Source organism: Styela clava, chromosome 12 (assembly GCF_964204865.1).
Source record: "Styela clava chromosome 12, kaStyClav1.hap1.2, whole genome shotgun sequence".
NCBI lineage: Eukaryota > Metazoa > Chordata > Ascidiacea > Stolidobranchia > Styelidae > Styela > Styela clava.
The window spans coordinates 17,577,130-17,638,003 of record NC_135261.1 but is presented as its reverse complement, the minus strand read 5'-3'; the positions used below and the strand labels follow the sequence as shown (position 1 = coordinate 17,638,003).

General features: G+C 34.9%; 4 protein-coding genes and 2 long non-coding RNA genes across 10 annotated transcripts in view; 3 read left to right on the top strand and 3 right to left on the bottom strand.

Moving 5' to 3' along the window:
• The first annotated feature begins 12,767 nt into the window (after positions 1-12,767).
• Positions 12,768-14,905, top strand: LOC120329898 (uncharacterized). The gene is made up of 4 exons (XR_013479749.1): positions 12,768-12,928; positions 13,904-14,063; positions 14,348-14,546; positions 14,767-14,905. It is a non-coding gene; the product is annotated as an uncharacterized LOC120329898 (long non-coding RNA).
• Positions 14,906-16,354: 1,449 nt separating this feature from the next.
• LOC120330477 (uncharacterized) lies at positions 16,355-24,188 on the top strand. Its single transcript, XM_039397437.2, has 14 exons — positions 16,355-16,608; positions 17,119-17,189; positions 17,573-17,714; positions 17,791-17,897; positions 18,493-18,636; positions 18,954-19,025; positions 19,386-19,503; positions 19,759-19,919; positions 20,563-20,697; positions 20,816-20,988; positions 21,340-21,414; positions 21,697-21,849; positions 22,958-23,086; positions 23,931-24,188. The coding sequence occupies exons 1-14, from the start codon at positions 16,487-16,489 to the stop codon at positions 24,084-24,086; spliced, it is 1,758 nt and encodes a 585-aa protein (XP_039253371.2). The 5' UTR covers positions 16,355-16,486; the 3' UTR covers positions 24,087-24,188.
• A 23-nt stretch (positions 24,189-24,211) lies between these two features.
• Positions 24,212-53,113, bottom strand: LOC120330441 (serine/threonine-protein kinase ULK4-like). Of its 2 annotated transcripts, none has more exons than XM_078118908.1 (29): positions 52,964-53,113; positions 51,886-51,985; positions 51,109-51,248; positions 50,367-50,508; positions 49,329-49,430; positions 47,711-47,906; positions 46,855-46,970; positions 46,304-46,342; positions 45,483-45,603; positions 41,931-42,151; positions 41,085-41,191; positions 40,301-40,437; positions 39,673-39,819; positions 38,663-38,782; positions 38,365-38,533; positions 37,756-37,944; positions 37,197-37,391; positions 34,201-34,328; positions 33,344-33,537; positions 31,945-32,066; positions 31,002-31,142; positions 30,657-30,780; positions 30,391-30,547; positions 29,253-29,396; positions 27,802-27,968; positions 27,146-27,321; positions 26,404-26,529; positions 25,978-26,124; positions 24,212-24,490 (listed from the first exon to the last, which is right to left on the bottom strand). In XM_078118908.1, the coding sequence occupies exons 1-29, from the start codon at positions 53,099-53,101 to the stop codon at positions 24,464-24,466; spliced, it is 4,032 nt and encodes a 1,343-aa protein (XP_077975034.1). In that variant the 5' UTR covers positions 53,102-53,113; the 3' UTR covers positions 24,212-24,463. The 2 variants fall into 2 exon arrangements, with proteins under 2 accessions (XP_077975034.1, XP_077975033.1); XM_078118907.1 differs by lacking the exon at positions 24,212-24,490 and adding an exon at positions 25,110-25,399.
• A 19-nt stretch (positions 53,114-53,132) lies between these two features.
• Positions 53,133-54,808, bottom strand: LOC120330479 (protein-lysine N-methyltransferase EEF2KMT-like). Its single transcript, XM_039397440.2, has one exon. The coding sequence runs from the start codon at positions 54,771-54,773 to the stop codon at positions 53,706-53,708; it is 1,068 nt and encodes a 355-aa protein (XP_039253374.1). The 5' UTR covers positions 54,774-54,808; the 3' UTR covers positions 53,133-53,705.
• A 2,822-nt stretch (positions 54,809-57,630) lies between these two features.
• On the bottom strand, positions 57,631-60,029 carry LOC120330478 (decapping and exoribonuclease protein-like). The gene has a single exon (XM_039397438.2). The coding sequence runs from the start codon at positions 59,367-59,369 to the stop codon at positions 58,188-58,190; it is 1,182 nt and encodes a 393-aa protein (XP_039253372.2). The 5' UTR covers positions 59,370-60,029; the 3' UTR covers positions 57,631-58,187.
• Positions 60,030-60,523: 494 nt separating this feature from the next.
• LOC144430790 (uncharacterized) overlaps positions 60,524-60,874 on the top strand; it is a 1,880-nt gene continuing 1,529 nt past the window's right edge. The window contains exon 1 of one of the 4 annotated variants that reach the window (XR_013479723.1): positions 60,524-60,874. This exon is cut by the window's right edge and continues 15 nt beyond it. This is a non-coding gene — a long non-coding RNA (uncharacterized LOC144430790). The other 3 variants (XR_013479726.1, XR_013479724.1, XR_013479725.1) reach the window with 3 other exon arrangements.

Below are 60,874 nucleotides of genomic sequence, written 5' to 3'. Positions count from 1 at the left end.
AAAATAAATAGAAAAAGAAAATCATTGATCAATAATTAATTATATCACAGAAAAAATATTTTATTGGTGATTATATAGATTATATATTATATATATATATTTCGAACCACCGGATTTAGATCAGATTACACATAAGCTACTTTACGTTGAATTTCTGATTGTGAAAAACCATAGCAATCCATTCTGAATAATTGAACCTGGGAAAGGGAAAACTTCAATTGGAATGAAATTACTTGAAAAGTGGCTTTTAATATCACGATGGTATAAAACTAAATCATATTAACTTTAACATAGCAGTTATTACTTGTGAGATGTCTTTTCAATTCCCCATTTTGACCAGATAAACAATGTTTTTTTTAATAGCAAGTAGAACAGAATATTTTAAGATTTAAATTTAATTCCGGGGTTAATCAGTTCTATAGTTGTGAATGCAATGAATTTTTAAACGAATAAAATATTAATAAAAATTTTCTCACATTAATAAAATAATTAATCACAAAATTTCCCACTGATTACGAGGATAATATAGCCACTGGGGAGTTACGTTGTGGCGACTAAAGATATGCTTTGTGAATCGAGCGGCTGATTTTGATTGATCTGATTCTGTCTTGAAATTGAATCTTCTTTCGAAACATAGATCGAAATAATATAGAATAAATTGTACGTGCTGTCAACAATGTCATTTTAATTCGGATTCTGATGATATTTCAATCTTATATCGACTTTAGAATTAAAATAAGTTATCTCCTGAGCTCGGTATCGTATTTGAGGGTTCGGGACGGATTATATTTCAAAATGTTCCACGTCCTAAAACTCCAGCCTGTGTTTAGTTTAATTTGTATAATAGAAATCACAACACAGCAACATAGTTATATCAAGTCTTGCATGATCATCATCAACTCATTACGCGTATTGGTACTCCTCAAGTATGCATCCCAAATACGCGGGTGCACAGTACTCCTGAAGTATGCGTACCAAGATGGCGGACACCGGAACGTAGAATGTGTACCAGGTTAGGGATAGGCCATAATTTTAGGTACAAATACTACGGGAGTCACTTGGCTAGTCCCCGAACTCGTAATAGAACTAAAATGAGACAAATTGGAATATAGTTATGCCCTAACCCTAACCTGGTACACATACTAGGTTCTGATGCCCGCCATCTTGGTACGCATACTACAGAAGTACTGTGCACCCGCGTATCTGGGATGCATAATATCTTCGCGCATATAGTCGTAAGTTGTGATAAAATTGAGATTGTTATGATTGTAAAGTCGGAACATTATTCCGACCCTACTCGGACTCCAGTTTGAATAGAGGAAAAGAACAATTTGGCAAGCTTTGTTCAATTTTAAACTTGGATTTTTCACGATTTTTCACTTTTTTTGCAGTGTTTTTGGTGTTTTTTCACGATTGTTCACTGTTTTGGGTGGTTACGACATTATCTCTTGCTTACAATCGGTTTGGACTATCAGTACTTACAGAGGGTGACTTATTCACCGCTATTCTTCGACGAAGAATGATTTTTCATTTGTCTGGAGCATGTGTCGCAAAATGGTTGGTTGCCAATGTAGATCTATGTTCGATGACATGCTGGAGTTATACAAATTGATGTTGCTTGCGTTCGAACCGTATGCGGTCATCTCGGAATGCGAAGGCTTCGCCTATCAAAACGGTCCCAAATCTTCTCGAAACGTGATAGCTTCATCTGTATCATTGCATGTGTAAAATTTTTGTCGTAGTTAGTGTGATCAACAAACTTCTATGTATTTGTTTTATTCCATCTAACAACAAATATTTGCCTGATTAGAAATGTAGTGGCAAGCTTTAGTTAGAAGATAAGAAGGATACGCTAATTTTAGACATTGAAACACGCAATGAATAGGTACTCATTATTTATTAATCATTGTATATATTGATTATACCCAAACTTTTGTCAATATACATTTGTTTCGTCGCAATAATAGGAACAAGATCAATATCAGCCTATATCATGTCCTAATGTAAATGACATGTTTTTCATGCGTAAGCAAAATTGCGGATTCACCATATTTCCGTTAGTCACCCGTATAATAATTCTTGTAGTAACATGATTTTGAAATCCCATTGCGTGCTACAGTCCATTAAATCCTATTTTATTCATGAACATGCATGTTATTGTTTAAATGTACAACATTAAGATGAGTATTTCCTGTTAATTTCTTGTGCTTGATATTTAATAAACATGAAAAACGTCTACATTTCTGTTTTGAGAAAATCAATAGACCAAGCCAATAATCTATATGCTTGTATTTGATAATGGAATCGCAAATTATACTAACATATGAATATATATGTGCAGTGTGAGTATTCATACGCAATAACGACTATTGAAAAATGGCCATTCCTAAAATGAAATTACATGAAATGTATTAACATTTCACACAACTGAAAAAAATCAGTAATTCGAATGCAATCTTTTTGGAGCATTCACAATTGCATATCAGGGGTTCCTGGAACCAATATGTGCATTTCATAAAACTGAACACCCTTATCATCAAACAAGGTGATACAAGACGTTTATCGTAAAATTGTTCACGATCTTGTTTAATTAAAAACAGGTCGACTTCGATGGGAATTCGCTGAATCAGTTGAGATTCATACAAATTTCGGCGCTCCAGAAGTATGTTTACCGTACCTAATTTTGTTCGCCTACTTCACATCAAGTTGTGCAAGGGGAATGAAACCTATTGGCAGGGGGTATATTCGCTTGACTATAACACAAACAGTCTCCGAACTCGTAATAGAACTAAAATAAGGAAAATCGGAATAAAATTATGGCCTGACCCTAACCTGGTACACATACCATCACTGGAGTTCCCAAATTTCAGTATGATTTATTATTACTGTATGTAAGAATTTCGAGAGTCAGCTTCCAAATATCGGTCGATCTAATTTGAGCCGCAAATTTATAAACTTTGAGTATCTCAGAGAGTGAGTAAATGAATAAATTAAAATACCTCAAATAGTTCGTTAGCAATGTAAAACTTTCTTGAAATTTTGTTTTGAACGCTTAGATAAGTATTTGACAAATGGCTTCATTGAGATATCATCATACTTTATCGGTATAGGAAAACAAAATATCGAAAATCGGAATAAAAGTAAATGTTAATTTTATCTCTATCGGAACTGGATCGTTCATGGTACAAAAATGGGTTCTCCCATAGTGTGTGTACCAGGTTAGGGTCAGGCCATAATTTTGTTCCGAGTTTCCTTATTTTAGTTCTATCACTGTCTGTGTTAGCCAAGTGAATATACCATACCCCATGCTCATAGGTTTCAGTCTCTTTACACAACTTGATATAAAGTAAGCGAACAAAATTAGTTACCTCCATGTTGGTACACACTCCTGGAGCGCCAAAAATGTATATATTTATTGAGGAATATTGAGTGTTTCAGTCAGTCAGAGTATAAAATCCTCATATCATACGCACGATATCCAAAACGTAAAACTACCTAATATAGAACCAAATTTCTTAATTGTTTAGTCTTTGAAGTCCCGTAACTATTACGTTTAGCGGAAATAGTATACGTAAAAAGTAAACTGACGAAAGTCTCGGCCGTGTAAAAACCTAATTTTGGAATATTAAATCCCTGACATGCGTAAGAGAGAAATCTTATTTAATCGCTAGCGTCGTTTGTAAGTTAAATTTGGCAGTGTATTTGTGTTACGCATATGGGATAATCACCGTAAAATACTTTAATCGAGTTGCCAGATTCTGCGATGTAGCCTACAGCTCTCTGTTGACAAGAGAATATTGAGAAAGATCGAAAGCTTACTTACGGCATAGCTGCTTGATGGGCAATCCGCGACCCGCCAGTCTGATGGAATTTTTAAAAACTTGTTAGACGCGACGATAATATATCAAACGTATGTATACCATGAACTGCAAACTTGAACATAACTAAAATTCTCCTTCTACAGATATACATTTAGACGAAGAACAATTAAATGATAGCATGGTGTATTTCTATGAAATGTCAGTTAATTTTTACATTTATAGTATGTTGATAATCCTTGAAGATTCGCCACAGAGCAACTCTTTCGTAAAGCCCAATAAATCAATGTTAATGGAAATCTATTTCAACATGAAATCAAGTGAATTCACCGGACAGTTAATTATGCATGATGATGTTAACGCCAACGGAAAATGTGATGCGAGGTTGTTCGCTTTTAATTGAAATGTTGTTGCAAATGTTATTTAAGATTAATTTTAATGAACATTTCTTTTTCACCATATTATCACCGTTACCACAGTTCAACATTATTAACGAGATTTAAATTTTATCATGGAAATCACAAATTCCGATGTGACACGCGTAATTAAAAAAAACTCTATTGCCCCAAAGTCTGTTGGTTAAGTCGTTACTTGCATCTGCTCAAAAATTGAACAAAATTATTCATGTTTTACATCCGAACTAAAATTCACGATATGAATATTTACGAAATGAAAGAAACTTCAAACAAGGAATTTACACAAATAAATTATTGTATTTTTTTAGTGGGATGTGGAACAGAAATTTCTGTCAACAGCCCGTCCAAAAGTTGGATTTACAAACGGATTGAAGTTCATTCGCCAAAGAAGAGTTCGAAAAATATTCAAATCTAGATAGAAACCTTGCTTACATATTGAACTAAATAAGTCTGAACGTTTTTTTTTTCAATTGAGAGGTACTCGAGATTTTTCTCAATGAGCAGGCTTGATCTCATTGGATCCTCATTTATGGCCCATATCGTGAGCAAACGTTACTTATTTTTCTGGTCTCATTGTCTTCCACCCTAATATGTTTCAGGCAATTTTTTATGAAAACTTGCAAAATAAAACTTGTAAAGAAGGTATAGTCATCACTTAAACGCCAAATCGGTTAGCGCATCTAAACGAAAAAAAGGGTTTATTATTATTAATATTTAATGATGCTTATAACTTTCGTTTCATTCACTATTTTTAAGCCGTATTGGTACTTTAAATAATGAGTATTTTCTCCCAAAATATAGTCATGGAGTTTTGGGTTACGCAAATGACAAGGAAAATAAAGGTTAAAACCATTTATTGACTTTTACCAAAACCTGTAAGTGTTTTGGGGATGTTGAAGTGACATTTTAGCTTAGCGTCCCGAACTGTATATACATACGTATTCAATTAATTTAAAAGGCTCCATTTCCAAGCCCCCAACGATTTTCAGATATTACTGGCACAAAGCGGACACATGGATTACTATGCTAAATTGTTTTCGTCATCGCTTTTTGAACCAAATGTTTTCAAATTTCCCGTATTTAATAATGGAAGTGATCGCTTTTACCTTTTTTTTTATATAAGGCTCGCCATTACGGGGAAAATATGTCAAACCAGTCCGCCACCTTCTTATAGTAAGTCACATAATCACTGGCCTTCGATTTTTTTATATTTGACCATTGCTTTTTGTTTTTATCAGAATTATCAGATCGAAAAGTCTTACATCGAGTTCGTAAGAAAGTGTAGTGAGAAAAGTTCAGAATGAGTTAGCTCTGTAACAGACCAGCAAAAATAGAGTGATTATTAAATGGTTAACGTTGAGACAGGAATGAGCGTGCTGGAGTAGCCAGCGAGACTAAAAATCAGTCAAAAGAAGAAACAAGAAATGGCGGTGAGCAGTCACATAAAAAGGAAAGCGCTGGCAGTCGATAAACGAGTAGAAGAAAAAAAAGTAAGTGAAAAGTCAGTTGGGATTTCAGAATTTCGACTAGCCTTGAACTGAGATTATTTGTAAAGAGATGGAATACAGACTTTAAAGAGCTAATAGACTTTTTACATTAATTTTATTATCGAATTTGATAAATATGTATTTACATTTCTGACAATCGCGTCCATTAGATATGTATTTATTTATATATTAACCGTCATATCCACCTACTCCACATATTCATCACCGTCGGAATGAGTCATCAATAAGCAATTCTTGTCGTACCTGGCATTCAACCATCGCAAAATCATGGTCCCTAGATGGCATCAGCATTTTCGTAATTCTGCACTACCCCAGGCATAATCCTATGAAAGCCCATGCTCATTGCCGAATTGACCGGTTTCCGTCAGCTCCGTTTCCTGTGGAGCCGACAGAAATGCCGCTAAATGAAACCAGCAAAAATAAACAGAGGGCATCGAAATATTCTATACTAAGCACTGCAAACTATCAAGTCTATATTAATCGAGGCTTTACGTGTTTTTAAGATATCGTGACTAATTAAAGCAAGTAAAATCAGAGCTGGCAAGTAAAATCAGAGCTTTAATGGTAACAGCCTTGATGCGCTTCTTTTAGATGGGGGAATAATATAAAATTGAAATTGCATACCTTTTCAAAGTTTTCCAATCTCTCAAAATCTCGAATTCGAGGTTCCTACTTGGGTTTCGAAATTATAACCCAAGTCAAACCCTCTGTTTGTAAAATGTTTCCAATACACTGGGGAGTGTGTATAAGAGCTTCGTATGCATGAGGTGGAAAAGCCCAAGTGTGACTTAACATCTTATTCAAATGAACGAAAATATTCCACCTTATGATTAACAGTAGCCTATAGATGAATAAATGTTAACATCCGTTGCCAACCAACTATAAAAGTTTCCCAAAGCACAGGAGTATATGGAGGGTTATTCTAATTGGTAAATTGCAAATTCCATCCTGATCAAACAATTCAAGTATGCAAACTAAATTGTGGTGACTTGTACTGAATAAATAAAGAACCTATTTGGATAAACCAAGTGAAACCAGACAACCGCAAGGAATTACGATTAATAATTTAACTTAGAAGAAGAATAGATAAACAACATATCAGTAGCACATAAAAAACAATGAAGCAAACATAAAAGATAAAAAATAAACAACAGAAACATTATTAATGAACCAACTCAGGAAAAAAATCCTCTTATCTTTATATATTTTTAATTTTATCATTTAAACTGACTATTATATTACTATTTTATCCTGTTTTGTACGAGAAAGTCAAATTATTATCTAACGAAAGTTGCAACTATTTTACCTCAGGTTCGCAAAATTTTAGTGAGTTAAACGGGATTCTTAACTGATTAAAAAAAATTGACGATTAGTATACCATAAATTGAAAATAAACGTAAATGTTTCAAAACCATTGCCGCCGTGATTATAGGCAAAAGGCAAGACAAACAGCGAAAAAAAACATACAATTCAATTGCTACAACAACTAACTTTAGTTGAATTACAGGATGATTAGGCAATTGTGAAACTGAAAAGCTAAAGGCTATAATCATGGTTTGATATACATCCTTTGATAAACTTTTGTTAGGGTCCGATTTCATATGTAAGGTCCTGTATTATATTTCAAATATTTATTAGGTACTTTGCAATGGTTTGATATTTTCCATCGTGTGTGTCTAACTAAATGAAAATAAAACATATAACCTTCGTCAAATTCCCCAATAGTTGAGTGTATATTGAAGTGTAACTAAGTTAGGGTTACACTAACTCATTGCCAATCGTAAAAAGTACAACAATACCTGCAATTTGGTTTAATTTATTATGCTTAATAATTACTACTGCCCTATGTTATTTGTCGCTTTATCTATATTTATTTAAATGATCGGATAAAATTGCGTGAAGTAATCAAAAGATGGCTCCAGTCTTCAGCGAATGATGACTCCTTATCGCCGAGACGAAAATCTTCCACAGTCGACCAGGCTAGTATAGAAGTTTAGTAGCCTTGTTGAATGATTTGAGTAGTATAGACTGAGGTCAAATCGTTATAAGGTTGAGTATACCAACTTTCACGGATCGATTGACAAGTGACAGCCATACAAGAAGTCGTGGTTAGCCTTATAATTAATCTGTCTTTGATTCGAAAGCGCGAGTCGGTAATATCAGAACGTTATAATTCAGCCCAGAAAAACCTAGACAAATGGATAGAAGCTATTAGGGTTGCCCACCGTCCTTCATTTCAGAGGACAATCCTTAATTAAGCTTTTAGGTCCTTGTCCTTTTCAGCATCTGGAAAAGATGCTAATTGTCCTTTATTCTTCCCAACGTCGTTCTTAAATAATCGCCTCCGTTTATGTGTTTGCAAGCTTTTAATTATTCATTTTAATTTCGCTTCGGTCCGGCTCAAATGACCAAAGAAATAACAATTTTATTACATTAATTTTCCAAAAATGGCAACACTCCATGATTTGAGTAAATACCGGTCAATAACTGAAAATTCTACGTATAATTGGTCTCTATGACGTCCACAAATCCAACCAGAGCCATTATATAATGGCTTTGATCCAACAATGCTGTTTTCGTAAATGCTTGTGTAATAGTATGTTATCGAATTATCTAGAACTAAAACCGTCTATATATAAATACGCTCGCTAGGAAGCTGATATTTGCTGGAGAGCTGTGTGAAGTCTGAGTGGTTTAACACACTGTTGCTCGAGCTAGTTCTTTTATCTGTGGCCCCTAAACAGTTAGATTATTTCTCAACTGTGAAAAAACGTATTTGGTATAAATAAATTGATTTTGATGAAAATTCAACATTTGGAAAATTATCTCTTTTGAATAATCTTTCTCCAAAATATCAGACACTTATGAAAATTGTAGAGCATTTGAAGCTCAAAGACAAACTTAATTTGAATATGGATGAAGTATTTGATGAAGTTGCACTCATTTAAAAAAAATTATCATGATTCAAAGCACTAAATTGTTTACAGAATGCAAAACAACAAGGAGTAAATGGTACTATATCTTGAAAAGCTTTAATCTTAAGTGTGTAAATGTTTTCAAAATAGTTTCATTTGTGCTTTCAATTCGCGGAACCTCAGCTTATTGTGAACGCATTTTTAGTGTAATGTCATCTAACTAAATGCGCAGTGGAAGGATGTTTCATACAACTAATGAAAAGTGAGCTTTCATTATGAAAGGAACGTGTCGTGAATTTTCGGAAAAAAATAAAACGTGATCCACAATTGCTGAAGTCAGCAAAGAGTCCGAAGAAATATAATTTTGAGAATTATAAACTTATGCAACTGCAAAATTAGTGCTTGTTTGGGTAAATGTTAATCAAACATTAAATAAAACTCACATGAAGATTTTTTTAATATATCTTCTTATCTTGTATATAATTTTTATTTCATTGTTTTTTATTGTTCTTTCCTGCAAGTTACAAAACGAGAATATCGGTCAGAGACCGAAGACCTATCGATCGTAACTGCGGTTTCGATTCATGATTCTATAGTGACACCAAGTGTCCCATCACTAATTAATTAATAACTCGCGTAATATACACATAATTCATCCAAAATCAATAGGCTTCTGGTCCGAAATATGATGAATGCACATGCAAAATTTGGAACAGATTCAACCTCGCCTTCGTGAGATATCGCGTTCATCTAACAGACAGACAGACAAATACCTATCAACATACTTACCGATCTTAAGATCGATAAGTAATAAATGTTGACGGTAATCTATTTTCAGCAAAGTGGTATTTAGATTTTCATATAAGCCAACATCTGCATACTATTGCACCTATGGAAATTTTTTTTGTTTTACGGATATTTGAACCCATACTAACCCTAACCCATGGGTTTTACCACCCATCCAAAATCAATAGGCTTCTGGTCCGAAATATGATGAATGCACATGCAAAATTTGGAACAGATTCAACCTCGCCTTCGTGAGATATCGCGTTCATCAAACAGACAGACAGACAAATATCTATCAACATACTTACCGATCTTAAGATCGATAAGTAATAAATGTTGACGGTAATCTATTTTCAGCAAAGTGGTATTTAGATTTTCATATAAGCCAACATCTGCATACTATTGCACCTATGGAAATTTTTTTTGTTTTACGGATATTTGAACCCATACTAACCCTTACCCATGGGTTTTATCACCCGCATATAGATTCAACCCGCGGATATACACACGGGTTCAAATGTACGGTCACCTCGAAATCATATTAAGCAGACAAAGTACAAATGTGAAATATGCGATAAAACAACCAAGTGATGTCTAATTTAAGAATACATAATATGAATGTACACTTGAATGTAGAATTTTTTTTTTGTAAAATATGTCGAAAATTGTTTTAAACGAAGGCGAACTATCAATAATAAAGCTGGTACATTCGAACGAAAAGCCACACAATTGTGAAAAATGTGGGAATGGCATTTCGACTAAAAAATGACGAGCAGTCACATAGTGAAATTTATACTAATGAAAGACAATTTGAATGCAATGTTTGCAGGAAAACATCCACAAGGAAAGATCATTTGAAATAACACTACATAACCCACACAAGTAAGTAAGGGGCATCTCAATTGTCATTTCGCGATTATAATATATAGTCTTCAGATCCAAATGAAACCAACCTTGTTTAAATTTCATTAGGTATTCTTTTTTCAGGCAAAAGAAATTTGAAATGCGAAATATGCGGGAAACAATTCAGTTACGCAAACATTTGAAAAGTTCATTTGTGAATTCGCACTGAAGAAGAGGAAACGTCCCATGGGATGGGATGGGACAGCACACATTTGTATTTCCCATGGGACACGTAGGACACAAAAACCGTATGATTTTCGAGAAAATGATGTAAAACAATTTATTATGGACTTCCTGTCCATATATTTGAGCATAGCACTCTTGTTAGTTATAAAGAGCAAAATATATTCAGCATTAACAATATATATACTTCGTGAAGGGGCTGATGAACACATGTATAATAGTTATGAATATAAAGTTAACAAAGTCCGTAAATTTTGTTGTTTTGCATTTCTCTTCGTACATGTAGTCCTGTTTAGTAGATGCTAAACCTAAATTCGACAATTTTTATTGAATTTTATTCCAATGGGAATCCCATGGGATGGGGTGGGACAGGCATATTTTCTATGGGATGGGAATGGGGCAGAAAAATATGTCCCATGGACAAGCCTGCCAATTATTGATCTAATTTTCTGAAGCACGAATGTAGAAGAGCGTTAGATGACGTTTCAGCTTGACGACAAAATGTGTAAAATTTGACGTCAGAACTGTACGAAGGCCCCACATGCGTGACGTGCAAAATCTTTGCAATCCACCAAATGTAGCTTCATCTATCTCATATTATAGATATTACTACTTCCACATCTTCGATGATGTAGACTTCAAGCCTCTGGTAAACCGCTACTTCTGTCAATTCATAACTCCCCATTGACCGTCGCAACTCTTCCATTTGCGCGCTTTCTGCATATTGTTGGGGGTCCAAGAACCAAATTTGAACAAAAATTTATCAAAAAAAAAAACATAAAATGAATTCTGCAGATAAAAGATGGAGAAATGCCTGTTGTTTATTTATTTATATTTATGGTTAATTTAATCCCTATTTTTGTTACAATTTCGAAATAATAAAATATATCGGAATGTAACAAAATCATTCAGGTAACTTATTATTACTTGTATCAGGGTACTGTTAACGGTACCCGTTTTGTCCTAGCTTTACCAGGTCCTGTGACGACGATCCATGCTCCGTGATTCAGTTTTAACGTGAATTGGAATACCAAATGATCCTAGTCACTACTGTAGTATCAGATCAGGTACCGCAGTCCACCGTTACCCATAAAACTTTCACAATTGCCTACTTTGGTCGGGTGCTGACGTGTCTGCTTGAAAAGACTAGAGAATGCTACGCGCTGTATGTTTCGGTATTTGTATCGCGTAATATCAACATGAGCAAAGCCCATCCACCGTAATTAAAGAAATTTATGGATAAAAGATGGATTTAAAGTTAAATGGTGGACAATCTGTTGAGAGTTTCGCAAGATTTCGATTCTTTCATGAATCTAGGTGTGGATGATGGGACAGAGCGCAGAAAAGATGGGACCACTGCACCTGTTGGTGGTCGTTCGTGGAAACTCGATATTAATGTTGGAAGATTTGGAACGAATACAATGATTTTAAATTGAACTAATCGAAAACGTCAAAAGAACCCAACAACCCAATTCATGATTTGTGCATAGACTGCTATGGAACATTCAATCTATTTACCGAGCTTGTTTTTGGACACGTAGTGGACATAACGATCGTTTCAATATTATGTTGTTGTTGTTCTTGTTGTTCTTGTTGTTGTTCTTGTTCTTTGACACGTTTTTAAAAAGTCGCTTTTCTCTTCGAATACTGGACCAATTGCTTTGAAATTTTCAGTGGTTGAAGATAAAATTTTTCTCCAGAAGGCTATTACTTTTTTTTTCGCTATGACGTCATCAAAATTATTGCCATTGGGTGGCGCTACGTGTCCATATATTTGAGCATAGCTCTCTTGTTTTAGTAACAATTTTTTGTCACTGTGTTATTTTTGCAATGAAATTGAACTAGGTCCACAGCATCACCATTTTACGTCAGCGAGTGTTTTTTATTCCACTGTTGTGTTACACATACACGTCTCACATTTTAAATTTAATTTAAAAGTATTGCCCGATTTTATATCGTGTTTTTGTTTTATTGTGTTTTGACTGTTTTTGGTGGAAGGGCACGTACTTGAACGTTTTTAACTTTTTTATTAAGTTATGCCCGTTCTCTGTATTTTGTTTGTCCGTTTGTTGTTGTTTTGTGTTTTGTTTCTATCAGAGTGACCAAATAAAATTGATTGCTTGACGTTCGCTGAGCACTAGATCCGCTGATATGCGTACACAGAACGGCTACGATCGCGGATCCGCCACAAGGTGCGCTATTTTCGATGCCGCAATTACGGACTTTCATACGAACCATCGGAGCGTGACGGCTGCTGCCAGACACTGTTTTTACCTCACTCTTGGGGGACGCGGCGGTTTCGCTCTTCATTCGCGAATTTGAGCTGTTGCTTGGTTGAGGGCCAATGTTGCACCTGGAGTGTACTGGATCAGGTGGAACTCGTAATATCTTTTTCGAAGGTATAAAATACGGTACCGTACTATATATACTATGCTGACTATATTAAATAGGATGTCCGGCTACCAGTACTGCAGTAGGCATACCTGGTAGCACTGAAGTCCGGTACCTGCCATACAGCCATACAGTTCTTCAAGTTGTGTCAATGCCACTGCTTACTACCGCGTTTCCCCGAAAATAAAACCTTGTCCGAATTATGAAAATTATTGTAATATAAGCCCTTTAAAATGATAGTCCATACCTAAATTAGAAGAAATTGTAACTTGATGGCAACTTTATGGAGCGAAATCACAGGCTGAAAGACGTCTGTTTGATGTTGCTGACTTGACTACATAAGGTGAATATAGGTTGTAATCGGAAACCTCACAAAAATACAGTATGACAAACCTTTCAAATATAGCATTGGGCCTAAAGAGTCCAATCATGGAATAACAAAACATGTTGATTCTAAAAAATCATATATTATAGTATATATTTTGATACAAGGTGAAATGACACAAAGTTTCAAACACCGATATGACATTACTGTTTAACATATATAATGTTCGTTGACTTTTTGATTTTATATATTAGAATCTGAACCTATATATTATTTACATTAAAAACATGAACTATGACAATAGACAATACGTTTATTTCGTTGTGCCAGAAATCACAACACAAGTTCACAACAGATAAAAAACTATGCATTACAGTAACAGATTTCATTGCAATTGACAGGAAATCGCGAAGGATAAGAAATGGTCATCATAAGTCAGCGACACCTAGATTTAAGACGAGTCAAAAGTACCGTAAAAATTGCAATTAAAGAAAGCAATGGATACAAAGAGAAACTTAGTCATTCAAAAAATTACCAACAAAACAGGGAGTGATATAAATATTCATATACGGTAGCATTTGGGAGAGAGAAAAAAAAACATGAGGCGGGAAAATTCAGTGTTTAATTTTTTTTTATCTTCGTTCATTTCGTCATGCAGGAAATAATACACAAAGTCAAGGCACAGCTTATACAATACAGAAACGGATTCAGTCGCAATTTTAAAGCAGGTGGCTTTCATCGCAAGAAACAGAAGGGGTCATCATAAGTCTGCGACACCAACATTTGAAATGAGTCAAAAATTGAAATAATAAAAAAAGGTAACGGTAGAGAATATTAGTCATTCGAAAAAATTGTCCAACAAGGGGAGGGAGGGTAAAGATTCCTGTGAAACATCACATATAATTTTAGAATGAGATAAAAAAAAATTTGGGAAATACAATAAGACACAGTAGTTTTGAGAAGAAAAAAAACGGATTAGCATATCAATTTGCTGAACTTCTGTATAATGGCAACTATTAAATATTGTCACTTGCAACATCAAATCGAGCTATATTTTTTATTTACACAAGAATAAATAAATAAGAAATTACATAATTTTTAGGTGCGAAAGCAGAATTCATACTTCATGTACATCCAACATATGAGATTTGAAAGTGAGAAGAGAAAATGATGCAGTTTAAATCTGACTGTGAAATAGGAAAAACAGTCTCGGTGAACTCATTGCCACCAACTAACAAATGTCAGCCGGGCCATCAAAAATTCAGAGAACAGAAACATATTCAAGCCTTATAAGTCTAAAGGTGATTCCATGAGTGATAGAAAATTTAGAATGAGGTGATTGAGGTATGTCCTATTTGATAAAGCAAAATCAATTCATCGCGACTGTAAAAGCTATCATTTTCATTCCCAAAATCACCATCATTTCATACAATTCATGATTCGCTGTTCTACATAGGTAATATATTCAAAAATTTGCATTGCACCTTATTCATCATGTATGTTTTTCTCAATATATTTCAGATGGTGATTATACAATCACAAAAAGAGCTGTGGTGAAGTTCAAACAAAGTGTACCCTTGCTAAGCATTCTTGGTTGAGAAAGTTGAATTGTGTTCTCATGTTGTTGCAATATATTTTGAACCTATTTATGTTGGGAATTTTAAATTGAGCAAAATATTATTGTGTTCAAATTTGAATAAAGAAATTGTTTTTTTTTAATGCTGTTGCAACCAAAGCCAGTGTAATAAGACCAGATCCCAATTTAAAGTAAATTTGAGACATAACTTTCTTCAAAAAATTAAGTCTACCTTAAATTTCAAATGCCATTCACTTATTAATTTCTTGCATATCACCATTATTGCAATTTATACAAATCAACTTGTGTAATATTTCATTTTTAATAAAATAAAAAATATCATAATTATTGTTGAGTGTTCGAGGGGTGCGAGCTTGACATCCTCTGGTCTACCATGCTGAGAATGCATCCAAATGATATCCAGTTTAGCTCCCAAATATCAGGCAAATCCTGCTCGGTGTATTCCAGTGCAATGACTGAATGAGAAAATCCAGTCTGCCAGTACCATCACTTTTGAAGTAGCTCCGTCTGATTTGTGTGACTGTGTAACAGAGCAGCTCAAATGCATAACAGATATACAAGCTAGTCTCTACTCAATCTATAAATGAGAAAAAGGCTGTTGAAAAAACGCTAACACACAGCGATATATTTAAACAAGTCAAAGCAACGCACAAGTATAAACCTTACGGAACGTGCTACGCAACGAGTGTCCCCCTAAACAGCACAAAAACGGAGCTGGCAGCATCGGTCAAAGGTCATGAAAGTTGGTAATGGCACGCAAAAACGAATCCATCAAAGCAGTGCTTCCAAACCAGTAGGTCGCGAAGCTATTCAATGTAGGTCGCGAAGTATTTCCAAATGTTACATACAGTTTTCGATTAGACTGGGAAATTGTGACATTATCATTACCTAACAATAATAACAGTTAGAATAATGTCCGTGTCCTGGTAAATAATAACATTACGCCCCTACATGTTGGAAACTGTAAGTAGGCTACTAGGCAGATTAGTGATTTGTTGAATTCTCGTAGCGTGGACAGAGGCAAAGACGCCGGTTTATGTGATAGGTTATATTGCGTCCAATGAGTTGCAATTCAAATACTGGCAAAACAGGGTTAATAAACTTTATTTTAACACCCTAACTTTGTTTTCTTCTTGTAAGCCTCAAAATGGATAATTCAAAAACAAAGATATACATGTAGTAGTATATATAAGAAAAAACAAGTAAGCTCCTACAAGTTGTCTTTTTTCAAGCCTCGGCTCGATCTGGTAATATCCAATATACATTTCAAAGCAATTGGTCCAGTAGCTAATAAGGAAGGTGATTTTTCATAACGATAAGAAAAAAAATACCAACAACAAGAACATAATAACAAAACGACCCATATGTAGGCTACATTTCGTAGACGTTCAAACCTTCGAAGCCTGAAAATGTGGTCGATTGCCTAAAATTGTGACGTAACAGAAATAGGTACATTGTTACATAATAATACGCTATTGATAACATCCTAAATCACAAATTCCCCATATTCCATTGATTATTTAATAAACATTGTTTTTCTTTTTGTTTGTTCGCCTACGGTATGTAGTTTCACCTTATGCAGCGTTAAAAAATTCCTTTTGGGGAAGCCGGCTAGCTTTAACAATGCAAAACCAAGTATAATAAATGGCAAAAAAGAAGTCCAGACGGGGCGCCGTTCTGCTTGCTGGTCCTGGTCAGCCACCACCAGATTCTTCAGATCAAGATGAAGTTTCATCACCAAAAGAGAACACCCAACCAAATGTCAGGTATCTTACTAAAATTGGTAACTATAAATAACCTTTAACAAAAGTTTGATTGGCGTTTCACTCTAACTTTGTTGCATTCAACTTACTAACGTTAGCTTGGTGAATACCTCTAATTGCGTTAACACCTAATTTGTAAACACATAAAATATAGGTTTTGGCAGATTCTGTTGGTCCTCCCAGGAATATTTGGTATCTCATCCCGATGGTTAGATAAACTTGAATGGCAAAAAACTAGCTCCAAAATTTAGTTCACATCTCTCTTTCAAGAAGTTGTGACAATTTTAAACTGGGAAAGGATTTAAATTTTTATCCCGGGAGAGAGGAAGTCAATAAGACTGCTGAATCATATGGCGAGCCACGGCCTGTTGTGCAGTTACCATTCAATGCCGGAAATGGGATTAGTTAGCCAGTCATTTGTTTCAGATACATGAACTTGATAGTGAGGGAAAGCGTAACCTACCAGTTGTTACGCAAACCACCCTAAACTAAGCTAGTTTTTGTTATTTCTAGCGCTACAAAGTTACCTCCCGATCTGCCGCTACGGCGTGCGACGATGTTGGAGCAAGATACCCCAATGGCAGGTATTATTTGGATATTTATTTTTAGAGCTATCTGAAATATATCCGCGTTACAGAGATTTTAAATATATTGCAGGTATAATACTCATATATACATACTATAGCATTGTTGAATTGTCTTGTCATGGAAGTAAAACGTGTCGCCTGTCTTCTTGCATGCTAATAAAAGGTTTTAAACATTATTTTCCACTCAAACAAAATAAAAACTTGTGTTATTTTCAACTCAAAGTCATCGCGAATATCTATTTCCCCGGACAAGATTTGTCCCATGGACAATAATAGGTTGAGTGTGACTTAATAAACATTCTAAAGATAAATATCACGAAGAATACGTTGTGTTGACACCGTAATAGAGATTTTTAATTGATTTTGAACTATTATTGCAGCTCGACAAAGAAAAGTCAGTCGGAGTTTTAAGGTGGGCGCGCTTGACACTCACAGAAATAGTTTCTCTGGCACGCCTAGGTCGCTGCGCAAAGGGTCAGTAGCACCACCGAAGTCTTTACTTTCAGCTGATACACAACCAAGGTATCATCAATTTTGAATTTTCATTTACACGAAATAAATTTTCTGCTATAAGATAATAATAATTCAATGATTGCAGGAGATACTCGGTAATGCATGTAAAAAGCACTAACATGCTTGGTGAAAATGTACAGATCGACAAACTTACACCGGCAAGTGAAGCTCTTACTCAACAGCAAATATCCGGTAGGTTTGGACGGGGAAGATAGATAACTAAAGAAAGATTCGAAAACTGACTTTAACGTAACATTTCAACTTTCAATTTAAAACGCAATTTTTGATATACAAAAATTGTACGATATATGTATACATTTTATACAAATATGTACTGTAATATTTACCACAGCCGACATGTTGTAAACAATTAGGATACGTTGTATGTAGTATCTTCAAAATGCCAATATCGAAGTATATATATATATATTATATTAGTTTTTGTAAAATTGTAGAAACTGCGCATAAAACTGTTGAGATTGAATATAAATTCAAATGAGTAGATTCCGTATTTAGCATTAGATTAGTTACCACATTTTTCATATTCAATGATATCGTGAAACAACAGAGCAATGCTCAAATATACGGGTGACCGAAAAATAAACCTATCTCATGAATTTCGTAATTACTCATATGTGAGAAAATAAACTATTTAATTTTGTTTGCGTTTGAACTTCTGTTTGTGTGTGATTTCCGGTATCCATTACGCTTTGTACAAAAATTATGTTCTATCTCGATCGATAGGACCATTTCGTGTCCAATAACATACAATGTGTTTATCATATAGCATTCAAAGAAGCGTTCGATTTGTTTGATAAGAACGGCGGTGGTACAATCGATGCATTGGAATTACAGAAAACATTGGAATCTGTTGGTATCTTCTTAGAAGAAGATGAAATCCACGACGTTATGATGCGATTAGATAAGGATGGTATATTTGTATTATTATTTTATATTTCTGGCTACTATTATTTGACGTAAGTAATCTAGAACGCTTTGCACAAAAGGTATGTTCTTTCCAGGATATGTTACAAATGACATTGATTTTGTTTTTTAAGCTCACCCTATATGTAATTTTCAGAAACGTATATATAGGTTAAATAATGTCCGTTTCGGCACCAAGTGAAAAAATACAAATGTTTTTTTTCAACTTATAACTTAAAATATGTAACATTGCGTAGCGATTTCACTTTCACCATGCAGTCATTAATTTAATAATAACAAATTACTATATATATTTGTTTTCAGGAAACGGGGAAATTGACTTTGAAGAATTTCTAAACATGATGACGAATACTGAAATGTTTCTGGAAGCATTTGGTTTGTTATTGTATTATGTGGATGTAACACAACGAGTGTTAAACTCAATTCAACATTCTTAATTCAGTAGTAGTAACTAATAAAGTAGTCTCGCTTGGTAGCAACCACTCTCTATTTTCTAGGCTAGTTTCATGCTTTCATGTACTTGAATCAAAATAGTAGCATAATTTGGTAGGTATCCATAAAAAGTAAGGGCACGCACTGAAAAGAGTGTCGAGTTGTTCATGGTTATAAATAGGCCTGGCTAATAGTTTCGTACGAGTACTTTGACTGAAATTGGCTTCATTCATAATACGCTGAATTTACATCTCACATCAGTCAACTTGATTTAACGATTACTATTATTGTTCATTGTTTCAGCTTCACGTCACGGTGATAAGCCATCAGATATGCGTCGTGAACGGGACGTCTTACTGTTTGATGCGTTGACGGAGTTCATGAAAAAATCAGCATTAAAGGATGCTCACGAAATTGTGGGGTAACATTTGAATCGTACTTACATTTATTTGATTTTTTTACATTTACAATTTTCAACGGTTGCATTTCCCAATTTCTTAGCTCTAGTTTTTCAAATTTTAATGGTTACAATTACAAAAAAGGCGCTCCTGAAGTATGCGTACCAAGATGGCGGACACCGGAACGTAGTGTGTGTACCAAGTTCGGGTTAGGTCATCATTTTAGGTACAAAGTCAGGTCACTCCATATTAATAAATCTGCTTTTATGTATCTTAAGATATTATGCAAAAACCTACAAGAAAGTAGTGAAGTCATACAATAAAAATAAAGGTGCTCACGTTGTTGGTCATTATGCTGATGGTGCTCGACTAATCGGACTTACAGAAAAGCAGTTGGTAATGCAGTTGAAGCAACTTACTTTAAGTCAGAATTATGGAAGTGAGCATGATTACTTTTTACTTAAATTAATTTTAACTAGAAAGGAAAAAAATTCGAGAAAGCTATAGTTTCAAGAATGAAAATTTTCGCTCACGATACCCGAACGTCTATAAAATAAATCGTGTCCGGAAAATTCGCCGCATACGAAAATTCACCGCATGAAAAATCGCCGCAAAAGCATTTTGTTGTAAACCAAGTATTCGTGATAAAAACAAGGAGGTTTACAGTTAAGTTATGGTAGGCTTTTAAATAACGAATATTTTTTAAATAAAAAGATACTTCAAAAACCCAACTGTTTTTATCACAAATACTTGTTTTATATACAGCAAAATGCTCTTGCGGCGAAATTTCCTGCAGCAAGATTTCCTTGGGCAAAATTTTCTTCGGCAAATTTGACTAAAACCCCCCGAACGTATATTAAAGGAGCAGAATCATTCCGATTCATTACCCACCCAATTACGCCCTGGATAAGATGGTTGGCATCAAATTTGAACCTGAGATTTCACCGTACGATGCCACCATAGTAAAATCTAACGCTTACCACTACAAAACCGCGCCCAATGGAATGGAAAACTTCAATCTTGATTTTATTTCACTGCAAAATGTGAGCTTTTATACCAATTTTGTTTCAATAATTTTTCAGATGACAGCGAGAAGTGCAGTCCGTATGCACAACCTTTACATCAGTCAATGTTGAGATCAGTAACCACAAATGGTAGAAAATTTGGAAAAAGACGAAAAAGAAAAAAACGGGATTCCAAACGTGCAGCATCCGTCGGTAAGGTGAATTAATGAAAATAAAAAATTGGTCAGTAGTTGTTTATTTAAAATATAAATTTCATTATTTTCATCAGCTATTAGATTAAGTTTAAGATTATTTCACCATATGTTTTTAGGTACTAAGCCTGACTCTGAAAGTGTTTCAACTGACATCACATCATCGTCTTTCCACGTACTTACACGGAATCACTCAGTATCCTCTGCTCCCCCAGCTATTCCAGCACAGGCTTTACGAAGACATGCTTCGGAAGCTCCATCGAAGAAGAAAGGAAGAATTATTTTGAAAGTGGTAGGTCACAAAGGGCATTCCCGATACTTTACTTCCTCGTTCACGTCAGCAACATTGACTAATCAGCCGAATGTCAGCGGTGACGTACCAATTGAAATGTTCATGCATTGTGGCGCATGCATTAGCTTATTTTCGTGGGTTTGCGAGCTATTCGTAAGTTTCTGATCTGAATCCGAAATTTAGGTATAAATCGACTAACCCAATGGACTTCCGGTGAGCTTTAATTTTGTTGCAGTGATCAAAATCAGTCCAGAAAAATCTGCGAATGTCTAGGCTAAGATTGGCTATTTCTACGTACACAATAATAATATTTATATAAGCAATAATACGAAGTGTTTTATTTGCGATTAGGTCATGAATAGGGATACGGGTAGGAAAGACAGTAATGCGAAGCATGATGACAGAGGAGAACATCCCGAAGTTCAGGTAAAATCAGGAATATTTTTTTTATATATTATAATTTTAAGGGGTAGTGGACCATGTATCTATAACCAACCAAAAATTATGGCTCTAGCAAGAAAAGTCTTTTTGACGCATCAGATTGCTTTCTAAGTAGCCTTTCATTTATATGTAGACACAAGCACAACGCTTGGTGATAAAGTATAAACTATTATAGAATTTATCCCCTTGAGGGAATTCACTAGATACAATTTGCAATGTCTAGCATAATTTAAACTACATTTCAATTTTGTTTATCTTTCCGCACAGAAACCGGAAGAGATACAAAAAGATAAGGATCTTGTAGCTGAACACAAACCCGGCTGGTTGAGTCAACGTAACATCATGTACAATGTGGATATAAGTCTTCCGATAAAATACAGACACGTGCAAGTGGATCGCTTACCACGACTGCGTCAGAAGGCAAGTCACTTCTAACTTTAGCATTTTGTGTAAATTCGTAAGATATAATTTTCTCTTCAGAACAATTCAGAAATGAGGATGGATTTATTTTACCGTGTATCATATATTACACAGTCGGCCGTCGACGAAATTTTGTCTATTTATCTAAATCCCTATTTATAAGCATTACATGGGGATGACCTTGCATTTTGTTTTATACGCTTCTTAGCAGCTTTTCACTGTTTGAAAAGCCCTGTATAAACGAAACATCATATTGGTATTGAATATACATCAATATATGGGGTTCAAGAATCCGTAGACTATGGTAATGGCTCATATCCTATGGTACGCGAGGATCTTTCTGGTCTTTTCTAATTTTTTTAGATCTTGTATTTTCATACATTTTCTTGTACTTCTTTTCTTTATCAAAAGTATTTCAGTGCCATTTTGCTCATGTCGCCTTTAAAAAAACAATTGTTTCGTAGCAATCACCAGTTTGGCTCTTATTGTGCTGCAACGATGCATAAGCTTTGTTTCGCCCCATTTGAGTATAAATCGGATCATCTTATGAAAGTAATATTAAGTTTAAAGCGATTCAACCATGCCGAAACAAAAGTGTGATCCAGTATATGCAAAATAAAATAAGGTTCTGTCTCAATCGAACATAACGCACATATTGTCCTGCAATGTGTGGTCTCTGTAAAGACGCCTTCCAAGCGGCCAAACAGTAAAAACGAGACAAAAAAGTTATTCCGCTCATCAAACAGCTGACGAAATGCATCCATCGCATTAAATTATTATTGTAGGCTACTTGGTATTTCATTGCTTGTTATTTCCGAGACTATACTGACACATACACGCAAGTCAGTAGGAACTACAAGGTACGCAATCAACAAAATTGAGAATCACACGATTATGGCGTCTGTGCCAAGATACGAAACATTAAAAGTTGTTAGATAGGCTACTCCGAGTCACATTCTATCAGCCAATGGGATGCTCGTCTAAAATGGGATGAATGTAAATTTTTTTAACCCTTTCTACAATTGCTATCTTAAATTCCCTTCAAGTATTCGTCCTTTGGTCGGACAAGAACAATTTCTGATTTCAAAACTTGTGAGCATTTCTACAGGTGGAGGAAGCAAAAACTCGTTTTACTTCAAATATAGCAGAAAAGAAAATTCAGCATAATATACGACATTATAAAGAACTAGATTCAAGACGAATACCTTCGCCTGCACTTAATAATCAATTTATAAAAGTAAGAAATATGATTACATTGTCTTGTTCATAATGCAAAAGATTTTTTGATGAGGAAAAACTATTTGGACGTTAGCGAAGCCATAGATGTTATTGGTTCAAATATATATATTCATTTATATAATTACTTTTGAGAACAGTTTTATGAAAGGCAATTCATTGAACCAGTGGTTCACTGTAAACTGGTATTTCATAACAGAACAAGAAACAGGTTTAGTGAAACGTATTTATATGAAGGGTAAGAATATTTTGCGCATTTGCAAGGTGTATATTTTGCAACTAGCGTTATTTATATTTTGGCTTTTCGGGGTCTCGTGGATATTGAACAATGTTAATTATGGGGATTTAATTTCTTAGTTTAGTTTACAACTAAGCCAGCTGAAATAACCCAAAGATAAATAACACACATTTGATTTTGAAAATTCCCCCACACGTTGTGCATACGGGTTTCAGCACATATGGAACGCGAAAGTTTTTTGTTATCAGAAATTGGTTTTCTCTGAGATGAAGTCGGAGTCAAAATTTTTGTCTACCCGTCGCTCACCACGGCACCTTTAATTACCCTGTGTGGGTTCGCAGGTTTCCATGCTGAGTAAATTATGTGCGAGAGGATTACTGGACTCCTTGCGCTGTAGAGTAGTTCGCGTAACCGCTGGTCGGTCACGGCTTCCTCCACCAATCTGAAAACTAATAACTGGCTAACTAATCTCATACCCGACGTGAACTGGTATTCGGACGAGAGGCCGTGGTTCGCCATATGATTAAGCCTTATTATCGGTTTTCCTCTCCCCGGGGATAAATATGTAAATCTTATCTCTCCTATCCTATTTTACGCATATTTGCAGGTATTCTGTGCGTATAGTTGCGCTGAAACGAACAACAAGACGGCAGTAACGATCAAGCAGTTGAAAAAATTGGCGGACAGAAAATATTATAACGGCGACGGTAACCAACACCAGCAGTATTATATTCCAAGCAAGGAACCAAAATCAGTACGATGATCTTATTATGCAATATACAAAAGAGAGATTTCATCATGCTTTTTATCGTTTCTTTGCGCTTTTATTATTACTTTTGTCTTAATAAAAATCGCATATAAAACATTGAGCAGCAATATTGCCAACAGAATAGAACTATACCTACCGAAATATAGTGGTATGAAAGACACACAATCTAAATCTAATGTAAAGCACACAATGTATTGAATGCCAAATGTTCACAATCCAATTCGAATACTGATAAATTAAAAACAGATTTGACTCTTAATACCGTAAAATCATAAGACATCGAAATCACAATATTTTCCAGCGCTCGGCGTAACCGGAAACACACGTCATCCAGTTGGTCGCCACAGAGAAGGCTACATAGAACCAAGGCTTCATTGCTGTCGTGATATTAAAATGACCTATTTCGGAGAATGCAACATACTATTAATATGAAGGGGTTAAATAACATTATAAGTCACAATCCACATTCGCTACAATGGTACTACACTCCACTTTTGAAATGCTTTAAATTTCCTACCTTCGGTTGGCGTTTTATTTATGTTTCAGTCTTGATTAGAAAAAAATAGCACAATCCATTAACTATGATTATTCAAGTTAACCTATGAAGAACAAAAATTGATTTTGTAGCATAGATAAATATAATACTCAGAGATCGTATGAAAATACACCAAGCAGCAATATATATGTCCGACGTAGAATAACAATCATGCCACCAACTCCACACATACAAGTTGATATTCCAAATGAATTGCTTGTGGTCAAGGCCGCTATTTCACACTGCATGCATCAGGGTCATTTAACTCACGGGCAACTCATACTCCCGACGAACTTGGACGCCACTGCACATTTGTCTCCGATATTATTACTGCATTAAATACTGAACCTTTAATTGTGATGTAACAATGGAATAAAAGTCACATTGTGACGTCTACTTTCACCATTTCTGGTCTTCTCGATATCACTAAGAAAAATCTGTTGTCTTGACTATCACGAACCCGCTGAATAAAGAATCCCAAATAAACACAAAATATATATTTCCGTATTACAAAAATACAAAACACACTACAAATATAGAATCTAAGATCAAAATTACATTGATATAATCAATTCTAATCTGCACGACCCTGTCTTCCCTCAACAGTTGCCAGAATTTCATTGGATAATTGAGTAATTACAGAATCTGCCCTTCGTTCTGCATCACCAGCTAAATGGCGCAATGCAGCCAACAAATTTCCATCGTTTTTCCCCTCTTCCCCATATACGTTGTCTGCGTGATATTCATTCAAAGACACCACACGTTTTATAATCTACAAAGAAGTAATAATATTTTTTTATGTCTTCTTCAAATAAACTATTAAATCTTGTTTCAATGTAATTAATCTGCATGTGAACAGAATAGGGTCATTATTTATGTTAGGTAATCCAATCAGACGGGAAAGTCTTTGAGACGGCTTTATTGGATGACAATCCAAAAAATGACTAAAATATATGGATGAAAACATTCACTTCACTAATACATTGGCGCATACGCTAATCATTAGAAACGCAATTGCATTCACACCTCTGATTACTTGAATAATCATAGTTAATGGATTGTGCTATTTTTCTGAAGAGGATAATTATGCATAAGACTCCAGAGACTCGCCACAGGGTGGCTAGCATAACCACCTCTTATCAAGTCCATGTATTTACCTATTCCCATACTCGACATGGACTAGTAACCAGATAAGAGGCTGTCATTTGCCATATGATTAAGCTGTCTTGTCAGCTCTTCTGTTTCCGGTATAGTTATGAAACCCTATCTGAACCTTCAGAACCATCTCTTTTTTACTTTAAGATGTCATGGTAAAGTAATATTACACTTTGTTGAGAACTTGAATCTAACCTTGAGTAAAATTTTCTGTTGCTTTGGTTGAGCTTTACTGAGTGCCTCTGCCAAACATTCCATGTTTTCATCAGCCATTGTGTCCGGATGGTCACCCCCATAGAGTTGAACCAACATTGAGAAATTTGTCAGTGCTAAATCAGCCAACTAAAAGGAATTTGAGTCAAAAACTGCTTGCAAAAATTGTATTCTCAACGCTGCGAATAAAAATTTACTTTTAATTGTCTGAAACATAGCAAGATAAAAATAATTCTTCAATAAATATGTGAGAATCGTTGTAAAATAAAGATCAGAATCTATCATTTGAAGATAAATTCATTCCCTATCCAAATAACGAAATATGGATGAATTCCTGCCCAAATGAATAATTTGTAACTTTTGTACGTATAGTCCTGCCAAAAGAATCCAGTTTAAATATTGTATTACCTCCTGGTCATCACACAACAACTGAATGCAAATTCCCTGCAACTCTGTCAATGGTTTGTTAATGACAAGCATTCTCTCAGCATTTTCAGTAGCAGATGCTCTCTCAGATTCAGGGGCTGCTTTGGCCTGTGATCAATCATAAATTAATTATTTTTGAAGTAAGGATGAGGAAGAACAAAAAAAACATCCAACCACATCGAGAAAGACATCGAGGTATATACATGGTGAACTACTGATTAATGACTGAATACTTTCCGCAAGAAAAATTCAGTGCATGGCAACACTAATGTACTAATGCTTATTTTACATAGCATAGGATTTACATATTTACCCCGGGGGAGAAGAGAGTCGATAAGACAGCTTAATCATTTGGCGGACCACAGCCTCTTTTATAGTTACCGAACATAACAATGCAATGAGAACATTCTACGGATTTTGTATATTAAACTGGGGTAAAAACTCCAATATTGATGATCCCTCATCCAGTTACTAGCCCTGGTCAGGTTGTAAAAATAATGAATTGACATTCCGATATGAAATAACGTTTTTAATAAATGTCTATTCATCAAGACGTATGAAAAAATTGATATTTGTCAGTGAATATGAAGCATTAAAGCTATTCTTAATCAGGACTATACTGGTAACAGTAAAGATGGTTATCATTATACACCACTAAGCCATATTTTGAGTACCTTTTTAGTAAGATGAGTATTAGGTCCCTATGACTATACTGTGAAATAACCTGTAAAGCTTTCTTCACTTCTCCAGTAACCAATGTTAACATTTCCTTCAATAACAGAAAAAGATTTGTTAATCCTTCTGTTGCTATGGAAATATTGTTTGAGTCTTCCATTTCTTGAGCTTCCATATATTGACAAGATACTTCCACCAAATGAGAGTTGACATGGTCAATAAGTCCTGAAAATGTAGGCATGTTATATCTAAATTTGGAGAAAGTCAAAAAGTAAATATTTGCATGCATTGAAAAAAAGGTTTTGAAATATATTATAAGCATTTTAAGTTGAAAGGATGAAACTGGAAGAAAAAATGTTTTAAAAAAAATGCGACTATGGCTTGAAATTTTGATTAGAAAAACAGCTCAAAAAGCATCTATTTCTTTATAATTTTTTACCTAAATTATTTTCAAAATTTACCCCAAAATTTCACCCAATAATCGGACACAAAAGAGACTTTACCCAACTTCTGACAGTAGAAGCTTCTGAAATTGGAAAATCAATTTAAACAATATTCATCTCTAAACAATTCTATTGAACATGTTTCAATATAGAATATGTTCAACATCCCATATTTGAAAATATTATTTTAGAATGTATTCAGAATAGCAGATTATCCAATTCTGGCTATCCCAGGAAAAAAGAAATGGAAGTTTTATATTACCATTATCATATAGTTCATTTGCAATGGTGATATCTTTTGTATATAACACATGTATCAATAGAGATACAATTCCTTGTGCACATGATCCAAGGACGCAAGACATTTGTTCGCTGTATACTTGTAAAATGATCGGTAACAAACCACATTCATAAACTGCAGATATCAGTCTGAAATAGAAGGATGAGAACCACTGATGTAAAAGTTGAGTTATAAAAAATATATATTTGAAGTGAATAAAGAGGTTTTTAATCTCAAAAATAAAGTGGAATAAATAAACTTATAGTCTTCCTTTACTAATGAACTTCTTCCACTCTAAGGTAGTAGAAATTGGAAATATATTGGCCCAGTAGTGCGAAGAAAAGGCAATTTTTTTAAAAACAATAATTCCTAAATCCCCAGCAAGCTAGGAACAGACAATCTATACGTACACTTCTTGTTCAACATAAAACATGGCAGGAAAGTTTTTTTTGAAAAACGGTGATGCTACACAAGATCTTAATCGAAAATGTGTGTGGATTCGATATTATTTGAAATCAAAAGCAAATTCAGTGCATGTTATCAACAGTTGGTAACATGGTACAACATTCCTATAGTTTATAAATTTTATGAATGCATTCTTACTCTGATCACAATCACAAAAATTAGTGATATACAATAAATGCTTTTTTGGTTTCATTTTAATGCACAGATAACAATAAAAGAGAAGTATCTAGTTCTGCATTCATTTAATATTTCATTCACAAAATAACTTTTTATTATTATTTACATGGACTTTATAGTGTTTATACCTAATTTATTTACATTTAAACAAATTTACATTAATTGTCAGGTATACCCAACTGTTTAATATGATGGGGTACTTCACATAGCCATATAACAGACAATTCATGTTTATTATTAAATACAGCCCAAAATCAGACAATAAGCGGCACTATTCATATCAGGGTTGTGCAACCTGTGGCCTGCGGGCCAAATGGAAAAATTGTGTGACCCGCCGAGAAGTGCCAATTTTGAATGGTGTACCCACGGGCCGTGAAACACGTTTTTTAATTAATTAATCTGGTACATGCCAGCAATTCCAATCCCTTTGCGCTGCAAAGCCTATACCAGTACCAGAGTACCACTGTCATACTAGCTAGCTAGCAAAACAAATTTCACAATGTTATGAAGACATGTTTCTCACTAAATTCGCTTAAAATCAGTGTGACCATAAATTTGAATATCAGTTTTCAGAAATTTATGCGTTTTCCCAACTATTTCTCCAATGACCCGAAATAATGCTGTAAGATCAATGACATAAAGAAACTATTTTTTGTGTGTGCAAGTACTAGAAAGGCTATCTTAAAAAAGTTGCGCCCTGCAGCTTCGCCCAGTTATTTGTATCTGGCCCTCCTGTATTAAAGGGTGAAACACCCCTGATTTATATGATAAACAAACTCTTTTCTGCTTACTTTGGCCAGTATTCCAGAAGTGTTGAAAGCAATCTTGCACCATATGCAGGTAGAGGATCATGACCAAGAAATATTGGTTGATATTCTGGTATCAAACTCGTAATTATCAGATCACATAAGCCATGTTCATCTGGTAGATCTCTCCTAAAATAAAAGATGACAATTTTGAGTGAGAAAGCGAGTAAACTCGTATTTATTGTATTGTTAAATGTGACGTGAGAGTTAAAAAACTGGGTGATAATGTGAGAGTGTTTCTCACCACCTCACATGTACTTCTAATGGTTAGCACAACTAACAACAACTGGATATGAAGATATATAGAGCACATGTGGTGAAAGCGAGATACTATAATTTTCAACCACCTTGTATTTTTTTTTCAGATAAAAAATAATTCAATGAGTGTGATTCGATAAAAAACTAGCATTGTAGAACAGCAGAAAAAGATTATGCTAGTGTTTTTATCATATCATACTCTGACGGAATTTTTTTTCATAAAGAAATTCGAAAAGTAGCAAATTACACTGCTTTTTTTTATATTGTTTGTGCTTAATATACCCTCAAATATGTATATGTCAGTCAAGGCTTGCCTGTTAGTCTGTCAGGCCCCGTAAAACAAAACTTTTGGTGATTTCGTTTTATTTCAAGTATTCTATATTCCAGTTCCTAATCTGGGAAACTTATTCCATTGCGGGTTCACTCCTTTATTTATCCTTACATTGCCTATGATCAAATAATAACTTGTTTTTCTCACTGGACTCTCAGTTCTGTGTGAGGACAAAGAACCAATTGTCGTCGTCCTTATGGCACAAGACATGCACATGTTGAAGGGGATTCATGATATAGGTGGAATAAAATGCTGACATAAAGATGTTTAGGGCCCGAATAACATGCTGCAGGAAAGTATTGACGATTTTAACAAAATGCAAACACGCTACCAGCATCTTTTTCAGCATTTCCCCCATCTGTCTGCGCCACTGATATCCATGAATATGGAATCTGTTAAATGTCTGATTGACCTTAAATGAGAGCTAACATTTTCCATTTGATACCAGTGGTCAGGCTGCAAATAATTTCTCTGGTATTAACAGCAAGTCAAAGCACTACAACTGTGTAATGAACACAATAACGCTTTTCTCACCTTTTTCTCGCTGACCGAGAAGAAGAACGAGAACTCAAGCTTTCTCTTTCTTTCTTTTTCTCTTCCCACTCCTCCTCTTCACGTGAGATAGTTCGATGATGGAGTAAAGTTCCCAAGACATCGTCGAGTAATTTTATGCAAACTGCTTTCCCATCCTCTGAAGTATCATACAAATTTATTTGATACAAATTTAAAATGGCGTTATAAATTTTTTTTTAAGTTCCGAATAAGTTTCTGTGCAGAAAATTAATTTAAAAAATACATACGGTTATAAACTCCAAGTAAAACAATCAGTCTTGGGATGAGTGATTGCATCGTTGCCTCCTCATGTTGAGTGATTATTAAAAGATGCTGAGAGAGTGATTCTACGATTGATAATACAGAATCAATCTAAAAACATATTTGAAATATATAAAAAAAGTTAGGGTTAGAGTATACAGAACAAGAATAATAGTGTAATAACAGATTTGGTCAATATGTGTACATCCTGACGCCATGGGAAACAATATAGAAGTATGATGCAAACTGCTTTGACAAGCATGTTCCTAACGCTTAGCATGATGCATTAACATTTTACCAAGCTATGTTATATATCCTAGTATTATACTTACAAATTGTTGTGAAATATCTTCACCCAACGCTGCACCTATGCCAGTTGATTTTGATTGTTGCTGAAGGAACTTTGTTGCATGTGCCAGAAGACAGCCTAGTTCTGATATAAAATCAGATGTAACCATCTGTTGTCTAAAAACCTGAATGATAAGAAAATAAATATTGGTCGAGTTGAATGTAAAATATGAAAAAGATGAATTAAACTGTTCTTTCACTAAAATGTGATAAACATTGGACTGATGCAAGAACAGGCACTCCAGAAGTGTGTGTACCATTATGGAGGTAACTAATTTTGTTCGCCTAATATACATCAAGTTGTATAAAGGAACTGAAACTTATGGGCAGGGGGTATATTCACTTTGCTAACACAGACAATCCCCGAACTCGTAATAGAACTAAAGTAAGAGAGGATCGGAATAAAATAATGGCCTAACCTGGTACACACACTACAGTAGTACCCAAGAGCATGATTAATTACAGCTAAATTTGTTAGTGTTTATCAGAGATGGCAAACCATTAGCAAATAATATAAGATGCAACAAGTTTCTTGATGATACATATATTGATCAAATATCCATGACCATGAGATGCAACAAATTTCTTAATGATACAAATATTGATCAAATATCCATGACTTCACAGTCTTTATTTCCATAATAAATAATTGTTTTATTAGAAGTCCACAATGTTGAAATACTGCTATTTATCTCCATTTCAAACTTGGACTGACCACTGAATATGGGAATGGTTAAGCTAAAATTATATTCAATCCTCAGTAATCACATCCAAAACGTGCAGAAATAATACTTCACCATATTGATTATTGCACAAATGAGGGCGAGGTAAACCGACACAAAATGCCATGAACAGTAAATTTCACCCAGTAACAAAAGTACAAAACATTTTCATTTAAAGTTATAATACAAAAATAAATCATAGTACCTGACTTGTAACAGTATGCATTATAATAGTGCAAGTTGGTAAACAAATTTTTAATTGTTTAACATGACTAGCTGAAGGATGTTTTCTCCCACTTGTCTCTTCAAGAAGAGAAACACAAGCCGCTGAAATATTAAAAAAAATATTTTATATGTACATATACTGCATTATTTAAAACAAAAATATTTGATATCCACTATATTTAATCAAAAAGTATATAACATTTATACATGTATAAAAAGGTAACATTACAGCATTAAGTTGTTTGCCTGGGGCTGTGGTTGGAGTGTTGGAATTAACAAGGTCAGCATTGCAAGTTGAAGATCTTCAGTTCAAACACCACGCACCCCATATCTCACCCAAAGTGTGGTAAATTGGGTCAGGTATTCCAGTTCTCCAAAATATTAGTAACCTCATGCATATCAATAACTTCCTGTACAGAGCCCCAATCGGAGTGGAGGCATGATAATGTCACATAAAAAAGTTTCCAAGTATTCATTTTAATGAAAAACAATTGTTGTCCTGCTTCTTCTTATTTTAGTTATATGACATTCAACCACTGTCATCTAACAACATATATAGAAGTACCATTTTTCGGAAGGGCCCGCAATCTTCATAGTTAGACCCTGGGTAAGGTGGCGGGAATGTGATTTGAACCCAGATGTGTGACCTGCGATGGCAGCATAGTTAAGTTTCAACGCTCGAACCCAGTGGTTCTCAAATATTTTTTTTTGCTTGCGGCACACTACGCAAATAGAAAAATTTTGCAGCTTGCTTGTAAAAAAATATAGTTGACTCAAAAAAAATTATTCTGTGAATGTTAATGCCATGTGTGTGCCTGTTTTGAGAAACAATTGAAACGAGGCTCCGCCACTCCCTTTTTCGCTTTTAATTTCAGTCAGAGAAGAAAATCTGTGTTTACCGAGCCATGAAGATGCGAACGGCAAGATTATTTTGATAGCTTTTCCACCGACGATTGAGTAGAATTTGTCAAAAGATAGCCAAAACTCGTCCAAGCTTGCTTTCCAATTAGCCTAACTAAGCGCGCAAGTCAACATGATGGAAGGTGGGTGCCTTCTTTACAGATGCATTATAACATAACAATACAATTATAACATGACAATCACCCTTACTACAACGACAAGCGACAAATGCAATAAGATTATCATTTATCAGTTATCTATTGGATAGTGCTTACCCAAGTCCCGCAAGTTTACCTGTTGCATGCATGCCTATGTGTAATACTAATAGCTTTTTTTATAGGATTCCAAAAAGCTTCACGGCCCACGCTACTCTAACCACTTAACAACTGTGCTACTTGGCAGCAATACAGAAAAGTATATTTTACTATGTATGTAGTAATCGACAATCTTGAGATTGTGTCAAATCTACAAAATTTTACCCATAATCGGAGGACATTGTGAGAGTATATGTCGTACAAGAAGGTTGAGAGCAGATTGCATGTATTCTGAATTTGGTGGCAAAGTTTGCGTGAGATTTGGATCATTAGGATACATTCTGCTTTCCATCATAGAACCAGGAGCCATAATACTTGATGTAGCCTTACGATTGTCTCTTTCAATATACATAACAAGTCTGGTAAAATAAAATAGAAAAACATAATCAACACCTCAACATTGAGCCCAAAATAGAGCACATTTGGGGGCACTCCAAAAGTACCAATATGAGAGTAACTAATTTTGTTCATCTAATTTACATCACGTTGCGTGAATGGACTAAAACCTATTGGCAGGGGGTATATTCACTTGGCTAACACAGACACTCCCCAAACTCGTAATAGAACCAAAATAACGAAAATCGGAATAAAATTATTGCCTAACCCTAACCTGGTACACACACTACATGAGTACCCACTTGGGTATATATGGCTAATAATTGCCGGTGTACCAACAGATTACCGGTATATGTCGCGACAGTGACAAATATGCCAGAATGTCCTAAAAAGCTACATGTGTTCATATATTATTATTTCTGAACAACCCCCAGAGAGACTGAAAATAATTTCATAATTCAAACTGTCTTATGACACCTTGTGGGCCAAAATGGCTGGTATGAAACTGGGATGTTTACCCCCACCGATTAAACTGAACAATATTTTATGAACTGAACTTATTTTATTCAAAAGAGCCCACAACTTTCAGGAGAATAATTAGAGCATCTAGGGTTTTAAAAAGATCAGAAACTATTTTACTCACTAGTTCACATAAAAAAAACGGTTTAAAAGTTAATATCAAGTACCTGTTTGTACAAGCTGCTAGCAATGTTTCAGGTGATCTTCTCATCAACATTAAAACAGCGAGAAAAACTTTAGCCCGAACGACTGTTGATGGGCTGTCTAAGAATTTCATCAAACTGGGCAAAATTTCCTGAAATCAATTATATATATATATATTATTACAATCTCAGCATATTAGTTATTCAAGAAAATTGTTTTAAAATGAGTTTTGATCTGTTTTGTAACTTCCTGGCAAGCTATCAGAATATGTGTAATTGGGTTTCTAAAACTAGGCGTCTAATCACCCTAGGAGTCCATAAAGCGGCTATTTAAGGGCCAAAAGAAATGGTCTTTACTATGTATCTTTTCACAATGACTACATTTATTTAAAGTAAAAATTGCTTGTGATTTGTTTGATTCTTTGACTGTTATACATTCTTTCTTTTCGTTCATTTGTTAGATGTGTTGCACAAATGACTGAGGGAAACGCAATAAAATCAAAACTGGGCATTTTTACAGAAGAGCCAGAGGCCACAAGTATTGAGAGTCTTTGGCAGAGAGTCAAAGTTCAGGAAAAGTGTGACTAAACAAATGAACTACCCCAACACAAAAACACAAATCAAGATCTTTACATCAGATGTGTGCAACTTGCGGCCCGCGGTACAAATGCGGCCCACAAGGAAAATTTGTGTGGCCTGCGGAGAAGTGCCAATTTTGAATGATGTTCGACCCGCCGAACGAGTTTTCAATTTAATTTGGTACGTGAGAGTAATTCCAATCCCAACGCATGCAAACAACGCATGTCACAAGATCATAACTCAAATTTTTGTGCCTGCAACTACTCTAGATAGCCTAAGTTAAATGAAAGTGTGGCACGCGGTTTCACTCAGTTATGTCTATCTAGACAAGGGGTGGCCAACCTTTCACATACCATGCGCCACGTTTTAAACATAATGTTTCAGATGCGCCGTAAATCTCTTGTATTCCCACGCAGTATGTTCCCCAGCTTTTCTCTTTAGGGGGGGGGGGGGGGGGGGGTGTTTCAAAATTTAGGGGGGGGGTAAATAATTTGCTATTAGAGATAAAACTAGCCTATTTGTATTCTTAAAAAAATGGTATGTATATAAGAGACGATGTACATGGGGGGCCCCCCAAGTTGATTGACGGCGAGCCAAAATCCACAGCAGAATGAAATTGTAGGGCCAGAGAGAGGGAGCGAGGAAAAGTGCGGGACGACGCGGCTGGGGTTTAGGGCGCGCTTAAGCGCCCTGAGAAAATTTTGAGAAATAGGCACCAAAATAGGCTCTAAGCTTGATTTTAGATACACCTAGCATCGCAGTTTGTTATGTAATAAAATCAATATTTATAATATTTAGCTGATAGAATTCCCAGGGAATAGATAACAAGCACGGCTTTCAACCGTAAATATATACTACTACGTTTCAACAAGTAATTTGCAACTGATAGTGACTAATGAAGTTACTTGCTCATCTGCCATTGTATGAATGGCTACTTATGGCTTGTTTTGTTACACATTTCTAATTTTTTTGAACATGTTTGTTTGACTTTTGTATGAATTAAACAATTCAACTGATCATAATGTCGCATGATGTTGTATTCCTTCAGAACTGAAATATTTTGTTAGTAAGAAGACAAATCGCTGAAGTTTGATTCTTTTCAATGAAGAAATAAAAACGCTGTCATTCATCTAAAAAACGTCTGTTTTCAGTGCCTAGTTTTCGTTTTGTGACATTTTAAGCTTTCTTAATGTACGGCTGATATCTAAAATACTGCAGTGTGTAATCATAATACCCATACCTATACATAAGATACCGGAATAATTCAATTGTTATGAAATAAACGTGCTTAAACTGTGATAATGATGTCATAATAGACGGTATCTAAAACTCAAAAGGTAACACATGAAGGGTTAAACTATTTCACTCAAGTTTGGCGGGCCATTTTGAATCGTCACGCGGGCCGTAATTGGCCCGCAGACTGCGGTTTAGAACCCCTCAGTGTGGAATCACACCTCAAAATTAGGGGGGGTGTAGGGAAATCACTGTTCCCACGCCTAATGTCCTCTTCTTGTTGAAATTATATAAATTTATAATACACACACATATATGTAGTTTTTACAATTTACAACTTCACATGAATAGAAATTAAGCAAGGAAGTATAATGAATAAAACTGATCAATTTTATTTAAGTACCGCCTTTATGAGACTTTCGCTGCTGTACACAACTGCAAATGTTTACAAACAAAAATCAACCTTGATACACGCATTTACACACACAAGAAGAAACTTTACCAATTAAGTTTACAGAAAATCACTCATTTGGAGAATTACCGAATCACTGAATTTGTTGACAACGGTCATTTGAAGTTTGGATGAAAAAGGTGGTATTTAGGGGTCATTTTCAGCATGTTGTGGGTTGATTTATAATAATTTTTTTAGGCTTGGGCAATTCAACTGGTTGTTCAATGGTTATTGGGATATATTTAGGAAGTCTAGGCAATGGAAAATCCATGTTTCAAGCTGATAAATGACGAGTTTCTATTTTTCCAGAAGTTCTGAACTTTTTACTTCAGTAAGGAAAAAATAGTAAATTTTACTAATTTTTGCTAAAAGTCTAGAATGAATGTCATAAAGTCCGTCCAAAAGCTAACGTCGATAATCGCCTGTTGTTTCTAATTCCAACAAGCCGTAAGTGGTCGACGTGGAGTAAGAAGAATAGATTTTAGGTACAATCAAAAGTCACCATGTAAATCGCAAAAAAACGGCTTGGCGTGGAGAAGCCAAGTGCAATTAACAATTTTGGCATGAAAAGGGTTAAAGATGCAATGCGCCACCTCTAATCATGCAATGCGCCACGTTTGGCGCATGCGCCATAGGTTGGCCACCCCTGATCTAGACCTCCTTGGTTGGTTACACATCCCTGATTTACATCATTGGTTGCTACACCTATAATAGAAGAAAAAGTTCATAGAAACTTAGAAATTCACTATTTGTTTACCTTGCTAGCTGCTAATCTATTTGCTTGTCCTTTTGAAGCAGAGTAAAGATTCTCAACAAACATTGTGATGAGGGATTGAACACATCTGACATTAGATTTTGACAAAGTGGTCAGTACACCTGGCAAGCCAATCTTATCAATGACCCCTTGAAATACAGATCCATTCCCAGAAATACAATTCAAACGACATAATGCCTGAAACAAGTAATCAATATTAAGAAATTAGAATTGTAAAAAATATTAAAATTTGATTAATATTTTTCAAATATTGTGACATCGAATGACAACTCATATTTAAATCTCATTAATTGATATTGAATCAAGCATGGCCCAATTATGAAGTTAGCCACAGCCCACAGTATGTACTGCGCTTCATCTTTGAACCAAGGAAATAGACAATTGCTTTTTTCAGTCATAATTTGATAAAACTAGCATTTATTTTGTTTTTTTCATATTTTTCTAGCCCAAGTAAGTTCAATTTGGTTTGAAAATACCCTATGGATGAAAAGATTGGAAATATGGTATCAGGTTAAAATCTCTCACATAATCAACAGCTTACCGCCATTGCACTCTGCTTGAGAGCATCAGAAGGAGCACGGTTCGCAATTGTCCACAATAAAGTACCAATAACTTCACCACCTTGACCTTGTTGTTGGGATGAAGACACAAATCTTTTTCTATGCGAACCAGTTTTACTCATGACACATTCAATTGTTTTACAAGCAATATGTTGGACAACTGGATCTTCCTGTCAATAGAAAAATATGATTATATAACGTGTCATGATAGGATAGGATTTACATATTTATCCCAGGGGAGAGAAAAGTTGATTAGATGATTTAATCAGATGGCGAACCACATCCTCTTGTCCAGTTAACAGTCAATGTCGGGTATGGGATTAGTTAGCCAGTTATTTGTTTTCGGAAGCATGAACTTGATGGCATCGGCGGCGAGGAGTCCTATTCTTCTCGCACATAACTATCCCCACATAGGATTCGAACCCAGGGTAATCAGAGATGCAGTGGCCAGCCTATTCCTAACGCTTAGCACGATGCACACACACCTTATGCTTATATCACAAGTATACTGTTATAGTTTAGTATAGTTTAACTTGGAAAAAAATTGATATATACTTGAAAGTGATTGGTCAAAATATGTATCATCTTACCCCTTCTCTGAGGCACCTGTTTATAAGCATATATGCTGAACTAGGAACTGCCCAATTCCCTTTTTTATCTTCTTCAGCTGTGTTTGCTAGATTTCCTTCCTCTTGTTCAGCAACAAGATATAATAGTTGACCAAGTGCTGGCAACAATGCAAGTTTGACTCTTTGATTTCTGAAAAAAAAATGAAATTACACGAATATTACTGTCTAATTCTATTTAGCTGATATAAAAATATGTTGAGCCATTTAAAATTTAAAAATCTCCATCAACATGAAAAAAACACATAAAATATCTCGTAACCTGAAATTCTCACGAATAGAGTCAGCAAGAGCAGAAAATACTTCAGTGATACGAGATCCATACTCGAGCTCAGTTGCACAACATGATGCTAATCCAATAGCACGAGCTGCCTTAAATCCTCTAGAAATAGAAAAAATAAACATGGTTTTTCCAATTTTCTGATATGAATCACTTGCATCACATGAGGTATAATAACCACTTGTTGGTTATGGCTTCCTCAAACCATAAAGTCTATGAGGCTAAATCAGGGATGAGCAAGGTTTTTGGACCAGGGGCCAAAAATTTTTCCCACCTAAACTGGCGGGCCATGTGAGCATAACATAAAAAGTTACAATTATGAACAATATTTACAGTGTTACAAAAGCAAAAGTGGAAAACAATAAGCCTTGTGACGAAATTTAATCTTAGCTGAGACATCAAAATTTGGTTTTAGTTTGGTTATCGCAGCATCAGGCGGGCCAGATTAAATTACCCAACAAGCCGAATTTGGCCCGTGGGCCGTAGTTTGCCCATGTCAGAGCTAAACCTTTTCCATCCTCCAGAATAAATAGGAAAATCATATTTCAATTTACAGTATTCGGGAGACCAACACTTAGCTTTGATAGTTGACACCACTGGAATACTACATCTACCAGTAATAATGTTATTTTCAGAGTTTTGCCAGCACTATTTTTAGTCTTTAGTCTGGGCAGTCCTCTTCAACCATGATATATACAAATCTAACAAGAACTAAGTTTAAACACATGGAAGGTTGCAAGACCTGAAACCAGATAAAAAGTTATAGAATCGACCCATCTCATCCTTTTTTCTAAAAATGAAATCCTATCAAAAAAACATATTTCCTTCAAAATATATGATAGAAATATTATAACACTTCGCTTTTTTCCAAATTCCAAAAAATTTAAATTAATTGGAAAATAAGAGCATACATTGGAAAATAAGAGCATATATTTGTATATATTTGATTTTGCTCCTATTTGGCACTTATTTTAAAACTATAATATACTCACAAGTCTGGTTGTGGTTGAGTAGATTGTCGAGCGAGATTCGCTAAAATATGAAGTAATTGCGAATTCACTGTGAAGTTCGCAATAGCACTCGTTCTTGTGCATAAGTGAGCAAGATAGACAACAACATTCGACTTCACTTTCACAGAACTGCAAATAAAAGCGTCAGTTAGATTCTGTAACTACTAATCTGAGAACATCACATCAAAGAAGTACACACAATAAAAACATCACATCAAAGAAGTACACATAATAAGAACGTCACATCACAAAAAGTACACATAACATGAATGTCACGTCACAACAAGTACACATAACATGAACGTCACATCATAAAAAGTACACATAACACGAACATCGCATAACAAAAAGTACATGTGACACAAACTTCACATCACAAAAAGTACACATAACAAGAACGTCACATCAAAAAAGTACACATAACAAGAACGTCACATCACAAAAAGTACATATAAAATGAACGTCACATCACAAAAAGTACACATAATTTATAACATTAAATTACTATAGACTAGAAAGGTTTCTTGACATTGTTTAGGAAAAAAGAGGTAAAATTTTTCTAATAAGAAACAGGTGATAGATACATTACGGAAGGAATGTAAAAAAAAACCTTTGAGATTGGCTTAGAACTTGGATCACTTCTTTCATATGATTATACAAATCATCAGGTGTGACTGAATCAACAGAAGGCAGAGGTCGAAATGGAAGAGATTTTGCATCCCAATTGAGTGGATCAACTTTGGAAATCTGAAAACAAATTGATATATAATACAGGAATAATAAGAACTCAAATTTGATAAAATACAAAAAAGGTTGAGAAAATTAACAAAATGACTGAGTGTTTTAGGAGCCTAGTGTTCTGACATAACCAGGCTATTTAAACAGAGGTTTCTATTCTCCTCAGTGGTATGACTAACAATTTGAGTTTATCTTCTATTCAAATTTCAAAGGTGAATTACCCCCTCAAATGTGTATATCTTTTCTGGTGTTCCGAAGGAAATACTGGAACAGGGCACTGAGATTAACTGCGAGCATAATAGCTCCTATTGCATATCAGAGGACGTTGCAATCCTAAAAATGGTGCAATCTCTTATGTAGTCAACATTCATATTTGTTCATGTACTTTCTTGCTTACAAACTATACCCCCAATGTGGATGGAATCCACCATCCATGGAGATTTACCATGATTTACATTTTTTACAGCATTGTGAAACAAATCTAGATAAAATACATAAAAACAAAATGGAAATAGGAACAACATCGTTATTTCACTAAATGTCCTGCTAAATATAAACTAGATGGTTTGGAATGCAATAATCAATTTGCATAAAAATGTAAAAAATAAATTTTTATGAATACAACTTTTGGAAAGCAAAGTGACATTTTACTCAACCTGTGAATTATCTTGAATGACGGATATTTCCATATCAGAACTATGATAAATCAAATCCTTCACATCTTCCAATGCTATGATTTCAGATGACTGAGAGTTTTGTCGTACTGAAACGAATATTGATAAAAAAATGAATTAGAGATGGATGTAGTATGGCTGCAACCTGCAATCATCATTTGAATGGCCTCTGTAAAGAACTATCAGGGTTGCCACATGAACAACGGGTTTCGCCTTTAAGCAGCTACACAAAGTATGTACTGCCTATCAAGTGCAATATTTTATGGAAAGAATGGTTCTTCAAAAATTTGAAATGTATCTAGTCTGAATAATATATGATGCACTGGGAGTTGAACCAAATAAAGAAAAAGAACGAAAAAAATGTAAGGTTGATGTAAGGGAGAACAAATTTGTAGAAGAAACAAAAAGTCGGTCGTTGAAATAGGCGATATTCCGGTGTACACTTTTTACCAAAGGTTCTCAAACTTGTTAATAATAACCATTCCCCCTATAAGCACACTATATATCATTTTCGCCCTCAGCATTATAAAATCATAAAGTTATAGCAAATTCAGTCTAAAATCAACTAAGCAAGCCACCAATTATAATACATAACGGGGCAGATGAGCTTGGTGATCTTCAATGCGTTTTCTTAATATTTAAAGACAATCTAATCATGTATAATCCATAGGTAATACAAGTTTCCGAAAATCCTGACTTTTCAAAAATGCGCTATTGTTTATTCACCCATTAGTGAGTCACTTTCACCCTCATGGGTGCGATGGCAATATTGTCCACTTTTCACTGCTCTATATTACACATTACCCATCTGTATATACTATCACCCACCATCTAGTTTTTTCTTCAGTGATTTTTTAACATTTCTCTCTAAATTTCCTTCTTGCTGTGATGAACTAGGACTGACATCTCCAGAAGATGATCTGCCTGGGAAGAGTCCTCTACCTTCCAGAGTGAATGTTGTACCCATAGCAAGTGTAGATTTATTTGGACTTGGTTCCCTCCCCGGTCCTGTGTCTGGGTCACAAATAAGCGCTGTGTGGGGTCTTGAACTGATAAAATAGAAAAAATTCTCAAACTTTTGATTAGGGAATGTATGATAAGAACACAGGGAGAAAGTCTAAACAATTTGAATATTTGAATCAATTAGAAATTTGTTGGATTCGATACTTTAACACTTTCGATGCCAAGATCAGTTTTTTCAATTTTACCGTTCCGTGCCAAGGTGAAAACGAGAGAGTTCTCTCCTATTCATACTCTCTCGTATTTAGTTTTTGATTCATCGGGAAAGGGGCGAACCCAGCGGTGTCATCAGTTATCATTCATTCCGACACTTCAGTCGTAGGTGAAAGAACTCACCTACACACGCGTATCTTGTCGGAATTGCTCTCTCATGCTATTATAACATAAGTTGATGATAACTTGTCTTGATCTCTCATTGCGATAAAGATTCAATTCGAACATTTTATTCAGCAATCAGAATCATTTTATTATACGAAAATATCAAATTTGAACAAAGAAAACAAAATCGTTTACTAGCATAAAAATATATCCTTCATTCGCTATATATGCCAATAACATTAATAATGGCCAATTATTGTCACTCACAAGGATAACATATTGCAAAATAAACAAAGTAGTCACATTGCATATTCATACAACTGTAACTGTAACAAAGTTAAAATCCAGGTGCGTTGGCGCCAATCGGACTCCACACATATTTTTTATATTTCTATTTGCGATTCATCGGCCAAGCTAGATATGTTGATAGTTTAGTGCATGGTAGACGCTAACTTCACCAAACCATAATTCGAATGAGGCAACATATTGACTACGTCTGTGATTCCATAGCGTTTTTGACAAATTCCTCGATTGATGTATTATTTTATGCACCACCATACTGCACATTAATTTTTTATAATGAATTCCGTATGGAAGCTCGATAATAAATTTACTATGTTCGTATGTTTCAAGTACATATGTGTTACAGTTGTATGAATATGCAATGTGACTACTTTGTTTATTTTGCAATATGTTATCCTTGTAAGTGACAATAATTGGCCATTATTAATGTTATTGGCATATATAGCGAATGAAGGATATATTTTTATGCTAGTAAACGATTTTGTTTTCTTTGTTCGAATTTGATATTTTCGTATAATAAAATGATTCTGATTGCTGAATAAAATGTTCGAATTGAATCTTTATCGCAATGAGAGATCAAGACAAGTTATCTCCAACTTATGTAATAATAGCATGAGAGAGCAATTCCGACAAGATACGCATGTGTAGGTGAGTTCTTTCACCTACGACTGATGTGTCGGATAATACCGAAACATGCGTAATACATTTCAGGTGCGTTTGTATCTTAGTATTGCTCCTGAGTTTTCGTCGGGCGCTTCCAGATTTGGTGGGTTCAGTCAGTAAACGATGAAATTCGAAGTCTTTACTTGCCTCGGCAAACATTTCATTCAATCTGGTATTTATAGCGAGCAAATACTTATTTGTGTGGATATTTGAACTAATATTGGCGTGCAAATGAAGTATTTCCAAATGCAATTTCAATATTCATTATACGCATCCGGTGTCTCTAAGTTGACATAATAAAAAGGTTTAAAGCTTCATCGAAATTCGTCAGTTGATCTGTCAAGAACACGATTTTCAGAAATTGTCATCTCACGCAATTTGCTACGCAAGTCGTCTCGACTGCACGTAGTCCCGTCTTCGTGGCGCCAGACACGTGATCGCTATTGCGTAGCTACGTAATCAGTACGCCATGGCTGCTTATTGAACTTGTTCATCCGACACAAAGTCGTAGGATTGCATATTTTGCTATAATTATGGTTATACAATAGCTACGGAAGTAATTCAATATGAGCTGAAAGCATACGAGGGGCTCTGTGTTATTGGTAATATATATTTCCCACTAAATTACTATATCATGGATCATATCTCACTGACAAGTAGAAAAATATATGTTCCGAATAATATCAATTTCTCACTTTATTATTTCAAAATGTAACATTTCACCTCTCAGGACGATAAAATTTGCTTTCGTTGCAGATGTCCGTCAATCCGTTACCCAAAAATGATAAAAAATTAAAAAAACGTTCAAAAATACCAACATTTTGAATCATTTCATCGTCTCGCCAATAAGACGACGATCATGCATATAAAAATATTCGAATTATTTCCCGGTTTAGTAATGTTTTTCTACATCTTCGTAACATGATTGATAATATTATCATCTCTCCTCACACCTTTCAATCATTTCACCGTAAAAAGTTGAAACCATGTGGTGGCGTCAGTCGGTCTCGTACAAATTTTTGATGATAATTTGCGGCTAATATGTACCTCGGCCATGCTAAATAAGTTGATAATTTACTTCATGGCAGACCCTCCTTCCATCTTGGTATTTCTTGAATGACGCGATTGGCTGACGACGTCATTCTTTCCCCCCAACTTGACAACAAGAGAGAGAGAGAGAAGAAAAAAAGACGGCAAATACCTGAACTCGACCTTCTTCTATCTATTAAACTTTTTCCTTTTCGAATGACGTATATATACGTCATTTTGCATTGATGGCACGGAACGGTTGGCGCCAAATGACGTATATATACGTCCTTGGCATCGAAAGTGTTAAACCAGTGATTCCCAAACCGCGGCACGTAACTATTTCGTATGGCCCGTCGAACATAGATGAAATAGTTTAACACTACAAGTTTTTACCTTTTTGAGTTCTAGGTACGTCATTAACACGTTTTAAGCCAGTGTATATTCGTAACAATGCAATTATACCGTAATTTTAATCATACGTATCTGTACTGGTATCGGCTCCTTGCGGGCCCTCACTTATCCCAGCTCGCAAATATCTTTCCGCTTCTAATTTTGGACCCCAGTCCAAACTTTGGGAACCACTGTCAATATTTCAGACTTATACCAATGATATTTGAAGACAAACTCAAAAAGTATTGAGTGAACCAGCATTTTTAGCAGACAATCGTATAAAGGTCACATACGTCAAAGATTTCGTTATCAAAATTGTTTTCTCAAAGTTCCGAATTAAAGTCAGAATCAAAATGTCTTTTACCACAGGGTTGAGAGACGGACCCAGAGTCAAAATTTTTGTCAACCCGCAGTCAGGAGTTATACGGGAGTAACTTTTGAGATGCCTCAGTTAGCAGACTGAATTGTGTTCGAATTTTCCCACCCTTCACCTTGGCGGAGACATTATTTGATATCACAATTCACTAAATTATTATAACTACTAAGCCAACACATTAATAACCTCAATTATTTTCCAGAACAATTTTGAAATTAATTCCGGTAAAGAAATATAATAACATCAGTCAGTGCAACAGAAACTTATTAAACATAGCAAACCTTAGTGTAAAAGTACTGTCCAATGCATCCACTCTTCTAGGTGCAGTACTGACTCTCTGTGTCCCATCGTCTCCACTTGAATTAAATATCTGACTCTCTCTTGGGGTTTGGTCAACACTTTCTATTCAAGCAATGGAAAAAATGACTGAATCATGATTTGATATAATGCAGCATTATAATCAGCTTAGTAGAGTGGGATAGGTGAAGAATTTGGGTACGCCTGAAGTATGCGCACCAAGATGTCGCACAACCTGAATCCTAAACTGGTACACAACCTGAGTTCAGGTTGTGCGCCATCTTGGTGCGCATACTTCAGGCAGTCCGGAATTTGTATATTATCATGGGCGCTGCAGAAGTGTGTGTACCAATATGGAGGTAACTAATTTTGTTCGCCTATTTATTAACATCAAGTTGTGTAAAGGGACTGAAACCTGTGGGCAGGGGGTATATTCACTTGGTTACACAGACAGACCAAGAACTCGTATGTCGTAATAGAACTAAAAAAAAGGAAAATCAGAATAAAATTATGGCCTAAACCTAACCTGGTACACATACTATGGGAGTACCTATTTTGGATATCAGACAAGAAGCTATTAGGAGTAAAAAAACTAACAAAACTTTAAAAGTTTTTTTTCAGCATTATGTGTGCAATTTGGTACACCATGGGTATAGATGTGATAATACGTCAATTTGATGAACTGAGCAGAATCTGAACCTGGGATCTTTGACATATGTTGCCAACTCTTCATAAAAAAAGTTTCAAACAATCACAACCATGAAGCTATCATTCAAAATACAAAAAGAAAGTTAGAAGTGCTCACTTGTCAATAGAGTATTTGATGCAGACAAAAAATCTCCAGCTGAAACAAAACAATATCAAGTTATAATATACATGGACATATTTCGAATAAAAACCTATTTTTGGGGGTAATAATATTCGATAGATGTATGGGGAGCATCCCCTCACCTCGAGTCCATTCTTACAAAGAATCAGTGACTCGAGAGTCGAGACATTCAAATAAAATATGTAGATTTCAAAATCGAAATTCAACGATTTGCAGAGAAACTAGGCATAAGACTTAAAGTTAGATTTAGGAGAATCTTTAGAATGGTAATATGGGGTTAACCACATCTATTATTGTTCTTACCTCAATACCTCAAAAAAGTAGTATTCTTGCCGAAGCAAATATCATCAATATATGATTTAAAAGTAATTGTTTGCTTGTTCATGAAATTCAAATATGACTCAATTGGTTAGCTTATCATTTCTAATATAGTTTTTAATTTTATATTTTAAAAAATATTCACATATCACATTTGACTCACAACCTTTTAAAGCAATAAACAGAAAAATATTGTAGCTAGTAAATACCTGCATTTGTATCTGATATAGTGAGAGTATTTTCATCCGTGCTTTTATCAACAGAAGAAAAATGATCCAAACTACCTTTCCAAAATGGATGCTTGATAACATCATCCCAGGTATATCTAAAACACCATGCAAATTTATAACAAGATGGCAATAGTAATAAAATTATTTAATAATAACTTGGGCCATTGAATATGTGAAATATACCTTATTATAAAGAAGTGAAAGTTGTTTACTTCAAGTAAAATTACACACAGGACAAGTGTTGTGACTTTGCAACACGATATAGTTACTGGCAAATACGAAGAATACGGTCGAGGATAAATAAAGCGCCAACGGTATTAACGAAACGATTTAATTTGCCAATGTTTCGAATTTCAAAGCAAAGTCAAACTTTGGAATTTGAAACGTCAGCAAATTACACCATTTTGCTAACACCGATTGCGGTTTATTTATCCTCGGCAGGAATATAGATGATGGCAATCATGAGCTAGGGAGAATGGTCGACAATTAATAAATGTTTGAAATTGAACAGAAAGAGAATTATCCAAATGCTGCCTGACAAAATGAGGCGAGCTACATGCAAGACCAGAATTTATTCAATGATGTTTCGCTGTTAATGACGCACAATTTATATTTCTTAAAACGAATTTCCGTGTCGCACCTTCGGCGCACTGTTTAATTCTAGCGTAACCCCTCCCATTAAAAAAATCCTGGCTACCCCCCTGACCACATCCACAGTAGTAAATCAACTTTCATGTTCATAAAATATTTGAACATTGTTCTCTTGTTTTATTTCTAGGATGACTAAATTCATAGGTATTTTTAATATTGAAATATTTAACTACCAAATACCAACCTATCATGTTGATTTTTTCTCAAAAGACCAGATATCAAATCGACCAAGTCATTTGATGGTTTTTCATTCCGAATTGTGCTTGGCAATTCATCTTTAGCAAATATCTTTTTTCTCATTACATCTGTAGGATCAAACTTTCCAGTGTTCAAATTCTGTAAAAGCTCTGCTAAACTTCTCCCTTTAAAAGGTGTAGTTCCTTCAAGAAAGAGAATACAAATATAACTGTTATGAACACCTCAATAAGTCAGGATTTTCATATCTATTCCATAGAGGAAAAAAATTGGCGAAAGGCTAAATGGCAAACCAAGTCATCTCATTACCATTCCATGTCAAGTATGGGATTATTACTTATCGATCTTAAGATCGGTAAGTATGTTGATAGGTATTTGTCTGTTTGTTTGTCTGTCTGTTAGATACATGCGATATCTCACGAAAGCAGCAAGGTTGAATCTGCTTCAAATTTTGCATCATATCTCGGATCAGAAGCCTATTGATTTTGAATGAATTATGTCGTATAATTAGCGAGTTATTAATTAAATAGTGATGGAAAAATCTGGATTTTTGCAAATCGAGAGAACGATTTTTACAAAGCATGAGATTTTTGAGACGCGCTGAATGTGTGTGTCTGCAATGTGCAAGTTTTCACGCTAGTGAGTCAGAGCGAAGGATACACTGCTAGATCGTATCTTGTGATTAATCTTTAAGCATTGTCGATATCCCTCTTGTAACTTTGACGTTGTCGCGATGCGCAAGTTTCCTTCTGGAAATTTTCCGCGCTATTGAGTCAGAGCGGAGAATACACGCTGCGAGATCGTATCTCATCACCTATAATTACTCTTTAAGCAATGTTTATATCCCTCTATCAGGTTCAGGGTTGCAGAATTCCTCACCAAAATATCGCTAGGCTGTGTTTGAATAGCCGTCGCAATCCAGGTTAGCGCCGTTGTATTTGACACAAAATATAGGATTGGTAAATAGGCTATTGGCTGGACACTAATCGAAACAATCCAATTCGGATTTGCAGAATTCTCCATTAAGTATTTCCTCGAGTATTATTTCGACAACGACGTAGGAGTTGGATATTGTTTCCTAAATTTTTGATATTGGCTGAAAACTAATCGAAACAATCCAGTTCGGGTTTGCAGAATTTTTCGAATCGAAACCGCAGTTTCTGTTTTGGGGGATCCCCTAACTTTTGAGCGATAAGTCTTCGGCCTCTGACCGATATTCTCGGTTAGTCAGTTATTTGTTTTTCGGAAGAATGAACTTTATGGTGGAGATGGTGGAGGAAGTCGTAACCGACCAGCGTTACGTGTACAACCATACGGCGGTGAGGAGTCCAAATCCTCTCGCACATATTATAAGAACTGATAATATATATCAATATTATAAGAGGCCGTAACCAGCAGATGACTGGAAGTTGAAAATTGCAATTGCATTAAAATATTAATTGCAGTGAGCCAGTGACCTGAACCTAATGTTAAAAAAAAATATTTTTCGGACATGTCGAATTTCCTTCATCATTCTGTCACATATTAAAATTCATTATAAAATCAAACAAGGCGAATTTACCAAACAACTGATATATAGTACACTAGTCATGGGAAAAACAACTAACCTGCATGCATTTGATACAGAAGAATTCCTAGTGACCATAAATCACTTGATATAGATGGGGATTCTTCTTTTAATACCTCAGGTGCAATGTATTTTATATCACCTAAATATATGATAACAATAAAATGAAAAAAATCTGGAATACCACATATATTTTGAGCCTAAGTTCCACATTTATGACCAAAAATTGTACATAATTCATCATGCGACCTATCTACTGCCCAAACAATAAGAGCATCCTGGTACTGAAAAGACTTTAGCACCTTTTTACTTTCACAATTAAAGAAACATGACCATATTTTCTGTAAGTTATCATGATAATCGAATCTAACAATCAAAGGGCATGATATTTGTGTTGTGTTGTTTTAGAAAAAGGTTAATATTTGAACATGACTGTGTCAGAATGAACTGATCAACTAAGAATACTCAATTCGCCAATAACGAATTGTGTGTGAGACATATAATATAATGAAAGTATATGTGCGGTATGTCATGATTTTGATAAAAATAATTGTAAAGTCAGTTTTCAGTCAGTCATTCATAAGCATTAAAAACGTTATTCAACCAAGATAACAATGAGAAAATCAATTAAATTTGGGTTGGTGGCTGGCTGGGTTGCTGTAAGTCAAGTTGACTTACAGCAACCCAGGCATATAGAATCTTCCATTAAATGACACAAATTAAAATATTATTGAAATGTTTAAAAATGTGATCAAAATCAATACAATGTTAAGTCATGAATGATCTTATCCCAAATGCTCACTAGGTATCTAGAATTCATGGAATGCAAAAATGCTGGCGCTCCAGAAGTGAATGTACTAATATAGAGGTAACTAATTTTGATCACCTACTTTACTTTAATAAAGGGACTGAAATCTATGGGTAGGGGGTATATTCACGTGGCTAACATTCACGTCTCCGAACTCGTACCAGAACTGAAATATTCTCATTTCAACCTGAACGCTTAAGGAAAATCGAAATAAAATTATGGTCTAACACTAACCTAGTACATCTACTACAGGAATGCCAAAATTCTTACCCATCAGATCACTCTTCATTGTCCCTCTCATATCTCGATGTTGAGCAGTTGCTTGTTCATAAACTTCAGCAAGATTTTCTCCTTCCAGTCTTGCAAGTCCAAAGTTTGTTAATTTCAAAATACCAGGACCATCAAGTAGGATCTGTAATTGTGTTTGGTAATAGAATTCGGTCAATGCGAGTGTGCACTCACTCAGAAATGGAAAGACTTGTATCTGTTACAAGTTACAGGAGACTACTGAAAAGAGATACTGAAATCATATGGGATTCATAGGAGTCAACTCTATCACGTAAACTATATACCAAACACACTTATAAAATAATTGGCAACCATAGATTGATGGAGAATGTCAGGGTTGTGGATTGAAATTCATCAAGGTAATATTCATAAGGAAGTCAAAATCGTATTTTAAAACCCTCGAGTCTAGTCTGAATTGGAATTCCTCTTTTATAGGCGATAATAGTCAAAAATTATGACAGAATCTTAAAACCAATAGACAATATAAGAAATCTTGCATACACAAAAGATTTTATAATCAAAATTTATGTGTTTTTTTTGAGATACAAAATTGCCATAAGAATAATAATTTTCTTAAACTGAAAGTCCGGGGTCAGAATTGTATGCGGAATTTTTGGCAACCAGATTCAGATGTCGGAGTCCTTATACCTGCCACTCCAATTCCACAGCCCTGATATAACCTATGTCTTATGAAGTTATGATAGCTTTGATAAGATATTACCACCTTTTTAGGACATAAATTGGCAAATAAAACACCGATCTGATGAAGGTGATGCAGAGCGCTTGCAATATCTTTGCCAAATTCTCGAACAATATCTTCTGGTAAACAATTGTCGAGACTCAAGACTTTATCCAATGTGCCTCCTGTTAAAAATGTAATATTAACTGAAACCAAAGGTATTTATTTCACTCAGGTAAGAATAGAAATGCCTCTTTTAATAGTAATTTATGATATGGTTATCAAAGCATTGAAACAAAAATTCAATTATAGTGAAATCAATTGAGAAGACAATTCAGTGCACCTTTGTCAATCGGTGAGTCGGCCTTAAACCCTTTCGCGACTTGAATGTTACAATACATATACAAGTACATCAACCTAAACTGAACCAACCCATTTAAAAATTTCCTGTCTGAGAGCACCTAAGAGGTTAGCATTTTTTACAAATTTTGATATGGGTTGCTATAGAAGTCGATACTGAATTTTTCACTATCTAAATGTGTAATGAAAATTGACTATAATATAGCCAAAGCTGAAGAAAAACTTCAAAAAGAGAACGGGTGCAAAAATCTTGAGTTGAACATGCAATGCAGAATCGGAAGATGGTGGATTTTTTGTAAATATAGATACCGTAAATATTTTAACCTCAAGAAAGAAGATTATCGATGGGAGATCCTACAAGCAAAAGTACATAATCATAGAAAACCATCTATAAAAGGTTTAAAAATTACCATTTGGCTGTCACCAAATATATAGCATCACTGCACAAAGTGCCATACATACCTGTACATAATTCAACTACCATCCATAGATGATTGCTTGTTTCGTACCATTCATAGAATTTCACAATATGTTCATGCTCAAGTTCATGCGTAAGACGAACCTGAAATCAATGTCATTTCAGTATAAAATAGAATTATCTCTATATTTAGATAACAAACAATATATTTGTGAGTCGTTGGACAAGGATTTTTCTTGAGATGCTCCCGAATGGCTAGACTCTGTATAACTAAGAATAGAAGGTCAGAGAACCAGGATTCCACTTCCCAACATATAAATAAAGTTTTTAGAATCATCAATGTATAATTTTATTAAAATTGATCAAGATATTGGGCACAATGGTCATAAGCAGTGGTTCTCAAACAATGGGGTCCTTCCAACAAAGTGGGTATAGACAATATTTTGAGAGGTCGTAAAGCTAATTAAAAATAAAAACCTTCGTTAGATTTGATCTTATATCCTCCCTATTTCGGATAATTACATTCCATCATTGTACGATGAAGTGTTTTTTGAATAAAACATACTACCGCCTTACTATCTGCTATTTGTAGCCTATTGTTAGCTAGTTATTTTTGAGGTGGAGAGCGAGACTTGACAAATTTTGAGGCGGGAAACGAGACTTGACAAATTCTAAAAAGGAGGTGCGGATTAAAAAGATTGAGAAGCACTGGTATGAGGAATTACGGTAGGTGCGCACTAGAGTAGACTTAACCTCGCTCATGATATAAGAAATTGGGTTGACAATGCAAAACCGAAATATTCTGGTTATTCAAAAAGTAGTCCCTTCATGATTAGATTGGGCCTCCTTGTTGGAAGTAAATGAGCATCATGAAAAAAAACACTAATTTAAATAAGAAATTGTTTTTTGCATACGAAAGAGCTAAATTGGGTGGAAAGATATAGAGTGATTATGTTAATAATACCAGGATTTGGAATTTTAAGAACAACAATTTGTGATTGTAAAACATTATTTATTGACCAGTACCAATATATGTTCTACATCCAACAAGGCCTATCAGATTTATAAGCACCCCTTAGCTAAAACTAAAATGACATTGATTATTAATTCATCAAATCTTACCCAATTCGTGATGGCTCCTCTTTTGCACTTTTCTATACAGAGAATTGCCAAAAAATTTATTGTTCCTTTTCTTCGCCCTTTATATACAACAGAGTGAGAACCTTTTCCTATTTCTTCATAGAGAATGAAATTTTCCATTTTTGTTATGATTATGCTTATTTAATTAGGGCTAGAAATAGAATTCCAGCATAATCATTGGAACAAAACAAAAAAAAATCCTGGCCCTTCCAAACTATAGTAACTCCTCGCATTTTATCAAAAGAATAAAAAATAGTTACCACTGTGAAAACTTATAAAACAGGGGCTCTCAAACTATTTTTAACATGGACCCATAATTGTGTGAACCCCTTGTCAATAGTACAGTACAAAATGCATAAACATGACGAGAAATGAATAGAGAATAGAACTTTTATGCCAGATCCCAAATTGAAGGGCTAAAATGGGTGAAATCAAGCGACAAGGAAAAAAATCAGTTCTTCTTTAATTAAGGAAGATTTTTCCATTCATTTCATTTATAACATTTTCACTGATTTTTCACAAACCCCTCAAATTTCCCGGACCTCTTGGGGGTACACGGACCCCAGTTTTTGAGAACCCCTGTTATAAAACATGATAAAATTTTCAACCAATTGATGTGCAAATACAATACTATGTTTCAATTAAATTAGTACAGTATATAAGTATTAAAACCATTATGTGTTTCTTTTTATGAATGACTTTGATAAATGACAAATGTCATATATTAAAGTCTTAATACAATTTTTAAAAGCTTAACATCAGAGCTTCCATCAAAATAGAAAACTTTGAAAACATTCAATGGCATTTCTATACAATCTAAACCATATTTATCTAACTCATGTAAGAATAATTCAAAAGTTGATGGGTTTCTAACAGTAATAGAAAAACAGGCAAAGGGATAATCAGTAACTTTTTTATTGTGATCATTCAAAGCTGTAGAATGCCTTAAGACTGAACGTACAGTTTTTACTAGATGATTCAATATTGCGGGATCGAAAACAACATCAGCGGCAAAAACAATATCAAATGGACCATTTTCCTTTATTAGAGCATCTGTATCATCAGAATCAGTCCAGTCCAAAGATTTTACGGATATATTATCAATATCAAAAAGCTTCAAATTGTCTATTTCGCTTGGATTTTTTTCTGTAAACGAATCACAAAATTTTGCATCAAAATTCATTTTCACATTGTGGCATAATAATGACATAACTTCACTGTGATAGTCTGTGAATGTATATGACAATGGTTGACAAGTTTTCAGTGTCATTATACCAGAGAATCCAGCCCCACATCCCAACTCTAAAATCTTTTTGTTTTTAATTAAACCAGGGTTACACAAACACCACTCAGCGAGTACTTTAGCACCTTGCCAGGTATTGAGACCTGTGGTTCCATTTGATAATAAATTTCTGCTTTCCAAAATCGGCACAAATTTACATATCCCAGGAATATAATATATTTTATATGAATATGGTGTATTTTCCATACTGAGTAGTGATACATAATGCTGGCATAGACTTTCAGAAACAACTTGATTTCTATCTTCAATCTCTTTGATGAACTTTTTGCAAAAAGACCGCTGGTACAGAACACCGACAGAATATTTTTTACATAAAGGATGAAATATGGTTTTGTTTAATATTTCATTTTGTTTTTCTTCTTCTACGAAATCAACAATAAATTGCCATGGCAATTCCCGGATAGCCACCCCACACAGGAATTGTATAGTCACTGTATGAATTGAAATCCTGGTCTCGACTTCAATTATAAATTCATTACCAGAGGTCATTGTACTATGAATAATTTTTCAATTAGATAAATCTGTAAACACAAACAAAGATGGTCAGTTATGCTTAGTATGTCTGTATGGGCTATTCCAAGTGACACTACGGGACAATTCCAGAAATTTTGCAAGTTGTTAGATTCAATATATTTTCACATTTTCAGCTACATGTTTTGTTTCATTGTCCAATCAATTGCTTTATTGAATATGTAAAAAATTGCACAAAAGTTACACCCAACCTTACTTAGTAGATAAAAAAAATATAGTAAAATATAGCGTGACACTACAGGACGGCAAATCCACCATGCACTAACAGTACAGCAGTATGTTGTGTTGTGCTGTAAATTTTTGCGATGGTACAGTAGGAGCCCATAATATTTTCTGGTGCAGTAGCTGAACTACCCCTCTATGTGTTGCTCAAGTTACTTAATGTAACACTGTAAATCCATGCCAATAATGTGCATATTGTATGTGACACTACCAGACTACAGGACGTGACACTACATGACATTTTTCCACTTCGGAATAGCGGCATCTATCATCTCTTAAAATTCTGGTAATAAATCGTTAAATGGGTGAAGAAATGTTCTACAGCACTGCAAACATTTAAAATTAACTTAAATCCAGTGCGTCAATTCCATATGAAATAACTGTAACACACAATCAAACCTTTTGTGCCAGGAATCATCACAAAAATATGTCAATTACACCAAAATTTCTACATTTCAGACCATTTTTTAAAAACCATCAAAAACCTGGGTGAAATTTTAAATTGTTCGATGAAATGAATGCAATCCAATAACACACCAATGTCTTTTGATACCAAAAATAAAAAGATTACTTTCATTACACTTTTTAAAAACTTGATGGAATTCAACTTCTGCTTAGAATGGGAGGCACAGTTCTTACCACTTCATGGCAGCTCCTGCCTTGAACGAACCGCGGCAGCTCTTGCCATGGTTTTATAGCGCTATTCAGTAATCGGTATTAACGGTATATTCACAAATTAATGTACCAGATTTTAATTGATCATGTGGAATTATATATACTATAAACCTTAACCCTAACCCCAAATCAATCAAAACTGTATCCATAAGAAAAACGTTCCAACTTGCCCAATATTTGTCACCATAATAGACAGCCCTGTCTTTACGGCCCACCTGCCGCGGTTACGGCAGCAAAATTTTACCTGCCATTGGTTTTCAATTTGCTGCCGCGGTAACGGCAGCCCGACATTGGTTTGTGGCAGCTAAAAGTCAGTTGCCATGAGTTTGGCCGTAACGGCCATGGTATGGAAATACCGCCATGGTTTTGCGGCAGTTGCAGATGCCACAGAATACTTAAAACTGCACTTGTGGAATGGCCCATGAGGTTTTGTACTCTGGCATTTGGAGAAATTCACAAGCGACTTTTAGAAGAAAAAAGCCTATACCTCAGTTTGATAGAAATTTCGGCGCTCTAGAAGTATGTGTACCAGTATGGAGGTAACTAATTTTGTCCATTTATTTTACATCAAGTTGTGTGAAGGGACTGAAACCTATGGGCAGGAGGATATTCACTTCGCTAACACACTGACACAGACAGTCCCCGAACTTGTAATAGAACTAAAATAAGAAAAATCGAAATAAAATTATGGCCTAACCCTAAACTGGTACACATACTACGGTACGTGAGTACCGAAATTTCACCAGTCCCAAGCTATTTATAACAAAAAGCCGATACAGAAACATGATTTATTTACCCATACCATGTGTAGTTTATGCAATGAACATGTATCATATTTGAAGATTCAATCCAATGGTTGTCATTCAACATGTATATCAAATATTAATAATTATCAGCTTCTTCCATCCTGGATAAAAGCCATCGCAAGCCCGCAAAAATCCAACTGGACTATTTATGAATCGAAAGTCAAACTGTTTTTCTTTTTCATACTAAAATTTGGGGATTCCCCTTGAAATCTGAGCTCTGTAATGCCTCAGGTGGCACCTTTTTTGGCAAATTGAAATCCAGTGCCAATATGGAATTTATTATTTTTGCTAAATTCCGCAGACCACTATATGAAAAATGTATTTCATTCTATAATTAGTATATCTTTGCTAGGTGTCAATAGTACGGTACTTCACTGTCACAGAGTTTCCGTCACAACTCATCTGAGACAAATCTACACTCATGAGTAGTTTTAGATCGCGCTGAAACTCCCAAGATATAAGTTTTTCAAGTTGACAGTTGGCAAACATGAAAATCCTATCCCACAAAAGGTTTCGTGACACGGATTCTCTGGCAGAGACAGTTTGTTCACGCTCACTTCAATGACTTTCAATTTGCTCTGTTTAGACGTCTGACGCTGTCAATTTAACGATAGTGTGTTTGGTGCGCAAGCGTTTTTTGCACATCACTGTTCGAGGTGCTCCCGAAGTATGTGAACCAAGATGGCGGTAAATTTCATGTACAAATATTACGAGAGTCACTTGGCTAGTTTCCGAACTCGTAATAGAACTAAAGTAAGGAAAATTGGAATATAATTATGGCCTAACCCCAACACCACGTCCCGGTTTCCGCCATCTTGGTTCACATACTTCGGGAGTACCCTGTTCGAAAACTAATCGACATGTGTCAAATTTTTCAGATTGTAAATATTTCCCTTGTTTTTTTTTCTTCGGGGGAGGAATGCGATAAGATGGCTAAATTAAAGGGCGAATCACGGCCTCTCGTCCGGTTACCAGTCCATGTCGGGTATGGGATTAGTTAGTTACCTATTTGTCTTGCCTCCCTGCAAAGATAAAACGCAGACAAATATAAAAAAAATATTAGATTTGTAATTTTATATAAGTATCAGTTTTTTTCGACCTTGTAATCAGCATAGAAGACCATAAAATAATTGATAAAAACAAAATAAGTAAAATTGATTACAAGGAAAACTGATTTTAAATTGCAAGGTGTTGTCCAAAGAAGTGGTACTTGTTCGCTCACCCAAAAGTATTTAATCACGAAGACTGAATAAAATTGTGAGAGAGCAAAATAATATAACATGAGATACATTACTTGGTAAAAAATTAAACAGGATAAAAAATTTTGTCACACCATATTGAAACATTTTTAGGGATTCACTCAACAGGAGTGAAATGTATAAAGAAATATTTCTAAAAAGATATCACTAAGCTTATCATAGTTGAAGTCTCCTAATGCCAAATTGCCCAATCAGAATTGCCAAGTTGGGTGCATGAAGAGGTGGGCTAAACCGCTTCACTCACCAAAGCCAGAATATGGCCAAATTACAGTCCAGATTAAATCAAATCTGCCTAATCAGTACAAGTAATTATAAATAAAAATTGATCAAAGCATTATGTTTCTACTGAATTCAGTAAAATAGAACATTTTAACAGGAAGTGGGGTGCGAGTTTGCTCATATACGAAGTTTTATAGATAACTTAATGAGATCTTGTACCATTCAGGCAAAAACTCGTGTTTTGTTGGCAAATTGTAACGTGTACATATAACTTTATCCCCCTTGGCCCTCCAAGAAAATAGAAATACACATTTTTCATCTTCTTGTACACCACTATAAACATTTTTAACAAAATCAAAAAAATTGTTCAAAAAGTCAAGACAGACATTTGCATCCCAAGCACCGTGAGGAACTTGCCGTGCCATCCTCGGTAAATCCAATGTTTTGAAATGACGAATACTAACTATAACGCCATTGTCATCCCTGAAACCACATGTAATCTGGGGCACACCAGCTAGAAATGACTGTGCCCACCATTTTTTTGTTTTGTACCTATGAAAATTGTCTTCATGTTTTTGAGTAGAAAACTCTCTGCTGGTTTTCAACTCAATATAATTATCTGGCGGTGTTAAACCCTCAGAAGGATTTTGGCAGCAGTCCACTTCAGCACTATGAATAATTTTATGAGAATTCAATTGCACATTCATTACTGTACAATAAGCCTCATTCGTGTTTACCACAATCTTCGACTGATCGATGGGTACTAATCGTGGACATTTTGCTTCATTTCTATTATGTGGAGGATCTGGTCGGGTCATGTACTTTTCGAAACGAACACCCCAATAGGTCATCAACTTTTCTCTGTCAGTGCTGTTCGAACGTCTTTTTTCTGCTTGCAGAGTTTCAACTTCGCTGATATAAATTGTTGAACCTAGTTTTTGTGCAGCCATCTCCCAGCCTTCTTGGTATTCATAAGGCGTGCACATAATTTTTGTCATATGCCCTCTCCACAATATAAAATCTGGTAAAGCAGCCAATGAAGAACTTTTACTTTCTTTAGTTGTATTGCCATTTTTGAAACGATGAAGGTTGGAAACCACCCATCTCAACAGATTGTCAAGTCGCTCTTTTACATTTTCATCTCTTTTCACAAATCGGTCTTTGTAACCATCATTTAGATCCATATTTTTACACCATCTCGAAGTATCTTCAACATAAGACATCTGGCTGAGATTATTGCAAAATTTGCGTTGGCCATCAATTGAGAACACTCCAATTTCCACAGGTTTTGAGAATGTTACATGTTTAGGTTTTTTTGAATGGGATGAATATCCACTAATATCTAGAGTTTTGAATTCTGAATCCTTTGACATTCCAATATTGGATGAAAATAATATTTAAGGATAATTTTCTAAGTTGTAAATATGAAAATTAGACATGGTCACTTGAAAACAACATGGCCGATGGAGCATAAAAATCTCCACTGTAAGATTGTTTGGCTGAGTATAAATTAGCATATAAAACATTAGCTGAATTTCCAAGTCTAATAAACTACTAAATTTTTGCAGTAAAAAAAAAACACCATCGTAAATGCCAAATGCTGAATTACATCATTCAAATAAAATTGAACAGGAAATTCAATACAAGCATAGATAAATTTATGGCAAGAATGAAAAAATAGCACAATACTGATTTACAATATATTGTAAAATTCTAGAATTGAAGTCAGATCATGAATCATGGGAAAAATTGTTACATATACAATGTATGATCAAAACATAACAATTCGGCTGGATATAATTACAAAACAAGTTATTAAGTACCCGGTATACTGGTATATGTAGAATAAACCGCAATCAGTTGGTCAATTGTATCTGATTCACTTTAAATCATTTATCTTCTTTTTATGTTCGCTGCACCAGTTCTATAAATTTGTCACATATGAAGAAGTATATCTTTAATTCTCCTTGGTTTTTTATTTTCTATAAGTCAGCCATATAAATCCCTTAAGTATCTGTTTGATCAGGATTATCTTCGCTTCTTTGTTTCCAATCTTTTTCGTTTAACTTTTGTGATATTTGATTTGACGTTCATTTGTTGATGAGAGGAAGGCATATCTCTTTCATCAACTGTCATGTTATTTGATGGTTCATCGTCATTAATAAAAATTACAGCAAGTATGCAAAGTAGCTGAAATATTCCACCAACATACAGCATATATCGCAGCACAACCTCAAATGTAGACTCTTGAGGAATTAAAGAATAAACATCTATATTCTCCATAATTGAAGGAGCATTATCTGTTATAACAGTATACAGGTATAAGCTGTGAATAGGTAAAATAAATTGATAACTAACCTAAACACATACCGGTAGACTATACAAGTAAATCCAGAGTGAAGTTTAAAAGAATTCAGATTGCAGTTGCGAGAGATAATGCTGTAATGCTTCATTTCCGAATATTTCATTAAATACATACATGCAAGTACATAATGCATTAAGTATAAACAAACAACAATATTTAGGAAATATAGGTACCACCCTGAAATTGTGACGTCTGTATGAAAAACATAAATTAAACCAACCCCGTGTAACTACGGAAATTTCTCCCGATGTTGAATTCGCTGACACGCTTGACTTGGTGCTAACAGATTATTATTGCTTCGAAAATCATCGTGCGACTTCCTGCGTTTTTCTGTGTTCTGACGGCGCTGTCTCGCGTCAAGATTAAGTGAGTGACCTATAAATATTCAAGTTAGTTGTGCACATGGAATATTACACGATATACTTGACTATAGAACTGATAGAATGCAGATTACAAAACAAAATAGAGGAACAATCAATTGAGTGGGAAGGCCCTACGACCGGTTCAGCACTC

What these genes read in the sequence shown, in the direction of transcription:
- LOC120330477 (XM_039397437.2), top strand. Translation starts at nt 16,487, where the DNA reads ATGGCAAAAAAGAAGTCCAGACGGGGCGCCGTTCTGCTTGCTGGTCCT. An exon ending in TTTAAGTCAGAATTATGGAA is followed by an intron (nt 19,920 to 20,562) that starts GTGAGCATGATT and finishes ATAATTTTTCAG; the next exon opens with ATGACAGCGAGAAGTGCAGT. An exon ending in GAAGAATTATTTTGAAAGTG is followed by an intron (nt 20,989 to 21,339) that starts GTAGGTCACAAA and finishes ATTTGCGATTAG; the next exon opens with GTCATGAATAGGGATACGGG.
- LOC120330441 (XM_078118907.1), bottom strand. Translation starts at nt 53,101, where the DNA reads ATGGAAAATTTCATTCTCTATGAAGAAATAGGAAAAGGTTCTCACTCT. An exon ending in AATGAAGAGTGATCTGATGG is followed by an intron (nt 49,431 to 50,366) that starts GTAAGAATTTTG and finishes TCATATATTTAG; the next exon opens with GTGATATAAAATACATTGCA. An exon ending in TCAAGCAGAGTGCAATGGCG is followed by an intron (nt 37,392 to 37,755) that starts GTAAGCTGTTGA and finishes TACTTGTTTCAG; the next exon opens with GCATTATGTCGTTTGAATTG.
- LOC120330479 (XM_039397440.2), bottom strand. Translation starts at nt 54,773, where the DNA reads ATGACCTCTGGTAATGAATTTATAATTGAAGTCGAGACCAGGATTTCA.
- LOC120330478 (XM_039397438.2), bottom strand. Translation starts at nt 59,369, where the DNA reads ATGTCAAAGGATTCAGAATTCAAAACTCTAGATATTAGTGGATATTCA.